General features: G+C 30.9%; 3 protein-coding genes and 1 long non-coding RNA gene across 9 annotated transcripts; all 4 read right to left on the bottom strand.

Annotated features, from left to right (window-relative positions):
• Positions 1-2354: 2354 nt before the first annotated feature.
• On the bottom strand, positions 2355-4379 carry LOC112698235 (uncharacterized). Its single transcript, XR_003151453.2, has 2 exons — positions 4004-4379; positions 2355-2621 (listed from the first exon to the last, which is right to left on the bottom strand). It is a non-coding gene; the product is annotated as an uncharacterized lncRNA (long non-coding RNA).
• A 1804-nt stretch (positions 4380-6183) lies between these two features.
• LOC112696963 (ribonucleases P/MRP protein subunit POP1) lies at positions 6184-15468 on the bottom strand. 5 transcript variants are annotated; one of them, XM_072197317.1, is made up of 13 exons: positions 15105-15468; positions 14501-14571; positions 13549-13981; positions 12099-12554; positions 11608-11704; positions 10774-10878; positions 10432-10680; positions 8871-8989; positions 8285-8782; positions 7949-8057; positions 7273-7829; positions 6952-7119; positions 6184-6466 (listed from the first exon to the last, which is right to left on the bottom strand). In XM_072197317.1, exons 4-13 carry the CDS (start codon positions 12551-12553, stop codon positions 6268-6270), a joined length of 2556 nt encoding a protein of 851 aa, XP_072053418.1. In that variant the 5' UTR covers position 12554; positions 13549-13981; positions 14501-14571; positions 15105-15468; the 3' UTR covers positions 6184-6267. The 5 variants fall into 5 exon arrangements, with proteins under 5 accessions (XP_072053418.1, XP_072053417.1, XP_025605711.1 ...); XM_072197316.1 differs by lacking the exon at positions 14501-14571; XM_025749926.3 differs by lacking the exon at positions 14501-14571 and having other exon boundaries at positions 13549-13619.
• Positions 15469-31561: 16093 nt separating this feature from the next.
• LOC112696962 (spermidine hydroxycinnamoyl transferase) lies at positions 31562-33907 on the bottom strand. Its single transcript, XM_025749925.3, has 2 exons — positions 32944-33907; positions 31562-32358 (listed from the first exon to the last, which is right to left on the bottom strand). Exons 1-2 carry the CDS (start codon positions 33701-33703, stop codon positions 31703-31705), a joined length of 1416 nt encoding a protein of 471 aa, XP_025605710.1. The 5' UTR covers positions 33704-33907; the 3' UTR covers positions 31562-31702.
• A 10409-nt stretch (positions 33908-44316) lies between these two features.
• LOC112696961 (uncharacterized) lies at positions 44317-49563 on the bottom strand. 2 transcript variants are annotated; one of them, XM_025749923.3, is made up of 12 exons: positions 49428-49563; positions 49156-49263; positions 48121-48366; positions 47725-47935; positions 47347-47437; positions 47126-47271; positions 46455-46698; positions 46263-46367; positions 45978-46160; positions 45655-45859; positions 45023-45563; positions 44317-44674 (listed from the first exon to the last, which is right to left on the bottom strand). In XM_025749923.3, exons 3-11 carry the CDS (start codon positions 48344-48346, stop codon positions 45067-45069), a joined length of 1908 nt encoding a protein of 635 aa, XP_025605708.1. In that variant the 5' UTR covers positions 48347-48366; positions 49156-49263; positions 49428-49563; the 3' UTR covers positions 44317-44674; positions 45023-45066. The 2 variants fall into 2 exon arrangements, with proteins under 2 accessions (XP_025605708.1, XP_025605709.1); XM_025749924.3 differs by having other exon boundaries at positions 49438-49563.
• Between the last annotated feature and the right edge of the window lie 22526 nt (positions 49564-72089).

Genomic DNA, 72089 nt, shown 5'->3' with positions numbered 1-72089 from the left:
AATTGACGTCAACTAATATTGACAGTTAATTCATGAAATATGCAAAAAAAAAATAAAGCGCATATTTTTATTAGTAACGGTATCTTTTATCACCGACGGCCTAACTGTCAATAAATCCCCTCATCATGAGTTGTCAGAACCGTCGTCGATAAACTGCATATGTCTAGTAGTGCGAACGCAATTTTCCCGAGGACGTTTTGTGCTCAAGAACAATTGTTTAACTTTTTCTTTCGCTCGTGAGTAATTTTACAAGACATTTGTTCTGTTTGATAAGCTTATACATGGATTTTTCTGATCGGAACAACTGAATAATGAGTTTAATAAATTTCTTATGACTCAGAATAATGAAAATTTGGATATGATGAATGTGGGCAATTATAGAAAAAAAAAACCCGTAAAATTTCATGCATTAGCTATTTTTTTCAATAATTTATTTATCACTACACACTCAAGAAAGAGTGGAAATTTTATTACATAAACATAAAATATATAATTAAGATATAAACTCAAAAAAGGTTCACAACATTTTAGATACTTACCATTGCGTACTAATGTATCATATTGCACTTGAAAATGCAAAGATTCTTCTTAAATGTGTCATCGGGATATTGTGCATTGCAGTTATCAACACATTCTTTCAAACTATTCCAAGAAGATTCAGGGATGGTATCATGGAATTTAGCAATGGCAGCAAAAATAAATATTCCAATCATAAACATTATTAGTGCATGTGTTACTCCGATATTAGCCATATGCATCTTCTTTTTTGTTGTGTGAACAATTAAGGTTACCATGGGCCATGTTTTATACTCACTAAAGCTACAACAAATGATTAATATAAAAACAAATAAAGACTTCTAATTGTAGTAAAGTGTTCTTTTAAAATAATTTATTATTTAGACCAAGCTTGATTGTCTCTTGATTTCCATGAACTCTGAAAAGCACGTTCTTACATAATATAATACCCTTTGATTTTGTTTAAGAGCTTATATGAAATATTGGATATTAGTTGGTGTTTAGCCTACAATGAAATAAAACAAAAATATATGCATAAAAAATATTAAAACATGAATTTGGTGCGGATCCAAATAAATGAATTTGTGTCTCAAGAACGGGGAACCCAAGCTTTAATTAAAATATCATCATTTTTAAATAATTAGGACGACTTTTTAGTACACTAAAACAATTAAATACTATTTTCATGAGAAAGGTGCTCTAATCAATATATATATAAAATTTCATTCTATCCATTTTTGTTATGTCACAGTAGAAGTCTACATATGATAAAATTAATTTTACAAAAAAAAAAAAAAACAAATATCCTCCATGTATATAGATACTTAAGAATGAACTTTTACATGAAAAATATCAAAATTAATTATGAATCAGTGACGAAGATGATAAGTAAATTATTGTTTTAAAATTTGAAGTGATAAAAATGATTATAAATTATAAATTATTATACTTACAAAAGTTGGTCTATCATCATTTGGTCAACATCTAAACTATATTATCTATTTGAACTCTACAAGGCAAGTTTCCAGTCACCGCTTCGATGAACGCACAAGAAATTAAATGGAATTAACAATTAAGAGAGTGCATGTTGGTTTATCGTGATTCTATGTGTTATTGATCCAGTGATTATTTTTACCATTAAATAATTAATTCTCATAACTCTTTCTGTTAGATTTTTTTTTGTTCAATTTTTTTATTTTGGGTTCACCTAATTTGAAGTTTAAAATTTGTTAAGCGATAAAAAGATGATTATTATCACATAAAGTTGTCTTCGTGTGAGAATTATAATTAAGAACTATTAGATAATAATTTAATCAAATATATTAAATTATTTAATGATTCTCATTTATTATCTTTATTAGAAGATATAAGTGATCACCTAAATTCATTAGGTTAGTGGGCATTTTTTGTTCAAATTATACAATTGTGATGAAAGAAAAGCCTCTTTGGTGTTCTATATGTAAAGCAAGTCATGAGAATAATAATAATAATAATAATAATAATAATAATAATAATAATAATAATAATAATAATAATAATAATAATAATAATAATAATAATAATAAAAAGTATATTTTTTATTCCTCATATATTTTTAAAAATATTATTAACATTTAATTTTATTTAATTTTGTATCTAACGTTTTCAATTCATTTAAATTTGTCATTAATGTTTTTGATTTGTGTTAAAATTATCCAAAATTTTCCAATTTTGTCTCTCACATTTTACATAGAATTAACATCCAAAAATAATTTTAAAACAAATAAAAAACATTAAGAATAAAATTGAATGTAACTAAATATTAAGAATATTTTTGAAAAAATGGTAAACATTAAGAATAAAAAAAGTATATTTTACTCTAATAATAATTAATGTTAAATTACAGAGTTTTCATTTCATTTCAAGGAATTGCCTAAACATACGAATAACATTGTCTTTAATAATCAACGGCAAATCTAAGGGAAGTCTTTGGACAACACTTTTTTTCATCAAACGCAACAACGACTTTTGTTGGTAATCATGAGGTAGCTTCATGTTGCCTCTTCTGGACCAAAGGAATGCTTATGGGACTCCATATGTAGCAACGTTTTCAAGCATTCTCTATTCTACAAATATGGACAATATGAATTAAATGTTAAAATGTTACTTTCTCTCTTAGCATGGCAGCCCATGGAAGCATTCTCTATTCTATTATTATGTAACATTTTATAGACATCATCTTTATTTTATTTAATAGTAGCACCACATAATTAGTGTTACCTTTTCTGAAAATACATGCATTATTGCATTATGATTGATCCCTCTATTAATATAGATGGCACAACAGAAGCAAAAGAAAAGAAAAGTCTAGAAGCTAGTATTTTTATTAAAATTTAACTAGCACTTAATCAGTAAAAAAAATGAATAATTTTATATTATTAGATATAATCTTACACTATTAAAAATATTAATAGCTATAAATCACAAAACGTACTACTCTCCTAACACTCCTCTTTTTCTTATAACATATATACATTGCCTTTTCTCATAAACTACATATTATAAAGGTGGCTTGAAATAATAATATTCGGTGTCTTTTCTTCATGAGTTGAGAAATATCATACACCATGTACATTCAATATAATTTAGTTTAGGGCAATGTAACTGTTTTTTAGTTATTAATATTTTGGTTGATACTTAATATTTAAAATATCACATTTTTATCTTAAATATTTTATTTCATTCTATTTTTGTTCTCTGATTAAAATTATCTTTTTAAATATTATTTTTTCTATTATTATCTTTTTATTTTTTTATTCTTCTGTCATTTTTATTCTCAAATCATTAGAACTGCCATTATAACCACTACAATTATAATTTTTAATGCTACCTAAAAGAAAATAATTATGGAACAAATGATATTTTTGGAAGAAAAATTTTAGTTTTGACTAAAGGACTAAAATTGAACAAAATAAGACATTTTGTATAAAAATAAAATATTTCAAATATTAAAGACGAAATTAGAACTTAGTCCAAAATGATAAAAATTAAAACATTTTTTACTCTTTAATTTAGGTATGTTTCAATTGCAAATTAAAGTACACTATAAAAAATAAAAAACAATAAACTCATATAATTTTGTAAAGATTTTACACAACATTTTATTATATTTGATTGTAAATTAGGTAGATACCATTTCAATATATATAGAAAGTACAACTGAGCATAGTAATAGAAAAACACATTAAATACCAAAAATCGTCTGTGAAAAAAAAAATACTTAATAGTTTAATCAAAGTGCTGAAATCTTTTTCTATTTGTTGAAGAATTTATTTAAATTTCAAATAATTTAAAAAAAATCAAATCTAAAATAAATTCTTGAAGTATCTATTTCTTATCATATAGTTGAATACTTTAGATATCTTTTCAATAATTCGTTGATCTTTCAGCACTAAAAAAAATGGATAATGTAAATTGAAAAAGACTCAGAAAAACTTAAAATTCTTACCGCTACTAAAGTAGTAGTGAGGGAGTCCATCATATAACACTTGAAAAGGCATGCGCCCAAAAACATGATGCTACGGCGATCATATCGTTTAATGCAATGGTCGATACACTCTCTAAGACTTGCTGCCATATAATAATATGATGGAGAATATGGCAATTCAAGAATAATGGTATCTTGAAATTCAACAATAATGGCACAACAAATGACCACTTTTGTTATCATCAATATTATTGCTAGTGTATGCGTAACGCTGTTCCTTGCCATTGGTTTCTCTTTTTGTCTTGCAATCACAAAGTTACTATATTCACTGTAAACTCTGATTTAATTTATACAGGTTAAAATCTTTTGTAATATCATTATGGTTTAATTATTCTCTTAGTTCTTATAATTTTATCAAATTTATAGTTAGATTTTTGTAATTTTTATTCTTTTTAATTAGGTCTTTACTTATAATTAAATTCTTTTAATGTTAAAAATATTAAAATTAACGGAATATTCCTCTTAAAAAATATGTAATCAAAAATTTCATTTAGATTCTTAATTGTAGGTACTTTAATAAATATTCCGTTAACTTTAACATTTTTTTATATTGACAAGGACCTAATCCCAAAATCAAAATTAATATAAAAACTTAATTAAAAAAAATATAAAGACCTAATTATAAATTTAGTAAAACTTGTAAAACTATAAAAAGCTATAGAATAATTAATTAAATCTATTATTATATACAACATTTTAGAACTAGCTTATGATATATATTCCATGCTCAATTTGTGTTCTCTCACTATACTTAAAGCTTCAAATTATCAATATAAACAAAGATAAAAATTCTCATTGCAGCAAATGTTGTTTTAAAATAGATTCTTATTTTGATTAAGCTCAATGGCCTCTTCAATTCAATGAATTTGGAAAAATCAATCATTATATAATATGATAATGTCATTTCCAATAATTCTATTGGTCATGAAACGGTGGTGCTGAAATTAAATATAGCTAGGAGCTGAGGAAGTGAAAAGCAACGCTATATGCTTGAAAAAAAAATGTCCAAATTATTTATTAAAAATTTATGAGATACAAAATAACATATATATTGTTTTAGACAAATCAGAATGAATTAAATAAGTAGAGGAAATTGAATCGTTCAAATAATATGCAACTTCCATTCAAAGTTGTTATCTACTTTATATTTTCTATTTTTTTATGAATTATTAATTATAAATATAATTTAATTTGTTTATTAAAATTTTATTTAACAAAATAAACTTTTAAAATACATTAATTTGTTTTATTAATATGAATATAATTAAATAACGTTTAAGGGTGGTCTCATTTTACTTTTTAGATAGTTTATAAACTTTTGGCAAATATGGCAATATCGTCAAAGACCACTACGAATCACAAATTTTTGTCGAACACAACAAAAGCACCTTAAATCTCATAACAGTATCATATTTTTTATATTAATATGAATATAATTTTCACGATTACCTTTACATCAAAATTTTTTATATTGGAACATTAAGGGTGTTTTACGTTAATAGTATATTATTTTCGTGTAATACGTTGATTAAAAAATTGGTATAAAAAAAACCGTGATATACGATTTTAATAAAGACAAATATTAGATGAAATCGTGATTTACGATTTCACGCGGAACAAGAATTTAAATAAATTGTTACCAATGATTTAAAATATATTTTTTTATAATAAACAAATCGTTACTGACAATTTGTTTAAAGCTAACTGATCTAAATACATATCTTTTCATTAGCATTGTGTATTCTAATATAATAAGTTGATATATGATCAAAGTTCATCAAACTTTGAAAGTTGATCATATATCAACTTATTATATTAAATTACACAATGCTGATGCAAGAAAATTTTTTAGTGTGATATTTGTGTTATTGTGTGTAGATTTTGTATTAATAGGTTTGTGGATGAAGAATTTTATTTTTTAAATTGTTGGTAACGATTTATTTAGATTTTTATCCGATATGAAATGGTAATACTTGTCTATCACAATTTTTTTCTGACACCAAACTCTCTCGTATCAACATATTACATCAAATATTAACCTTAACACGCTTTAAAAAAAGGGAAGAGAGGAGAATAATGGAGAAAAAAAAAAGAAAGTAGAAAATAGAGAGATGGTTGTAGTGGTGGGTTAGAGATTGAGATAAGATGAAATTAGAATTTGAAGTTAAATTAAGTTAAAAAACTGAAGTTTGAAAATTTGCATAGTTTGATAAACTGAAAACAGTTTACATGAAGTGAGTGTCATTCTCCTTATACTCCAGGACAACAGAGGCAAGAGCAAGTCGATATGCCACAGATCTTAAATTCCTGACGAGCACGTAAATATCCTTCTTCCTCCGCTTCACCGGCATCTCCTTCCACTGCTCCTCTCTTAAATTAGCAAGTAAAACTGCCTCACAAAATCCCCCTGCTACTAGCCTCTTGCTGCAATCACATAGAACCCAGTAAGCTTCTCTATTCTATACTCAGAATATTAGGCATTCGGAAACATAAAAACAAAATGTAGGTCATTTGGACAGCATCTGCCTAGTTTTCTGTCCGCTCAACATTAACACTTACCACCCACAATCATAAGCTAGGTGTGGATTGATGGTATGTAAAAGTGGAGTGCAATGGAGCCAAAGGGAATACTGTTTAAATTCCACTCCATTGTTTGGATAAAACATCATTCCATCATAAACCGCCGGAGTTGGGAAGAACCACAAATGATCTTTTAATGGAATAGGATGGAATCGATTCCATTACTAACCTTTCCATTCCATCATAACATTAGTAATCCAAACCATGGAAGCCCATCAAATTCTTTTTGGCTCCATTCCATTCCATTCCCCTCAATAACAATGATCCAAACATAGCCTTATAGAATAATAGGATGGAGACTACAGTGGAAAAAGATAAGATTACAGAACCTTCCCTGTATGGCAGCGGATGTGACAAAGCCGATAGGCCACCGATGATACTCTTTGGCAGTTGAATCATCTGGTACATGCATTTCCCATCTTTTGGAGGAATGATCCTCTTTAAAGTATGATTCTAGAGCAGATTGTGGCAGTTGAAATCCTTCATTTTTCTCAATGCTGCAACATATAGACAATATTTTTCAGATAATGATACTATTTCCCATGATAAAACGTATAGTCATATACTACTATTCCCCAATAAGATACATTTACTTGCCAAATTAACAACAAAAATTACATATTAAAATAGGAATCCACAATGTTAATTACCATGAAGTCAATAAATATGTATCAGATGGGTGTGGTGCACAAATAACTGCTCCCTCTTCGAAAAAACCTTTCTTGAAAGGGCGAAGATGAACTCTTAGGAAACATAACCTATGGTCAGAAATAACAGAATTTTGGCAGCTCCGATTAAGGTTTACTTCACCCTTTATAAACTTGGTGATTTTCTCATCTCCATCTGCAGCATACGGAAACAATGACAGTTGGCCACCTTTGGTTTCATTAAGGAAATTAGTCAGCACAGAACCTGTCCTTGCCACAATTCCATCAAACAAGCTATTCTCAGAGTCGATCTTTTTTGGCAATGAATTCAGATCAGTTAAATCTTCCAGTGTTGAAACACCAGTAGTTTCCACTGCATTAATTTTTCTGTTGAGTGTACTACGAATAATACCCCATGGGGGCAAGATGGGAACTCTCATAGGCCTTTTGGATGGAGGACGTAACTCGGCTTTTTTATCAAATGCAGCAGCTTTAGCTGACATGAAGCATGAGTATGCCTTACAATCTGGGAAATCTGAAGGGAAAGCTGGCAATCCCATCTGCATAAAGAAAAAATCCTTCATGAAAAATCTAATAACTAATAACAAAAAAGGCATTTTTTTTTTTAAAAAATCCCCAATATTTTTGGCATGTAAAGTTGAAGGGTGCAACTACTTACTTCATGTGCAATACAGTGCATCTCTTGCAAACCGATTGCATGCGCCCCATTAGAGATGAGAGGAATCCAGAAGGCCTTAACCCAACTTAAGGGAAGTATGATAGAACATCTAGAAGATAACCAGATACAGTTAGTATTTTATTGGTGTGTTGCCACTGACTTTTAATTTATGATAACTTTATCCTTTTTATTTTTCCCCTACTTATATATCTTAAAGCAGGTTATCACAAATATCAAGTAAGAGTTTAGAGAATACTGGTAATACCTGATAGTTGACAACTCTTAAGTATCAGAATATATAATCACAAGTCATAAAGAAAGGACTAAAGAAGTTACCCTCTAAACAATTCCTTCCTGTGATGTTTTACAAGCAAAATAGGGCAAGATCTTGAGCATTGCTCCTCTGTCAAAGAGTTTGCCTCCCTGGAATCTACATCATCCAGGCAGTAATGTGTCAAACGTTTGTGGTGTTTCTCACTACAAATCATACTCTCTGACAATGGGGTCCTCAATCGTCTAGATTTAGCATACCAGAGATCGTTATTATGATACTGGTTGTTTTCTAATTTGGACCATGTGGATGAAGCCAAGTCACTAGTCTTCTCCAACTCTTCATGAATAGTTTCTTGTGCGCCGTTAACTGCCTCAGCAGAACTTGGCTCCACTGATGAAACGGTTCCTTTCCCGCACAATTGTCGAGGATCCTTAACATTAAGTGATAAAATTGCAACAGAAGAAAACTTATCCTCATTGTCTGATATGGATGAACTTGTCTTCTGAGAAACGCTGTCTTGTGTAGGCACATGTTCCCATAGACAATGATTATCTGAAATACTGAAAAGGCAGAATGTGTAATAAGCCAGTCGAGATCATTCATGAATTAAATCGAAGAAATTAATTTTCTATATGTGCAATAACTAACCTTGTAACTGGATGCAACATCTTTTGAAGAATTTGAATCGCTCCTGATCCGATTACCTCCAACTTTGCAAGTTCACCCTCAAGTGAAAAGCAATTAATTGAGATGCCTGTCTTTTCCATCTGAACAATAATAAACAGCAAAAAACACACAATCTGAACATCAACAAGAAATTACAAGTCAGCTTAAATACAATTTGCAAAGTTCTGTGACATCATGAGCGAAATCAAAACCTTGGCTAAACAACATATAACAAACTTTTCATCTTTATAGCACTATTTTAAAATATTTCATACTAAGAGCCAATCAAACAGAATAATCATAAATTTTTAAAATCTGAGACAAAAATAACCATACTGAACGACTATATATATATATATAAAAGCATAGCTTTCCAATCTCTCAAAATATCTAAGAGGGAAAGTCCTCTATAAAGATCATGAGCTTTACATCAAATAGATGCTATGCATCCAATCCAATCCCATAAGAAATGTTTGTCAGAAAATTTATCATTAAAAAATGCATTATTATGCTCCAACTAAATAGTCCAAACAGTGGCGTAAATTGCACAGCTCCATATAAAATTTTCCTCTTTTCTAGTACCAAGCCCAACAAATCTAGTCAATAGAAATTTATCAAGAATTACAGGGCACACCCAACATTCCTTAGAGGCTAAACAAACTGTTCCATAAGAAAACAGCCACTGGGCAACGCAAAAACAGATGTGAATTTGTCTGAATTTGCCCCACATATCAAGGGAGAGAGCCTTATGTGGCCATTGAACCGACAAGAAGTTAAGCACAGCTGTCCATATAAAAGATTTGACCTTACAAGGTGCTTTGGATTTTCAAATAGGTTTATCCAAGTAGAAGGAAGTTGTATTGGAGGAACGAGTAAGAAATTGGAAGAAAGATTTACAACTAAAACTAACAGAGTATTCAATAGACCAAATCCTTTTATCAGGGATAGGTGACAAAGAAAAACCATCAAAAGTTCCACAGATTCCCTATCATTAAGGCTACGAAAAAAATGGATGTCCCAAGAGAAAGTGGAGCCTTGTGCAATGTAAAAGGATTACATAGGAGAATTATGCACGGACGATAGAAGATATAGAATGACCATATTTGACCATGAAAAGCTACCAACACATGTATCTTAGAGCTTAAGTAAATCAAAATTTTGTCTATGCCCCAACTATGCTCATAGCAGGAATAAGGTGTCACGAACATTAACAAGAAGGAATTTGATTAGGTAACAAGGGAACAAAAAATGAAAAAAAAAATGGCCCAACATACATGGCTCCCACCTGATGGGGATGTATGCAACTGGAGAGGCTGTTTTTAGAATGTGAAAAGTGTGACCTCCACTTTACAAGGCAACAACCTATGCATGTCTTGCCCTCTTAATGAAAAACAAAACATAGCAGACAACTATGAACAAGAACCAATGGATTTCACTACACTGCTCCCTGTTTCATCTATGTCAAGATACAATTTAAAAAGTTAAAGTAAAAAAATAGAGAGCATCATGATGTCCATGGGAGGAGTAAAACAAGAAACTGAACCTCTTTCTGACATGCAAATTTTAGACTATCGTATCCTTCTTCAAAGGCAGAAGCATGTATCCACACCCAAAGCTGTCTAAATGAAGCACCGAGTTTCATTCTATTTGGGCTTTCATCTGAATCAACATCATGTTTCATTAATTCATCATTGATATCATCCTCTCCACTAATATTTTGTTGGAATGTTGGCCGCCACATATAGGTCACAGGGCCAATTGGCTGAGAAACTGGTGCTTCGACTTGATAAAGCTGTCATGAAACAGAAACAAGATTCAATTTTGGGTTAATTGCATACCCTAAATCAACATAGCTAATACCAGAATCAGCAATAGGATGACTGACCATTGCCATTCCACAAGTGGTACCCGATACTGATTCATCAGAATCTTGAGAAGATGTTTCCAGGAAGGGCACTAGTACCATTCTTAATAGAGAAGCTAATGATTCCTGTAGAAAAGAATCAGCAGGAAACAAAAGTAAAAGTAACTAAACCATTATTTATCTGGGAGCCATGAACCTGCAACTGTTTCTGTACTTCACTCAAAAGTTTGAGGGAAATGCTGGATATGGAATCAAGGTTTAAATTGCTGCCACAATGGCGCTGTTCAACATTTCTAAAACCGCAATTGTGGACGCATTGTTCACATCTTACAGAAATTAATAGCCATGTAACCATAATCATGGTTATAACGGCAATGTATCGTATGTAAGCAAATACAAATACGAAGTTAGAAAAGAACTATTCTTTAAATCTAGGGTAAAGTATATTTTTTGTTCCTGAAGTTTGCTAGAAGTTTCAAAAATATCCTAAATTTTATTTTGTTTCAATTTTGTCCCAAAAGTTTTCGATTTGTATCAAATATATCCCTGACTATTAAATTTTAAAAAAATTTAGAACTAATCTAACAATAATGCATGATAAATATGTTTTATTTGCTTATGTTAAAGGTTATTCTTGTGGAGTTATTCCTGAATTGGTCATAATTTTTTTGAAAAATTAGTCGTTGGGTTAAATTTGATAAAAATCGAAAATTTCTAGGACAAAATTTAAACAAAATAAAACTTAGGGGTATTTTTGAAACTTTTAGCAAACTTCAAGGACAAAAAATATACTTTATCCTTAAATCTTAAAATGAGATAAGTTTATATAATATATACATACATATATATACATACCTCTGGACCTTCCACTTGGACAGCAGTGTAATAGCTTGCATCATGCACAACCACCCCTTGTTTGAGCCTTTTCAAGAGTGCCCTTGAACCTTTTCCTCTGGAAAATATGGACACAAACCTTGTACGTAAGGAAATAGGTTCCCAAAACTCCAATTCCCTAACAAACTGTTAACACCCATTTGGGATTTAAAAAATTAAAAGCAAATTACTTTGACTGTCCAGCATGTATTTACCAAATTGACCACCAATGTCAACTTCTGAGATAAAATTGGTCCATTGGTGTCTTTTGTCAACATCAAATTAGTCCTAACAAGGAATGATTTGATGTCAAACATGACATTAACAGACAGCTTTTTAAGAACTAAATTGATAGGACTTGTATTCTGAAAATAAATAAATAAATGTTTGCTTAAAAGTAAAAGACACCAGTATAACAGGAAATGAACAAGCTTCCGAGTTCCAACAATGGAGCATCATCATAAACGACCTACCTTCCTTGAAGTGCTAGAGGAAGGTAGTAACCCCAGAGTTTTGTCATGGTGAACCGCTTAGTGTGCCAAACATGAGTTCTCAGCCTCTTGGTTCCATCGCCAGAAGTACAAAACCCACTATCCAAGTTCATCTTAAGTTCATATCTCCGGCGCATGCGCCGACTTGGAAGCTTCTTTATCTCATCTTTACCTAAACGTAATTCAACACCACCAGTTTTATTATGTACTGTTCCCAGCTTTTGCCTTTTTCTTCTTGTCCCAGCTTTGCTATTATAAGAACTAGTTCGTCTTCTCTTGTTTCTTTGACTCCTATAATCACCCTTTATTCTGTCCGCTATAACAGATTGAAGACTCTCAAGCTCATAGGCTCTAGATTCTGCAAACTTCTGCACATGGATTTTGCGAGTTGCCATATCTGCTGAAAATTGAGGTCCTTTAGTTCCTTCAGTAACCATCCTAACAAAATAAGAACGAGAAAGGATATCACTTCATGATGAAATTGGTATTAAAGATTCTTTAAACAACAAACAAACAAATAAATAAAAGTTTTGCAGACAAATAACAAGTGCATCAATGTGTGTACCTTGGGAACAAGAGTGAAACAGTGAAAGGTTTAAAAACTGAAAAACAGCAGAACAGAACTCAAACAAAGGGAAGCAACTGTCACAGTGGTGGCAGGAGCATCAGGGATGCTCGTTTGGGCTATAGAACAAGAAGGGAAAAAAAAGGAAAAAGGGGTTTAGACTTTAGATATATGGTACCATAAAAACATTTACAAATGAACCCGTGCTCTATGACTTGATATTCACTGAACAGTCCCAAAACTGTTATAGATTCATGTTGCCTATGACCCTAATTTTTTCAGTTATCTGAAAATTTGATTAACAAAAATTCACTTTTATTATTGTATTCAAGGTTCAAAAAACTGGACCAGACATCAAACCAGTCAAATTATATGATCAAAGAGTGTGCATGGGCGGGGTGAAACCAAGTTTGCTTTAATCCAGACCATAGTTACATGAATTCACCAATTAGGTGACGCACCGCATAGCAATTCACAACTCATATGTTTACCGAAATGCCATAAGTATACTTTTCATAAAATATGTTACATGTGGTGTACCACGTAGGCATACCCGTTCCCATACCGGAATGTATGCATTTCATGTAACTATGATTCAGACCCAGTCCTTAATTTTGACTGGACCAATATTTTAGACTCTTACCAAAAGCCAAACAAATCTCATCCTTTTCGGGTCACAATAAGACCATGTCTAGATCGGGTTTATATCGGGTCTAGATGATTATGCCTAAACTAAAAAAAATTAAGAGGGCAAAATCCCAATAGCATTTAATTCTACACCAAAGTCTGGAACCTTGAAATCTCCAAATATATTCAATGTTTCTTTTTCAGCTAAGATCAAAAAATAAAAAATTACTGAAGGCCTACCTGCAGGCAGGAGGGGATAGCAGGGAGAGAGCAGAGGAGGCGAGACAGAGGTGCAAGACGGAGATGCAAAGCTGCAATGGAGCTATGAAGTAGTCGAGCAGCGAATGAGATAACTCAAATGAGAAGCTGGAAAGTTGAAATGCATGCGGTTCCTTTTCGGCGTGAAGGTTCGTGGAGGCTGGAGGAAGAAGGGGAAGAAGGGCGGCTGGGATGCTGTGACATAAACCTCTACGACACTACTTACTTGTTTTCAACCAAGCCGCCCCGGTTCAGTTAATAGACCATGTGTGTGTTTGGATTAAAGTTTGTAAACGGAAGTTTGTATAGAATTGATCAAGGTTGTGAGAACCGAATCGGTCAATGAACTGGTTGAGTGACTGGTTCAATGATTCAAAGGTTCAGCCGAGGTTCAATCGAGGTTCAACCGGTTTAACTAAATATAAAATAAAATTATTAAAAATTTAATATATAATTTTAAATATTTATTAATGATTTTTAAGTCAATAAAATTTAAAATTTTACAATTTTACCTAATAAATTATCCATAATTTATCATTAAAAGTTCTCAAACATCAAAATTTATAACTAATAAACATCAAAATACGCATAAATGACAAATCAGAATAAGAAAAATCAGCATAAACAACTCAATCAGAAAAATCAGAATAAACAAAGAAAAATTCCAACATAAACAATGGAGTGAAGCTCTGCACCACAACACCATCAACAACAGATCAGAAAAATAAACAACCAGAATCAACAAATCAGAAAAATCAGCATAAACAATTTAAAATCATAATCATAGCATAAACAACTCAGAATTGATTCCAGCATAAACAATTTGGCGCATTAAGTTGAATTGAATCAAGTCAGTCCATGTTTATTGCTTAATGACTTTCTGTTATTGTAAGTGTTACTCTCATTCATCAATGCAGTTTATTTTATTGTTTACCTCAACTTGGTGAGTCTACTTTTTGTCCATATGATTATCCCCAATGGCTATCTCTATCAGTATTGCATAATCTAATGCATAAGGTGAGGCAGGCACCATCAATTCATGTTGGAAAACACTAAGCAATGCATGAAAGATGTATAATATAGGATTCCTAGATCATGGAGTCATGACAATTAATCAAATCTTTTACTTTTGAACAATGCAGGCACTTACTCTTTTTGCCACCACTTCCATAAAATTTCCAGCCATAAAGTACAAACTAAATATAGGATGTAGCTTCAACAATAAAAACTCTGTTTTGTGTTTCAAAAAGTGGTGGGCACAAGGAAAACTTTCAAGTAAATATATTCAGCAAGAGAAGCTCTGATTAACATTTAAAATAATGGTATGACTCGAATATATTTATAGTTATATATACAACATAGGTGACAATCTACTAGAACATCAAAGATAATGCTACCATTTTATGCTATCAACCACTGCCTAAGTAAGGTCTTAAACATTCTTCAACAGATGCACTTATTAGATTTTAAACCTTCAATCACTTTGATCCACTCTTCAATTCTGTTTTCTATTTTGCTATTGCTGTTAAATTTCTTACCTTCCTATTCTTGAAAATCCAAACAGAAGCAAGGTTGCGAACAGAGAGAGAGAGAGCGCTCGAACAGAGGAGACGACGACGGCCACAGAGCATCCACACGACGGCGAGGGAGCTTCCCACGAAGACGACACAGCTTCCTAGGACAGCGACGGAGCTTCCTACGACGGAGCTTCCCAGCGGAGAAGAGTTCCGCGATGACAACGAAACGGGGATGCGGGGACTGCGGTGACTGCCGAGGCTGCGGGGTGCGGGGCTGGAGAGGAGGGGGGGCTAGGATTCTTTGTTCACTTTTTCAGTTTCAGAGAAGAGGAGAGGAGTGGGACTCGCCTGCGTTGGGGGATTTAGGGTTTTAGTGATTGTCAATATTTTGATAAAAAAAAAATTCTAATTAAAAAAAGATTTTTTTTTTTTTAGGATTTTAGTGATCGTCAATATTTTGATAAAAAAAAAATTTCAATTAAAAAAAGATTTTTTTTTTATAAATAGCGTATTTAACAAATTTCTAATACTAAAAGTAAAAATATTAAAAAATTAAAAAAAATTTTGAGAAGTTGTAACATCTTTTTTTAAAATATCTTTTTTTAAAAAAAAGATTTTTCATCTAATAAATAAACAAAAAATATTTTTATATTGTTATACTCAAACATAATTGATAAATAAAAAAATCTTTTTACATGAAATACACAAACATAAAATTACTTTTACTTTTTCATAAGATCTTTTAATCCTTTATTTCTCTATCGTTGTAACACCCTACCATAGAGAGTCTTATGCTTAAGTCATAATTCAGAGATGGCAAGGTATTACAACCTCTAAAATAAAAATTTAGTACGTATAGTAGTATGAATGATTGATTATAACTAGGAGCCTTTGTAGAAAAAGGGGTAAACAAAAATCGCAACTCGAAAGCGCAACACTCTGATCGATAACGTAACGAACAAGGATAAACCAACGCGAGATTATATATATACAAAAGAGTGTCAAAAACAGGAATATCAAGACTCAAAATCCGGCTGCGAAGATAACCGGTCCGAGCATATAGCAATATATACATATGATAAAATAAGGAAACCCCAAAGGAAACCCAAAGGGACACGAAAACAAAAACCTATTCTCCAAAATCTCCCATAAGAGGAGTCATCACAGTTTGTATTATTTAATGGAGATAAAAGCATCTAAGCAAAACATATAAACCAAAACATAGTCCCGAGAACAAGGAATCTTTGCAAATCTAGAAGTCTCCAGCAGGCCTCAACGAGAAACCTCACGTCCTGCATCTGAAAACCACAAAATCTGCATGGGTGAGAACCGGAGGTCCCCAGCATGGTAACAGCTTCCACATATATAATACATAATAATAGAGGAAAGCCGAAGGCAATCCTAGAACTTCCTCCAGATAGTATCAAAGCTTATAAACAAGCTAAACCATAAAGGCAATCTGACTAAAGATCCTTCAGTCTAACTAATAATTCCCTTTCCAATTCCTTCAGACCTCCCAATCACCAGCAGGAGTATAATGTAGCAAACACAGTTATATCAAACAAGAGATATACGAATAGGAACAGATAAGGCATTTAGACAATTAGCAAGTAATATGCAGTCAAATAGGCAATCTCAAACAATTCATATAGTATGCATATGATGAATGCCTGTCCCTAGTGGCTGATGATATCATCTGTCGGTTATAGAGCCAACCCGACAAGTCCTGGTAGCTAACCATTGGACTGCCCTCTGTCGCGCATCCCCAACTCGAGTTATACTCATCATAAACTTGATCATAATCATGATCCATATCCATCACCCTCACTGGTGAATATTTACGGGGGTGAGCTCATCCGGGTCTTTCACAGTGCCCGGCCACACTTACGACATAGGGTCAGAAGAGCTTCGAGTCTCAACCTGGAGCACGTGGTGACTAGCCACTGCTTCCTTCCAGGGAAACTCTCATCTCCAATAGTGGAAGTGCAACATTCACAATTCATTCAATAGCATATATGCATTTATACATAGCCATAATCATGGCTCCGCCGTAACACGGCAATAATCTAGCTATCCGGCTCACGGTTAAATCCATAACCAGCCATTCGGTTCACGGTTAAATCCATAACCAGCCATTCAGCTCACGGTTAAATCCATAACCAGTCATTTCATTAACAATTATGGCCTTTCGGCCCTTGGCATAACAAGCACTTCCACCACCATCCTCCGCCTCTCACATAATCATCTTTGATCCTCATTGATCATTCATTTTTCCCTTGCTTCACTCACAAGTTACCACATCCCCTAGATCCTTTTCTAATAGCTAGGCATATCATGATGATTTAAGACATAAGTGGTGAGATCGAAGGCTTAGAAGTATGAGATTTGGCTTTTAAAACTCAAAAATCAACTTTGGGATGAAAATAGGGCCACGCGTATGCGCACTCCACGAGCACGCGTGGATGGCTACAAAACTCATCGACGCGTATGCGTCATGCACGCTAACGCGTGGATAGAAAATTAGCCAATCGACGCGCACGTGTCAACCACGCGTACGCGTGGGTACTCTCGTGCCCCAGGCACAAAACTGGCACAGTTCTGGCATAACTCTCTGGAAAATGGCTGGGCATTGGGTGCAGCACATTCGGCGCGCCCGCGCACATCACGCGCACGCGTGGATGGCGTTTTCGAGAAGAACGGCGCGTACGCGCCAAGTGCACCTACGCGCGGGGGGTCATTCTGTTCAAAATTTTCTAAGTTAAAAACTGCAGAATTCACAGATTCAACCCCCAAACTTCCGACGGACATAACTTTCTCATTTTAAATCGTTTTTCACCCGTTTTTCGAATGACATGGACATCCCGGATCCAATTTCATTTCTAAACAGATTTGGCACAAAACAGAGATCTGTAGTTCAAGTTATGTCCCATCAAAGTATACCCAAAAACCATGTTTTTCATACAAAACCACAAAGTGCCATTTTCAAAACAAGCCATTTTCAACTCTTTTCAAAATCAATCAAAACATGTCAATTTCATCCCTTTTCTTTGAAATCAATTAAAATATATCAAATTCAACATCAAGCCTCCTCAACTCACATATTGACACATTACTATAATTTACAAAATCACTATCCCATCATTTTAACCCACTTCACCCAAGTGGCTCAAACTCAAACACATTGACATATCATATACTATTCCTCATGCCAATTTTCAACAACACCAATTCCAATTAACCATCATTGTACATAATCAATATCATACTCACCATCAATCATGGTTCCACCCACAATTCAACCATAATCAATCATCAAGCATATATCACAACATGCATATTTCTCATATATCATACCATCAAGGCATTAATAATCATCATCACATATATGACCACATCATATATATCAACCATTCAATAACATCAACAATTCAATTCCTATCTTAGGGCCTCTAGCCTAAGTATTTCCTACCACATTACATATTAGATACGGGAAACCGAGACCATACCTTAGCCGATTTCCCAAGTTCAACCGGAGCACTTCCAAACCACTTTTCCACAAGCTCTCAAGGCCTCAACACCTCCAAGAACAGATTTTTCACCACCAAATCCCTTTTCAAGCTTTTCAATATCACTAATCAAGCTCCAACATTCACACATACACAACCTAAGCCACAATCATCATACCCATACACAACATCTCAATACCCAAACATCATAAAACAACAAATTATACTAGGGTTGAGAATCTTACCACACTCAAAGTCCAAGGAGACAAGATTAACCTTCTCCTTCAAGAGAGTTGGGTCCTATAACATCAAAGAACCCAAAATCTCAATATTTTTGCTCATGAAACTCGAGAATAAGGCTGGAAATTCGAAGAGCAAAATGTGGCTTACCTCAAGATTAATTGTATGGGTTTTGTAGAGCTCTCCGCGGTGAATACGTGGCCACAAATGGTGCGGCAATCGGAGCTCTAGATCAAAAGTTATGGTGGTTTGAAGATCAAGTGAGAGATAGAAGTTTGAGAGAGTGTTCTTCCCCCATGGCCTCTCTTTTTCAGCGTGTATTAGTGTTGTGTGAGAAGAGAGAGTACTGAAAACTAGGGTTTTGGTTTAGTTATGTTGGGCCAAGGGCCCACTTTGAGTCCGGTTGGCCCGGTTTGGCCTGTTCGGTCCAATCTTGGTCTGAATTCTATAAAATTGTTACCAAAATTCTCGTCTCAATCTCCTCTATCACATTTAGCCATAAAAATCACATTTTTGGCTTTCTAGAATAAATTCTCATTTATGGGTTAATTAGCCGTTAATTAACCGGATTTTACAATCGTAGGATTAAAATTTAAAATTTTTAAAATTAATATATATATATATATAAAATAATACTAATAAGAGTGTTTTAATCATTTTTTATAAAAAAAATATTAATTTAGACCAACTTAAGATTTGATTCACTATTTTTTTGGTTAAATTAATTTGTCTAGTCTATTTTTGATAAAAATAACATGATTTAATTAATTATATATGTTAAATTTTAATTATTGAAAAATATCTTTAAAAAAAATATCTTTAAAAAAAGACGTTTTAGGCGTCTTTTTATTTGAGTGACTCATTTTTTTAAAACCTCACGCAAACAAATTTTTAGTATTTTTTTTAAGGGAAGTTCTATGGTGTAGATGAAGAAAAATATCCACATGTGTGGATTGGATCCTATGTGTCTATCTTGCCTAAGCAACACACATCTTCTACTGCGTCTGAAATTTTTCAGTTGAAGCAGTAGGCTCCGTGATAGTAACTGTAAGTGACAGATTTTGTCTTTTTTAATGATGATTAGTTGTTGTAATTTAATGTTAATTAATGAATTTTTTTTTAGCTTATTATTTTGTTAGCCTACAAAAATATATTATAGTATGGGTTTTGACGGGTTGGCTCTGTAGATTTTATTGAGCATATGTTGGTGTCTCTCTTGATTAATGTGTTAATTATAAATATATGATGGTTTTACTTTTTTTAGAGCCTATTTAAAAATAGTGAATTTCTATAATAAATTTAGATGTGCCAATTATCTTATATTATCTTTTTTGATATTTTATGTTTGTGATGTTGGTTTTACTTAACAATAAAAATTGTAACTTATTGGACTTATTTCAATTTTTTTTATTTGCATTTTTTTTTCTTTCTTCGCATGATCATTTTAATTTTTTATTACAAAAAATTATTATCGTGTTCTATCTTTTTGATGTTACGCAAAGATTATACGTACTTTTTTTCGTAAATATCTTTGCTTATTATTATTATTATTATTACTATTATTATTATTATTATTATTATTATTATTATTATTATTATTATTAGATTTCTGAAGCTTGTGAAGAGGATAATTAACATTAGTAGGGAGTAAATTTACTAGAATAAATAATAAGAATTTTGTATATATATGTTTTGTTTTAAAATGGTGATCAGACGATTTTCGTAATTATTTTTCGTATAATATAAATTATTATTTATTATTTTTTCTTTATTTTTATCAAAGTATTTTGTGTATGTGATAAATTTATTATTTTAATATTTTGATTCTGTTTATTTAGAAATTAGATTTTTATCAAAGAAAAAGTATAAAATATGTGTAAAATTTTAATATTTAATATTTAATATTTTAATATCTATAAAATACGTGTAATTAATTTCGTAGCTAATTTTTAATATAAATCTAATATAGTTGAAAGAAAAATATTAAAAAACTAATATTTTTTATTAATATTAATCAATACCTTATTTTTATACTATTAAGACTTAGAATTTAGAATTTAATATTTAAAATTTAGTCTTTAGAGTTTAGAGTTAGTCAAATATTCGTATAAAATAATAAATATTGTTGATAATGTAACATTACTCTAATTTGAAAAAAAAATGAAAAAAAATCATTTTAATCACCAAATAATAGAGATAATTCAGTGATAGAAAATAGAAAGAATAAATATTTGGACCCAAATTTGCAAGTATAAATTCCAAATCCTAATTGAAATGAAACTCATGAACAGAGTTGGGTCTTGATTGTTTGCTTTGTTTACGTTGTTTAGATTTCAGACTTTGGACCTTCAATCTTAGAACCACAAAAATCCTAAAGTAAAGGGTGAGACTAATATATCTTCAAGAGTCCACAAAACTAACTGAACCTTGTTTTTTTAATAGCCCAGAAAAATAACAAGCCCAACAAAAAAATTATCACTAATTAACATTAAATTACGGCAACTAATTATCATTGAAAAAGACAAAATCCCCGTCCAAAAAAAAAAAGAAAAAGACAAAATCTGTCACCTATCCTTACTATCACGGAGCCTACTGTTTCAACGGAAAAATTTCAGACACGGCAGGAGATATGTGTCGTTTAGGTAAGATGGACACATAAGATCCACACATGTGGATATTTTTCTTCATCCACACCATAGAACTCCCCTTTTTTTAAAGGTATAAACCGGTGCTGTTTTGGAGCACTGAACCAAAAAACTTTTAAAAATCAGCCGGTTCTAATAGTTCACTAATTAACCACTGATTCGACTGATTTTCTGGCCAATTTTTTATCAAGCAATTTATGAGCTAACCAAAACCGGTTTTCGGTTATTTAGTTTACTATTATTGTAATTTAAAGTTGATTTTAAAATGTCTACACTGCCTGGCCTAATTTAATCTTCTAAAAATTTAAAGGTGCCACTAGAGAAATAATAGATAATTTTTAATTTTGCTCAATTATTTGGAGTTTAAAGGTATGATTTCAAACTAATCTAAAATTGCTCCCCACCTCGAGGGCCACACATTGTCTAGCTTCATTTCGGCCTAATCAAATCCTAAATCAAAATTCAAAAACAATAATCTGGCTAAGCCGCTAAACGATAAGATCAAAGTTTGGTCATCTGGTTCGACTTGGTTGAACTAAAATTTGGGAAATAAAAGTTAAAGGGTTAAAGAGTAAAAAAATTGGCTGAATCTATTGGATCGATTTGCCAAAAAACACTGATTGAACTAAACTTTTGAGTCTGTCAAATAAAAAAAATAGCTAAAATAACGTGAGCTAAAATCGATCCAATAAAAAAAAAAAAGTGGTTTATACTAATTTTTTATTTTTTGTTATTTTTTATTGTTCTTTCATTATTTTGTTTGCACTCTCATACATATATTCCATCTTCTATGACTCGTTTCTTAAAACAAAGATAGTTTTTTTTATTATTATTATAAGACTCTATTTCTATTTTTGTGTTATAATTGTTATTTTTATAAAAGTATTTATTATTTGAAAATGAGGTTGAAAGTGTTGATTTTTATTTTTTTCATAAATTTGAGAACACATATTATGATGGACAATTCTATTAAGGTTAAGAATTTAAAAAATAATTACAGAAAAATTATGTTATAATTTGACTTTTTTATTTGAGTTTGACTTATGATTAAATTTTTATTTATTATTTTTTATCAAATTAATTTTATTATTATTTTTTAAATAATTGTTAAGCAGACTAACCGACCAACTCCACCAATTCGCCATAAAAAAATAGGTTAGAATTTGGAGCCATTTATTTTGGAGTATAGTTGTCAGAATTGAACCGATAATCAAACCAGTTAGATTATTGGTTTATTAGTTAACTAGTGGGTTAATGATTAAACCGGTAACTCGGTTCCACTTAAATAAAAAATATAAAATAATAAAAAACTTAATATCAAAATTTAAATTAGTTACCTAGAATAGTATCTTAATTTAACAATAAAGTCTTAATTAGTTAGTAATACTATAATAGTATCTTATTTTAACACACAGTAATAACAATTCATGAGTTATATCTAAGGAATAATTCAACATTCATAAACTAATTTAGAACTGATTCAAAACCAATCCAAAATCAATTCAACTAATTCAGCAATTCAAAACCAATTCAACCCTGCCATATTTATTTCTAATCAACTTATAAACCAATCAACAATACAATCCACAACAATAACACAAGAAATTTCACAAGAAAAAAAACTGAAACAACAAGTAAATGCTCACAGTTGGGAAGATAATGGAGCAGTGAAACACACCACCGAAGAGAGCTCACAGCAGGAAAGTAATGGAGCACACCAGGGAAGCATAGCTTACGGCTGCAGTAAGCACAGCTTGAGACAAAGACAAAGATATGACTGAGATGCAAGTGGCCAGAGGCGGAGACACAAGACACTAGCAGAGGAGAGCTGGTGGTGACGGAGGTGAAAAGAGAGAAAAAGAGCAGAGAAGAGCATAGTAGAGACTGGCAAGCAGCGATGGACGATGGCGCGACGATGAGAGACGCACAAAACCACAGACGCACAACCTAGGCAGGCGACCCACAAACGGAGGCGACAATGCAATGACGGAGACGCAAAAGAGCGGCGATACGAGGCAGAATTGCCGGCAATCGTGTGTGTGTGTGCACATGTGCGTGTGTATGAGAGAGAGAGAGAGAGAGAGAGAGAGAGAGAGAGAGAGAGAGAGAGAGAGAGAGAGAGAGAGAGAGAGAGAGCCTCTGTATCTTCACTTCGAGCTCGAGGGACAAGGAAGGAGGGACTGGGTTAGGTTAGTTAGGGTTTCTTTTTTAGTATTTACCCATTTTGGTCCTCAAAGAATTGTGGACCAGACACTTTAGTCCCCAACTAAAATTAATTACTCGATTGGTCCCTAACAATTAACTCAGTCAGTCACTTAGGTCATTTGCTTCGTTAACTCTAACGAATGACAAAATAGTCCGTGACAACTCTAACAAGGGACAAAATGATCCCTGACCTCCTCTGTGTGAAAACAACACTGCTCTCTCCCAATTTCCATCATATCTCGCATAATGCTAATAGTCTAACACTGTAACTTCAAGCTACACAATGCACACTCTTCAACTTCAATATTCACAAGAAAAAAATCCTCGACTTGTTCTCAACCAATTCATACTCATAAAACTAATGACTATGTCTCTCAAGTACTTGTCATCTTCGATGGATCCCATGAATCTAGACAGCAAGTCTGATTTGGTAAGACCCATCGTCGTCGTTGTCATCTCCCTCCTCCTCTGCCTATCATCTCCACGACCACATTATCCACCACTCCGATCACTTCCTTCAACTTCTTCTCCGAACCAATGTTCAGTTATCGTTTCAGTTTCCATATGAGCAGCAACGACAACATTGCTCGTTGTACTGATAGCTTGGATGCGAAGTCAAAGCTGTTTTCCAATTTGGACTCCGAAAAAGAAGAAATGAAGCACTCGGGGTCTATTTCAAATGAGAATTTGCATATGATATCGAAGGAGAATCTTCTCATGATGTTCTGATGTCCAACAATCTATATTACTTGTCAAAGAGTGGAGAAAGACGTGCCCTTGGGGTAGTTGTGGAACTTGGTTTTGAGGATGTGGTGGACATTGTTAAGGTTGGAGGTGATACTGTTATCGAGGACGTGGAAGTGGATGTTTCTAGTGGGTGAAGTGTGGAGAAGATGGGTGTACCAATCACAGAGATATAGGAAGTGTGTAGTTCATGACATGTTGAGGTAAGTGCGACACCTGTGACAGTTACACCATAGCTTGATCTTAGAGTTGAAGAGGAGGAAGAAAAAGATGGAAAAGAAGACTGTGAGGGTGAAGAAGGAGAGTATGAATGTTAGGATTATGCGAGATATGATGAAAATTGGGAAAGAACAGTGTCGTTTTCGAACAAAGGGGTCAGGGATCATTTTGTCAACTGTTAGAGTTGTCAGAGATCATTTTGTCTTCCATTAGAGTTAACGGAGCCAAAAACCTATGTGACGGACGGAATTAATTGTTAAGGACCAATCGAGTAATTAATTTTAGTTGAAGACTAAAGTGTCTAGTTTGAAATTGTTTGATAACCAAAATGGGTAAATACTTGTTTCTTTTTTTTCTTAAAGCATCAGAAACGATGCTGTTTTAGGGAGGGGATAAAAAAAGAGATCAAACTGGCCGGTTATTTAAAATTGTCGTTTCATCGATTTTTATCAAAATCGGTTGTTCCAAATCAGTTCTCACCGATTCTTCTCCTTACACGATCGAATAGCTTAACCGGACCGACCTTGTGTCATATTCACTAATTTTCTGATCGGACCGATTGGTCTGGTATGGTTCTTACAACTATGTTTTGGAGGCCTTGGTAAGGGTGGGTGCTCATTGACACCCTCTAGTTAGGCCTACCACGACACCATATCCATAGCTCCCTCTCCCTAAGGTATGTTTTTCTTCTTCATGCATCCATATATGATGTCTCACATGTACCAGGCCTCAGCCAGTTAGTCAGGGTCACCACCAAGTACCAGCTAGGTAGCCTTCTACTACCCCTTCTTCCTCACTAACCAGCCAGTCTCACAAGTCACGACTTCTTAAGTTCTCCTCACGGCTCACAACTTCAAACCACCACCATTCATTGCACTTTCTCTCAAGTTTTATTTGATAGCAAGTGTGATTTGAATATAAATGTACCTTCTTTTCAAGTTTTATCTTTCTGTTATGATATATTCAGAGACACTATATTTTTTATCATCTAAATACTCTAATATTTCTTTAGGTTATATATAAACTTGAAGTTATTTGATATATATTTTTGGAAAAAAATGATTCAACAACTTTTGTTTTGATAGAGCTTTAATCTTTTATACATATTTGATGTTATTTCTAAAGATTAAACTACTAAGTGTGTGTTTGGATTTCAGTTTGCAAACGAGAGTTTACATAGAAGTGATTTTGCAAACTTGCTTTTGATGAAAAGTAAGTTTGTGTTAACGTGATTTATGTTTGGCAATTTTTATATCAAAATTGATTATAGTAAAATAAATGTTGTTTGGGTTATACTATTCAAAATCACTTTTAGATGAAAAATTACTAAAAGAGACATCAATTAAAATAATTTTTTATATTATTCTATTATTTTACGTTAAATATTTGAATAGATCTTATTAATTCATTTTATAATAAAGTTAATATTTACTTATTAAATTAAAGTAACATATAAAAATTGACAAAATATATTTTAATACATAAAAACACTAATAAATATTAAATTAAAAGATAAAACACTAATGAAAATACATAAAAAATAATATCATATACAAAATTAGTACATAAGAACACTATTATTTCTACTGCATGTAATTAATAATTTGATCTCTAATCGAGTCTCGAACACGATCCATTTCTGCAGAAGAGCTAATGGTTAGAGTTTGATCTGAGCTTTCACCAACATAACTATTATCTTCTCCATCAAGAATGTTTGCATGTTCATATTGATTAAACTCAGTATCTGTTTCAGAATGTCTTCTAATAAAATTATGAATAGCCATTGTTGCACACACTATCTACACTTGAGTTTCAATTTTGAACTTGGGCATGTGTTGCAAGATAGCAAATCTATTTTTCCACACTTCAAAAGTCCTTTCTATTGTGCATCTTAAGCTTGAGTGATAATAATTAAACACTTCATTATGATTCGTAAATCCAGAAGAACGCCTAAAATCTGCAAGATGATAGCGTTCACATTTATATGGACCAATATATCCTTTCGGTGTTGGATAACCAGCATCTACCAAATAATATTTACCTAATGAGGAATAAAATTAGTTACATGATAATCAAGTAAATATAGTTTATTTGTAGAAAATGATAAAAATTAACCTGGAGGAGGATGCGGAAAATTCATGGTAGAAGCTGTAATAGCATTATCAAATACACGAGTATCATGCGCAGTGCCTTCCCATCCAGGTAAAGCAAAAATAAAGCACATGTCCCAATCACATACAGCCATTATATTCTGTGTTGGATATCCCTTTCTTCCAATAAATTTGGGTTGATCACTTGGGCTAACCACACATGGGATATGAGTACCATCAATTGCTCCTATAGCATCTTTAAAAAATGGCCAATATCGTTGGTCATTTTTTATTTTGCTATGAACATTTTGAAACTTAGGATCCGATGGCTTAATATATTTAATAGATGATCTCAAGCAAGCAACCAATACCTTATGAAAATGTCTACTTACTGTCTTTCCAGAATGTTGAAACCTTTCTTGTATCATCCTATTACCCACTCCATGACCAACCGTATTTAAGAACATAGCAACCATTTTCTGAACTCCCATTTGTCTTGTAGGTTTTAATCCTTGTTCAATTAATTCATCACAAAATTGAAAAAAAAATATTTTTCCATCCGAAACATTTCATAACAACGAATGTCATGACCACCTAAAATTTCTTGCACCCATAAATAACCTGTTTGTTCACTAGTTCTGCATGATTTTTTACACAAATAATTGACTGCATATTGACCAATTAATGCAGAAATATTTTCAATTTCATCTGTTTCTTCTTCTATAATGGAAAGTAATTTTGATTCTTCATATTGTTGTTTTTCATATTCTTCAAGTAAATACTCTATGTTCATTCCAAATTAATTAACAAAAAATAAGTTCTACATAAAAATATAAATAAATTCTTATCAATACCAAACTAAGAAGTAAATTATATATAATAAGAACAATAATTAAGTACCACAAACATTATATTATAAAATGCTAAATAAGCAGCACATAAAATTTTCAATTGTCTTATCCTAGCATAACAAAAAATTCATGGACAAATTAAAATGGAGTACAATAATAACTAAATTAGTTTTGCATGAAAATCAGAAGAAAAAAAATTAATTTTGCATGAATGGTAGTGGATTATATGCTACATGTTTGAGCCAATCCAACAATCTTTGCTCATATCCTTTTAAAGATACAAACATTTCTCTAGCAGATTTAAACATCATTAGTTGACAACGACTATGAAAATCGGGATTACTAGTGATCATTTCCATCTTTTGAATCTCAGCCATTACTTCCCCAATAGATGCACCGGGTACTAGAAATGTGGACACAATAGTTGAGCGTGATTCAGAGGCAGAGACAATTCTACTTATTGCATCTGCAATTTGCTTTGAGGCAGGGTTAAAATTTTTCTTCTTTTTTGTTGTTTCACAAACCACATTTTTCTTTCTTTTTCCCGTACTCTTTTGACTATTATTTTCTTGAGAAGAGCTAAGATTTATGTGTTGAAATTCAGAACTAACTCCCACACTAGCACTTATACCTTCTTCACTATCTCCAGAACCTTTTTCTATATCAACGTGACCTTCTTCAAAGTATGGTCGATATCCATCACCATCTTTTTCTATGCTACTTGGTAACATCACAGATGAGGGAACCCAAGCAAATTTGCCATCGGCCATAACATCTTTAAATAATATAGTTAACTCATCTTAAAAAAAAAGTCCTTTATTTCTGAATTTTTCATATAAGGGATTTTCCTGCATGTGTACAACTAATCAACACAAGACTTATTACTAAAATTAAAGTTAAAATTTTTACTTTAATAATAAGTTACTACGTACCAATTATTTTCTCTCCCACCATTCATTTGGTGCATTAACGGTATGTTTAGTATAATCCCATCCTAAACCCCTTTCTTTGCCAAAAGTTTGTACCATGCTGACCATTCCTTCTTAAGATTGTCCCATTTATTTTTTAACTGAATCTTATCATATTGTTTTCCAGTTTTTTCATTAAATTGAGACAAAGCATCCTTCCAACCTTTTTTTGTAAGAGTGGTTCCATTACGTTGCTGTTTAGCAACTTGATCTAAACATGCTTGAATAAATTGTTTAGTAGTCTCCATGTCCCATGCTGCTTTTGTCTTTAGAGATTCATTGTTATTCATTATTCTATTAAAAAAAATATAAATTATATATATATATATAAAAGAGTATTTAATCAAATATGTTACTTTTTTATACCATACTCTCAATAATTTTATTTTTATAAGACTTTTTTGACATCCAACATTCATAATTTTATTAATACTTATGAATATTTTTTATTTAGTTTGTCTTCTTTGATGAGATCAATTAATCTATATTATAAAAAAAGTTACAATAAAATATAATATATGAAAATTATAATTATAAATTTTACATATCGAATAAAAAATAAAAAATTTCGGCCAAAACAAAAATAAAGTATAATAAAATATAAAACGAGAATTCATGTAAATAAAAAACGATAAAAATTTTATAAAATCAACAATATATATATCATATGAATAAAAGAAATATAATAAAAAAGAAGAAAAATAAAATTCATATGAACAAGATATATCAACAATATATATCATATAAAACCAACAATATAAATACAGGGCATAAAAAAAGAAAAATAAAATTCATATGAGCAAGAAATAAAAAAGTACCATAAAAAAATTAATAACATACCTCAGAGATGAGAGATTACAACACTGAAAAATAATATAAAAAAGGCCAATGATAAAAATAAGTAAAAAATAAAAAAACAAAGTCAAATAAAAATAAAAAGACACCTTACATATTAAACATAAAGAACAGTAAAGGATAAAAAAAATTCATATGAACTAAAAAATAATAAAAAATAAAAATATAAAAGAGAGTACTATACATTGTATAATGTTAAACAAAAAGAAAAGATTTTATAATTTATTTTAGTTCTGTGAGTACTCTTTAATTTAATATATTTTGGACTGTAAATCTTTATTATTTATGACTTTTTTATTACTTATAATTACTATATAATAAAAATAAATAAAGTACAATAAAAATAAAAAACAAAAACAAAAAAAATCATACAAACATAGTATATAATAATTACAACCAACAATATATATCATATGAACAAAAAAATTATAATAAAAAGTAAATAAAATTTATATGAATATAATCAAATAAAAAAATAAAAAATTTTATACATAACATAAATATAATACAATAAAGGATAGAAAAAATAATTATATAAATAAAACATAATAAAAATTAATAAAAATAAAATTTATATCAACAATAGTTGTCATATAAATAAAAAAATAAAAATATCACAATAGAAAATTAAAAAAATAACATCAGAACACTAAAAAAATAATATGAAAAATATTTATCATATAAATAAAAAATACAATAAAAAACATAAAAATTAAAATATGAAAGAAAGAACTAAAAAATATTAAAAAGAAAATTAAAATCTTTACCTTGGCAGTGATGGAAACAAATCTGAAAGAGTTTGATAAAAAAAATTTTGTAACTAAGAACATAGAAAGAACAACTACTGTGTGAAATTATATGGTTATGGGTATCCTTTTTATAGAAGAAAGGAAGGGTACAGTTGGTAGATATGAAATAAATTTGTTACCTAACTCTTCCAACGGTCATTAATTTTTCCAACGTGAACGCAGAAGCTTGAATTTTTAGCTTCTCGTGAACGTACGTTCACAGGTGAAAGCAATTCTGGGTTAGGGGTTTCAAAAAATTGTCAAACATAACAATGCGGCGTTCAAGACGTTCAAACGATGCTAATAACAAATATTTAAAAATTTTAAAACACGACAAAAAAACTAAATATTAAATATATATTCTAAAAAAAATATTTTAGAGATTAGATCAAATTGTTTTGAAAAATATTTATTCAAATGTTGCCACAAAAATTCGAATCAAATAGATAAATTGTTTGCTAAACACAAAAGTTTGTTTTGTCATTTATAAAAAACATAATATTTATTGGTTATTTTTATTGTATTTTCAGATAATTTAAGAATTGTTTTGTCGATAACATCATTTGAAGACCTTTTTATCCGCGCTTGAATCTTTTAAGTAACAAATCGGTAGTCAACTCTATTTCTGAAAAATAAATGAAATTCTTATATTTATATTTGGTTTGTCATCATCAAAACGAGAGATTGTTAGCTCCATATATCGGAATGAGTTTTGATATTCAGAAATAAAAAATATAACCTTAAAATTTTTATTAATCTGTTATTAAGTTTGCTCAATCTCTAAAGTGCTAGAGAATTTCTGTTGGAAAGGGTAAAACAAAATTAATGTTCAAACATCAAAGTTAAAACACCTCAAAACACAAATATGAGTTATGTACCAATCTCAAAAGCAAACTTAAGCTTAATTCTTGGACCTCCAAAGCAAGGTACAATATGACCCATAATCTTAGAATGGTACTCATTTCAAATATCCTTGGCACCAAAAGTGTGAGCATGCACAACAATTTAGGACATTGAGAACTTGTTTTCGCTATCCACTATGCCATTGCAAAAAAAGACTAGCATATTTGCTAAAGATGTACCAGAAAAAAAAATTGTATTTCCTAGACCTTTTAAGGAATCAGCTCACAATAATATAAAAAAAAGTTTACAACATCTCTTTAATAGGCTTAACTCTATAAATACAAGTCAAAGGAAACTATAAAAAATGTGAAAAGTATTTGTGGCAAAATATTGCCAATATTGGAGAGTTAGGCAAATAGTTTCTTTAATTAGTGAGCACTAATCACCTTTAAGACTTATAGTTAGATTTCTCATGAAGTGTTGATCTTTGCCTTCAAATCTATTTCTAATATAAACAAATTCTGTTTTGAAATCTATAATTTCATTAATTTGTATGGCTTAATATGTGCTACATTAAATCCAAGTCAAGAAAAACATCAACCATCTCTCAGAACTCATACCAAAGCATAATTAAGAAACTATGAAAATCCATAGTTGAAATGTCATCACAATTTAGAGTTAGGATATACCTCCTCTATATCCTCATAAAAGAGCTTCTTCAGATCATCCACAAGGGATTGTTGCAAGCAAGTAGCAACAATGAAGCCATCACCACTTCCATTGTTCATAATGAAAACCTTCCCATCCGAATTTATGCTTCCCGGAACCAAACAAACCGGCTTTCCCCACCCGAAATCCGCTTCATAAAAAGGAAAGTTAGCCCAACTCACAATATACATATTCGGGTTCACCCTGGATTTTCCTCCTCCAAGATTATACAACTTCTGCCTCAATGAATTCATGTCCTTCTGATTAGCAATGTAAGCAATGGCAGACCTTACATACTCATCATTCATTCGCTCAATCGCTTTCCTCACGTTCTGAACGGCATAGCCTAGAGGCTTGTGAACAATATCATCGAAGCAACATGTTGGTGTCACGGTAGGAAATGTTGCATTCCCAAAATAACTTTGAGGAAGATTTGGTTTAAATCTGTTCCTGCAATTGACCAACGCACATACCCTTGTTTTCTGGCCCCAATTACCCTCATTCTTCACCTTGCAAATACACCTCCATAAGTGACCACTTATGACCTCAAAACTAGTGTAAGGCCTACTTGAAGAAAGTGTATTTGATGAGTTTGAACCATTGCCAAAGCCATCTGAAACATGCAAAATTAATGGAACTGTGAATTAACAATGAATATAGAGAACATAACTTGCTGATTGCAATCCGTATCTCTAACAACACTGAACATAGGGGAGCATATCATAGAAAACTTAACCAACTTTCTTAATTATAACTGTATCCCTTGTTAGAAAAGAGATGTTAGTAGAATAATTTTGTAAAGTATTTTTTTAAATTTGTTCAACTTCAATTATTTTCAATGATTTTCTTAGTTAATATAAATATTTAAAAGTAAATAGTTATTTGCAAAATTAAATTCTCTGTTCTTTTGATTGGACTATTATACCTTTACTACAGTCATGATAACCCTAAAATATGAGTTATAAATTTAATTTTGATGTAAAACTACATCCAATTATGTATATCAAATCATTCCATCAACAAAAAATAATTATTTTTTAAAATTTGATAATAAAAAATAATCCTACTAGATGTATAAAATATAAAATATATATAGTAGTTGATTATTTTTATCCATATAGCATTTTTGAATTAAAAAATATAATTAAATAACTAATAAAATATAAAAATACAATAAAAATAAATTATAGTATTAAACCTTTAACCCCATCATGATAAGCTTTCTTCTTAAGCATCTCAACTTGGCCTTTGGTGAGCTTCAACACAACAGTAGCAAGCTCAATCTCTTGTGGTTCTTCTTCTTTTTGTTCTTCCCAAAGTGGCGGTGTTAGAAATTCAGCATGTTCAAATCTTGGACCCACACTCACACCAAGCGAATCCAACAGCCCTCGATCATAAAACGGAACCAAACTCGAATCCAAATCTTCACCTCTCGCCAATTTTGACCATGAAGTCATGAAATTCCCAAGAGCCGCTCCGTCAACCACAGCACGACAAATAATCATCCCCAAAACGACGCCGTTGCCCGGAAGCCTCGTGAATTGTGCCGCCATCAACGGCATGTCGTCAATACGGTCAACGCTATAGTCAACCTTGGGCAAAAACTGTTCCAACAAAACATTGTTATCAAGGTTTTCGAGAAGCATGTCCAAGGTTGTCTGATTATCGTGACACGTGGCTTCCAATAGTGTGACGCCCTTTGAGTTGCAGAGAAGTTGTAATCGACCGCCATGGATCCATCTGAGTCTACCGGCTAAAGGGTAGTAGAGATTCAAGGCTTTGCTGAGTGAGGCTCTGAAATTTTCCGTTGAAGAAGAGGAATTAGAAGTGGTGTAGAGAGAAAGTTGGGATCCATGGTTTGGAAGCTTGGTTTGATCACAGTGTGACAAAGGGATTATTGTAGTGGAAGAGGAATCTGAGGGGGTAATCGTGTAAGAACGATCGATTGTTACTACCATTTTCTTTTCCTTTCTTTGTGTTGACTCAGTGGCTCGTGTTGGTGTTATTCATAAATTTGGTTACTAACACATAAAAGGACAACAACTGTACTGATCCGGGTACTGTCTACACTCTCGACTCTCGAGGCATCTGAGTTAAATTAGACTTGAGTTAAAGACCATCCAAAAAAAACTTTAATAAACTTATTTATTATATAATGAAGCAATCCAATAAATCATATAAAAAAATAGAAGGAAATACATATAGGAATTAAGCATACTTTATTAATATTTCAACTAATCACATTACTGTATCAAATTTTTCCAAAAATATCAATATAAAAAACATCTAATTACCATAAATAAAAAACATTTACATCATACATTTTCATAAAATTTCTCTTACGCATCAATGCATCATCAATAATATTTAATTGATGGCATGAATTGTGATATAGAAATAACAATTAACAGCATAGAAATGGATATTTTCTATTCACACATTTAAAAAGAATATAAAATATAAAAAATTTTGTCTTTGAACAAAAAGATTTTACATGTGTTCTCCCCAATCCAGTATCCACTATTTATGTCTCTCTCTCGACCATTTTATGTCAATGACATAAGTTAAGCATAGCCTTTAGGGATCTTATTTGATTGATGTCACACATTATAACTTACAAGTATACAAATGAATGCTATCTTCAATTATAAGCATACTTTATTAATATGTCTACTAACCACATCAGTGTACCAGATTTTTTCAAATAAATAAACTTAAAAAACATCTAAATACCATGAATGAGAAACATTCACAGGTCACATTCTCATAAAACTTCATGCAATTGAAAACTAACTTATACAACATACAACATACAATATACCTTAGACCCCTCTTGAGTAACAATTTTATCAACACTCAATTTTTTATTACCTTTGTTAGTATTGATCAATGTGCTATTCGATTCGCCTTCCGAGATTGAAAGGTCCATGGAGAATATTCTTTTACGGAAGCTTTGCGCCACGACGGCCGCTTCTTTGTGGAGGAAATGCGGCACGCACTGTGTAGAAGCGACGACAGAGCGACGGGTTAAATGATTTGATGTAGACGGTGGAGACAATTGATGATGAAAAGCGTAAAAGCTTGCACCGCAACCGGAAATATGTTGCACCAACGGCAGCTTCTTAGTGCAGAAAAAGCGGCCCGCGTGGTGGAGAAGTGACGATGGAGACACCGGTTGAATTATTTGGTGGAGATGGTGGAGGAAATTGATGAGGAAAAGAGTGAAATATTGCACCGCAACCGGGAACGTGTTGCACCACGATCAATCTGGCTGCGTTTGGTTCATGAATGGACTGAGACATAGACACAAATATATAGACATTGAAGACATAGACATAATGAAACACAAAATTTGTAAGTTGTTTGGTAATTAAATACAGAGACACAATAATAAATTACAATTATATAAAAATTTCAATATTATCCTGATCACAAATACTACTACCACCCTATTTTTTCTCCACTACTCTCTAAACCACCACCACCACCAATTCTCTGTTACCATTAATAACTCTTAAATTAATAAAAAATTTAATTAAAATAGAACGACATAGATATAATAAATATCAATCAAAATTCAATTAAATAAAAAATTAAATATATAATTTTTTCTATAAAAAAACAGAAAATCAAGGAGAAAATGAAGTTGAAAACAGGAGTGGAAGTAGAAAGACAGATCTGGCAGGGTGCAAAGATTGAAGCATTTTTGGCAGAGACTGCGCACTAATTCTAGCTTAAGTGACTGCATCGACGATTCTGCAATTTCAAAAGATAGCAGTGGTGGTTCTGGCAAAGCTGGCGACAATGATAGTTCAGGCATAGGCGAAGAGAAGAATTCTGCAATTCTGGGAGAGGAGCGGTGGCGAATCTCGAAAAGGCACGAATAGTTCGATCTGCTAAACTGGGAGAGGAAACAGTGGCAACTTTGACAGAGGCAGTGGTAGGCTGGTAGCGATGGCTTTGCGATTTTGAGAGAGACAGCGGCAGCGGTTCCAGTAGAGGAGGCGGCAACGGTTTTGGAGGAGGAGGAGCAACAATTTTGACAGAGAAGCGACAATAATTCTTGTAGAGGCATGAATTCAGGAAGATAACATGGTTTGGAAGAGAAGAAAGATGAAGAAAATGACGGTGTAGAAGTGAAAATGGATAAAGTAAGGAAGAGGGTAGATTTAGGAATTTTTTAAATTGACTAAGGATAAAATTGTCCAACATTTTATTATGAATCTGTGTCCACCTTTAAAATTTGTGTCTCACACTTTTGAAGAGACACAAATTACATGTCTCTAGTGTGTAAGTGTGTGTAACAGTGTCCTTCATAAACTTATGTCTTATAAAACAAACACGGTATGCGTACCACCGTGTCCATGTCTTTGGTAGACATGGACAGCAAATAAACGCTGCCTCTCAGCACCATTAATGGCGGCACGGACCGAATGTTACCGATAGCGGAGCGTTGGGAGGATGCCTTGGATGGAAGAGGTTGGCATCTTTGCTTTTTGGGAGAGAGAACAGGTGAACGGCGGTGGTGGAGAGGGAAAGAGGGTGAAGAAACGAAAGTTAGGGAATCAGTTTTCCTAATTCACGTCGCAATGCTACTGAACGTATCTCACCAAATTTGAATGTGGTGAAACCATTAATAACAAATATTTTAAACTATAAATGAATAAACCTAACTACTATATTTATAATTAATTAAGTTGTTCCATTCTTGGCTGATTAGGAATTAGTTTCATATACTTTTTCAAAAAATATTAATTAATGTATAAGATAATATTGAGTAAAATATCATTTTTGTCCTCAACGTTTGGGATAAATTCCAAAGTTATATCCCTAACGTTTAAGTCTCTAGCGTTTTAAGATTGTTTTAATGTTGCCCTACCGTTAACAAAATTGACCGTACGACAAAATTGAGACAATTTTAATTTGAAACGTTAGGAACTTGAATGGGACAAAAACGTTGGAAACAAAAATGATATATTACTTAGAAAAATTACCAAATCAAGTAAAATAAAAGTAAATTTTAACAAAATAAATTGTATTACGAATTCAAAATTTTTACTCATCATAAAATACTTGTAAAATGACTAGTAGATAAATTTTTAGAAAAAGAAAAAAAATGAATATAATATATATAATAAAGTATAAATTATACTTTTTTTTGCCTCTAATGTATCGAACTTTTTTAATGTCTAATTTAAATAAATTTTATTTTTTAACTTTAAAATAAATTTTAATTTTATCCTTTAATAATATCATTTTTTACGGTACATAGTTATTCAATTATTTTTTAATTAAATCTAACTAAATTACTCTTAGTCACATACTTTTATTCTAAGTAATTTTTTTTTAATTTTACTCTTAAAAATTTTTCATGAATATTTATAGAATAACTTGTACATAAACTTGAAAAAAAAAAGAAAAAAAGAGCATAGTAAATATATAATAAAATATAAATTATATTTTTTTGTCTCTAATATACTAAAAATCTTTAATGTTTAATTTAATTCAATTTTATTTTTAATTTTATCCTTTAATAATATTAATTTTTTGATAAATAATTATTTAATTATTTTTTTTATAAAGTAAAGTACTCTTAGTTATATTATTTTCATTCTAAATATTTCTTTAATTTTACTATTAATCATATTATTTTTATTTTGAATAAATTTATTTTTTATTAAGAGCAAAATTATAAAATAAATTGAATAATTATCTATTGTAAAAAAAATTAAAATTATTGAAAAAACTTAATATTTATTTAAAAATTAAAAATAAAATTTAGTTAAATTAACTATTAAAAAAATTAGATATATTAACGAGTAAAAAGGTATAATTTATATTTCATTATATATGTACCATATTCTTTTTTTTCCTTACCCAAAAATTTATATATTAGTCATTCTATAAATATGAGTAAAAATATTGAATTCATAATGCAATTCATTCTATTAAAATTCACTATTCTTTTACTTGATTTGGTAATTTTTCTAAGAATAATGTAGTGTTTTTGTCTTTAATGTTTTTATTTTATTTAAGTTTCTAACGTTTCAAAATTATCTTAATTTTGTTTCATAGTCAATTCTGTTAATAAATTATTAACGATGGGACAATATTAAGACAATTTTAAAACGTGAGAGAACATAAATAGAATGAATTAAACGTTAAGGATAACTTTAAAACTTAACCTAAAAAATTAAGAACAAATATAATATTTTTACTCTATAATATTTTATCATTATTTTCACCTAAAGTATATATTTTAGTTATAAAATATGAATTTGAATTGAGTTGAATCATCTGAAGCATAACCTATACATAATTCGAAAGTTACATCAAATAAAAATTACAAATACAAACCTAACCCAAAAAAAAAAATATTCCAAAATATAAAATTATTATCATTTAAGTAAATAATTATTTTGCAATTTGAATTTTAATTGATGTATATATAGAAAGAGTAAAGTGTTATTTTTATCTTCAACATTTGAAAATTGGAGTAAATCCTATTTATGTCCCTAACGTTTAAATGACCTAATTAAAAATAAATACATTTAAGTGAGAATACTTGAAAAATATAATATGATCTGTTAATATGATTGAAGGCAAGATAACATTAAATCACTTTTATAAACGTTAAAAATACAAATAGAACGATTTAAACGTTAGAGACATAAATAGAACTTACCCCAAACGTTAAAGATAAAATCGATACTTTTCTCTGTATATACATATGAATTTTCACCATTCTTGTCAATTTTTTATGCTTTTTATATAAATAAATTTATTATTTTTACATATAAATATTCATAATATTGACAAATTAAAAAAGAAAATAAGAAAATTGTTATAAAATAACTAAATAAATAAATAAGAAAGAGGTAACAAATATAAAATAAAGAAATATAAAGAGAGAGATATTAATAGTGTAGAAAGAAAGAAGAGAATGTTTATTGTTGCGGTGTGTAAAAAGCCTCGGTCTATGCTCCTATTTATACATGTGCAAGGCTTTACTTTTTCAAACTATATTAAATACAATCATCCTTGAGAATGGGCATCCACATAAGATGTAATAAAGCATTCTTATCACAACACTCCTCTTTGGATGACCATTTAGGATTATTGCCTCATTAAAACCTTACTAAAGAAAACCCAATGGAAAAAACTTTAGTAAAAAAAAAGAGTACAATATCCTTTGTGATGGAGACTGCCTCATTAAAAACCTTGTCAAGAAAAACCCAATGGGAAAAAACCTAACCAAGAAAAAAAGGGTACAGTCTCCCCCTCTTGCTGACATTATTTTATATCTCGAAATCGGTGCATCCCAATCTGATGTACCAATCTTTCAAAAGCAGATTTTGGGAGTGACTTTGTGAATAAATCTGCCAGATTATCACTTGAGCGGATCTGTTGAACATCAATTGTCCCTTGATTTTGAAGATCATGAGTGAAGAAGAATTTGGGAGAAATATGCTTTGTTCTATCACCTTTGATGTATCCGCCTTTAAGTTAAGCAATACATGTTGTATTATCTTCAAACAGGACAATTGGAGCTATCTTCTAATCAACCAGTCCACATGATGACAGAATATATTGGATCACACTTCTCAGCCAAAAACACTCGCGACTAGCTTCATGTATCGCTAGTATTTCAGCATGATTAGAGGATGTTGCTGCAATTGTTTATTTCGTGGACCTCCATGATATAGCTGTACTACCATATGTGAATAGGTATCCTGTTTGAGATCTTCCTTTATGTAGATCAGACAAATATCCAGCATCTGCATAGCCAACTAAATGTGACTTGGATCCATAGGGATAAAACAATCCCATATCAACCGTTCCATTAAGATATCGAAAGATCTGTTTGATTCCACTCCAATGTCTTCTGGTTGGAGAAGAACTATATCTTGCTAGTAAATTCACAGCAAATGATATATCAGGTCGTGTATTATTAGCAAGATACATTAGTGCGCCAATAGCACTAAGATATGGTACTTCAAGACCAAGGATATCTTCATTCTCTTCCTTAGGACGAAATTGATCTTTTTTAACATCCAAAGATCTTACGATCATTGGGGTACTCAAGTGATGTGACTTATCCATATAAAATCTTTTCAAGATCTTATCTATGTATGTTGTTTGATGAATAAAGATCCCATTTTCTATATGCTCGATCTGCAGGTCGAGACAAAATTTAGTTCTTCCAAGATCTTTCATCTCAAACTCTTCTTTTAGAGTTTTTATAATTGTTAGAATCTTTTCAAGAGTTCCAATGATATTTAAATCATCAACGTACACAACAATTATGATGAATCCAGATGCAGATTTCTTTATGAAAATGCATGGACAGATATCATTATTCTTGAATCCATTTTTGGCCAGATACTCAGTAAGACGATTATACTACATTCGTCCAGATTGCTTCAGACCATATAAAGATCTTTGCAATTTGATTGAGTATAATCCTTGCGAATACTCATTGGATGGTTTAGATATCTTTAATCCTTCAGGAACTTTCATATAGATATCACGATCTAATGAGCCGTACAAATAGGCTGTTACCACATCCATTAAATGCATATGCAGTTTATGATATGCAGATAAACTGACCAAATAACGCAATGTTATCGCATCCACTATAGGGGAATACGTTTCTTCATAATCTATACCGGGCCTTTGTGAAAAACCTTGTGCCACAAGTCGGGCTTTATAACGCACAACTTCATTTTTCTCATTTTGTTTTCTCACAAATACCCACCGGTATCGAACAGGTTTTACATCTTCTGGTGTACGAACTATAGGTCCAAAGACTTCATGTTTTGCAAGTGAGTCTAACGCAGCCTTCATGGCTTCTTTCTATTTTGGCCAATCATTCTTTTGTCGACATTCTTCGACTGATCTTGGCTCAAGATCTTTACTTTCATGCATGATATTTAATGCCACATTATATGCAAATATTTCATTGACAATTGTCTTATTTCGGTCCCATTTCTTTCCTGTAAAGACATAATTTATCGAGATCTCGTTATTTTCACAATTTTTAGGTACATGAACGTCGTCTGGCATTAAAACTATATCAAAATTTTGGACAACTGCAGGTGTCTCTACTATGTCTTTTTCAACAGGAATAGTATTTAACTCTTTTCGCTTTCGAGAATTTTTATCTTTGAAACCAACAGGCCTGCCACGCTTCTGACGTGAATTTGTTTCAGTGGCTATTTGTCCGACTGGAACATCAATTCGAATTGGGGCATTTTCCGCTGGTATATAAGATTTGGTTATCCTCTTTATATCGAAAAATTCATCAGGCAATTCATTTGCTATTCTTTGCAAATGTATAATCTTTTGAACTTATAGTTCACATTGCCCTGATCGAGGATTTAAATGCATCAACGATGATGCATTCCAATTAAGTTCCTTTTTAGGAAGCTTATTCTCTCCCCCTAATATTGGAAACTTTGATTCATCAAAATGACAATCCGCAAACCGGGCTTTAAATACATCTCCAATTTGTATCTCAAAATACCTCACTATAGATGGAGAATCATATCCAACATATATCCCCAATTTTCTTTGGGGTCCCATTTTGGTGCGATTAGGTGGTGCAATGGGAACATATATCGCACATCCAAATATTCTTAAATGAAAAATATTTGGCTGCTGGCCAAAAGCTAATTGCATAGGAGAGAACTGATGGTAACTCGTTGGCCTCAAACGAATAAGTGCTGCGGCAAGTAAAATAGCATGCCTCCAAACCGAGGTTGGGAGATTTGTTCTCATAAGTAAGGGTCTAGCAATTAATTGGAGGCGTTTAATAAGTGATTCTGCTAACCCATTTTGTGTGTGAACATAAGCTACTGGATGTTCATCACTTATTTCATTAGCCATACAATAAGCATCAAAAGCTTAGGAAGTAAATTCACTAGCATTATCAAGACGAATTACTTTGATTGAATTTTCTGAAATTTTGCTTTTAATCGAATAATTTGAGCTAGTAATCTCGCAAATGCCAAGTTGCGAGAAGATAATAAGCACACATGTGATCATCTCGAAGATGCATCTATTAGGACCATAAAATATCTAAAAGATCCACATATATCGTCTTGAATCATTTCTAAGAATTCAGGGGACTCAAATCCAATCTTTACTGGTGTTGGCCTTAAAATTAAATTTCCTTGAGAACATGCAGCACAACAAAATTCACTAGATTTAAGAATCTTCTGGTTCTTTAGTAAATGTCTATGGGAGTTTTCAATAATTTTTCTCATCATGGTTGTTCCCAGATGACCCAATCTATCATGCCAAGTTATGAATTTATTTGGGCTAGTAAACTTCTGGTTTACAATGGCATGTGATTCAATTACACTAATCTTGGTATAATACAACTCAGATAAAAGTGAGGGTAACTTTTCTAATATAACATTTTTATTTAAATTATGAGTTGTGATACATAAATACTCATGATTTTCCACATTCATTGTTTCAATATGATATCCATTTCGGCGAATATCTTTGAAACTCAACAAGTTCCTCAGAGACTTGGTAGGAAATAGTGCATTATTTATTATAAATTTTGTTCCTTCAGGAAACAAAATTATAGCTCTTCCGAAACCTTTTATCACATTGCCTGAGCCAATAATAGTATTAACATATTCTTCTTTTGGCACAAGATGGGTAAAATATATATATCACTTTTAAGAATAGTGTGCGAACTTGCACTATCCGCAAGGCAAATATCTTCAGAATATGTCCTTACCATTTTTCTTCAAAGACAAATGATAATAATAATAAAATGAGTAGAAGTACATGCACAGTAAAATTATTCACATGAATACTTAATAAACACATACACATATCAAACTATTCCATCATTGATCAAATAGCTAATATTTCCTTCAGAATCCTTAAAGAAATTAGATACATCATAATGAGTGGTGGAATTTTCATCATTTGAAACAAAATTTGTTTTCTTTCCTTTGTCATCCTTTTTCAAGGATGCTTGATAAAGATCAACTAGGTGCCTTGGGGTACGACAGGTACGTGACCAATGGCCCTTTCCACCACAACGGAAGCATTTATCCTCAATTGATTTACTTTGCCCACTGTTTCTTTCTTTATCCCACTTCTGGTGAGATCTTTTCTTAGGAACATAATTTCTTTTCCTTCCATAATTTTTCTTGTTATCAAAATCTTGCCATTTACCTCTTCTGGGGTTATAATTTGCCGCATTTGCTTCAAGAAATGGGGCGGTGCCATCTGGGCGCGCTTCATGATTTCTTAAGAGCAACTCATTGTTGCGTTCAGCAACAAGAAAATAAGAAATTAGCTCATAATATTTTTTAAATTCTTTTTCTCGATTGCTACTGCAGGAGCACATTCGAGACATGGAAGGTCGAGAAAGTTTTCTCTAACATATCGGGCTTGAGGAAGTATCACCGTCTTTTGATGATTGTACCTTTCTTTAAGGTCTTTCCACAGATCTGCATGATCTTTTAATGTGGGATATTCATTTTTCAATCATACGTCAAGATGACGATGAAGGAAAATCACAGCTTTGGCTTTATCCTTCTGGGATATTTTATTTTTAGCCTTAATGGTATCTCCAAGATCCATTGAATCAAGATGGATTTTAGCATATAGTATCCATGATAAATAATTGTTTCCAGATATATCAAAAGCATTATATTCAAGATGAAAGAGTTTCGGTCTTCCTAAAATTTCGTTAGAGTTTCGTGCTAATAACGTGTTATAAAATAACTAAATAAATAAATAAGGAAGATGTAACAAATATAAAATAAAGAAATATAAAGAGAGAGATATTAATAGTGTAGAAAGAAAGAACGGAATGTTTATTGTTGCTGTGTGTAAAAAACCTCAACTTATGCCCCTATTTATACATGTGCAAGACTTTACTTTTATAAACTATATTAGATACAATCATTCTTGAAAATGGACATCCACATAAAATATGATAAAGCATTCTTATCACAACAAAAACTGATTTACACATGAAAAATAAATTTGAATTGACAGAGCTATTCGAATTCTTAAAAAAGATATCTTAAATTTTTTACTTTACCCTTTCTATCTTATCTCTTATTCTAAGCTACTTCATTCTCAATTCCCAACCTTTTACCTTCCCTACTGCCGCTCTAATCCTCAACTCTTTACTACCAGTCCACCACCTAAATCTTTAGTTCTTTACTCATCCAATTCTTATCCCTAAGTACAACCATGGCCACCGCTGCCACCAGCCCACCACCATCTCCAACACAGTATATCAGTGTTTCAGAAACTTAATACTAAGTGAACCAAAATCAATCGCATAACAAAAATAATATGAACCCAAATCATATGCAGCATATTGAACTAAAACAAATTCCTTCGTTCCACAGTAAACAAAAATGTGAAAATTCGGAGGGCGAGAAACGAGGACGGTCAAGTGCATGTATTTTTGTTCTGAAGCTCAGCAATACCTATTTAATTTTAGCAACACTTTTTAATTGCCGAAGCCACTGTAATCATAACTTCACCACATGGAAAACCAAAAATAAAATGTTAGACACAATCCTTAAAGAGTAATTCAAACAGTTCTTCAATCTTTTATTTACATTTTATTCACAGACATTTTATATTAACTATCTATACTTGCACTGCATCTATTTATACATTTCTTTATCTATAGATAAATGAGAAAGAAAGAAAGAAAGAAAGAAAGAAAGAAGAAAAAGACAAGAGCTATTGGTACACGGGGACCATAAGTGAGCATATAAATAAGCTCCAAGGCCAAACGACACCTATATGACTTAACCTGCGCTATACAAATAAAACAGCATTTCTTTATTCTCGACTTTAACAATCTGAAGGTTCACAAGGGATCAAGAACCTCTCTTGCTATGTAAATGGATTCTCTGCATTGCACTTCCTATCTGTATGAGAGAGAGAGAGTCAGAAACAAAAGGCAAGTAAGTATCTAGTGCGAAAAATTATAGAACTTTTTTTTTTTCTTTTTCTCTCAGAAACTGCATACTCTTTATAATTCTTTAGAAGATTCAGATTCTTCATGTTTTTAGCAAAAAATAAATAATTCCATGCATAATGGTGATCCTATTATCATACAATTTGTACCTTTTTTTAATATATCTTGCCATAGACTCTCTAATGGAAACTAAACACACGATGAAATCGGTATCTAATCCCAAAAAGAATAAAAGAAATACCTGGACAAAATAAAATTGTAAATTGAGAAAAGAAATAAACCTGAGAATCAACTTTACCTATAGTTGCTTTTGCTTAACGTTATCTCAGAGAAATGAAATTTCTATGCTGAGTAAATGGCCTTAATAGGTTCAGTAGAAAGGCCAAACCCAAATGGGAAAAGGGGATCATAATGAGGATCTCCAACATTCATTGGTAATTGATCAACAGTTTTGAACCATGTCCTTGGAAGCTTTCCGGTGAAACCGTAGTCGCCATATAGGACATCAGCTACACCCTGGCCTTCACTTCCCGGAAGCCAAGCAGCCACAAGCGCGTCTATTATATGAAGATATGGTTCAATAACTACAGGGCGGCCGGAAATAACAACCACCACGCATTTTATGGCTCCACATACATTTGTTATGGTCTCGGGGCCAGGGTCCGGGATGGTCAAGTTCTTGTTATCACCATGCATTTCAGCATAGGGATGCTCTCCTACTACAACTATGGCATAAGAAAATCCATTGGACTCGACATATTCGGCATCAGGATTCTCCTTGTAGGTCACTATGGTCTCTGGATCAACAGTGTTTCTTATAGCATTGAGAATTGTAGTCCCTAATCATACAAACATCACAAGAATAAGAAGAGTTGCAATATTTGAATGACAATTGAAAGAAGTACAATTAAATAATAATAATAATTTTACCTTTGAGAATATCATTGCCACTGATTCCTTGCCATTCAATAGTCCAGCCGCCACACTGATATCCTAGATTATCTGCGTGGCTTCCGGCTACAAGTATTTTCGAAGCCTTCCGACGAAGAGGCAATAGAGGCTTCTCAACAGATTCGCCATTTTTAAGAAGGACCAGTGATTTCCTCACAGCTTCCCTAGCCAATTCTCTATGCTCCTGTTCAGGATTTTGGTGAACTTGGATAAGATACAAGGCAATCCTTATTATTTCTTATTTTGAAATTTATTAGGGAATTTAAACGACATACACAAGATAAAATAGCAGAACTGCTGACCTGTATTCCCAGATATCTAACCAAACTGTAATCAGCAAAAGGGTTCTCAAATAGGCCCATCATGAACTTAACCCACAAAATTCTCTTTGCTGCATCATCGATTCGACTCATAGGAATGAACTTCTTTGTCACCAATTTGGTTAGATCATCTATGAATTCTTTGTAGAATTGAGGAACCATGAACTGCAGATCAAGCAAAGTGTGTTAACGAATTCCTAAACCGATGTAATTTCAAAAGCATCATCCATATAGGCATACATAACAATATAATTTTGGTATACATACCATGTCAATGCCAGCAGAAACTCCAGCTTCAACTGAATATGTGAAATTTGCATGAGGTGGAGTGGTGATCCTATCAATACCCTCAAAATCTGAAATAACCACGCCCTGGCATAATCCAGTAAGAAAAAATGAGGAGCTGTTTAAGAATTCTGTATGCCTGATAATTAGTGTTTCAAGGCCAACTATTTTTACCTTGAAATGGAGGGTATTCTTGAGGAATCCGGTAATAAGTTCACGATTAGCATGCATTTTTACTCCATTCCAACTGGAGTAAGAGACCATAATCGTTGCAACTCCCTTGCTAATTGCGGCAAAATAACCCGGCATGTGAATTCTGAACAATCCCTCTCTATCTATGACAGTGTTGTACTCATCAATCCCATTGATTGTTCCACCATCACCCACATAGTGCTTAGCAGAACCTATGACCTTTTCACTGTCCAACACAGTATATAAGAATTTCAGACACTTAATACTAACAGAACTAAAATCAATAGCATAACAAATTAATATTAAACAAAATCATATGCAGCATATTGAACTAAAACAAATTCCTTCATCTCATAGTAAACAAAAATGTGAAAATTCAGAGGGCGAGAAATGAGGACAATCAAATACATGTATTTTTGTTCTGAAGCTTAGTAATACCTATTTAATAAATTAACCCAAGACTGGTAATGTGCAATTGTGCATGTTACTTCATGGAAAACCTATGGCTAAATGAATCGAACACTTTACTACTTGTACTGTTAAATAAGCATAGGAGTCAACTGAAGTAATATGCAACAACAAAGGTAAGAACCAAACAGTAATGCAACAATGATCTTAACATTGATAAATTCTTTTGTGATTGAAATTCTTACTTTCCAGCCATAAAAGGGACACCGTTTGGTAAATCAGCAGGAATGTCTCCTTGCAATCCTGGTATTATTTCAGTCATTGACTGAACTAGTGCAGGATCTTCGCCGTAGCTTTCGTAACACCGACCCCATCTTGGATCTCTACATACCTATAAAGAATAATAAGTACTGAAAATTCTCTACATGCTTAGAGCACAAGGAAGTTGGTTGAAGTAGTTACTTACTGCTATACAAGGTGCATAGGTATATTGAATACCTGTTGCTCTAACTTCAAGGGCAGTGGCAGCTCCAATTCTCTTAATAAGTTCAGGATCTCTGATCAGCAAAAATCATGTAATTAATTATGTTCATTTAAAACAAAAATGCCATGGAATACACTGAAAGTTAGGAAACTTTATTCCAAAGAAAATCCCAAACATAAGACAAATGGTGTGAATATAAGCCAAATTGTATCTGTGACATGCCTCAAAATTTTGGATAACCACTTTCATCTGTACTTGAGTGCAAATTGATTCATCATCATATTCCAAATAAACAATTGGGAATGTTTGTGATTATAATTTAACAGAGCATATTTATGGAGTATTACAAATATAAATTACCTGGTAGCTCCAAGGCCAATATTGTGAGGGAAAACAGTTGCTTTATAAACAGTGCTGTGGCCATGAACGGCATCAATGCCATAAAACATTGGAATTCCAAGCCGGCTTGATACAGCACCCTTCTGAAATTCATTCACCATGTCAATCCAGGTTTGCGCAGAAGCCAATCGAGATGGACCTGGAATACTCCCTGCCTCGCTCATGACACTCCCTACTCCAAAGAAAACATCATTTTTTGTCACTAATGACTACTGTATTCGAGAGATTATAGTGTTAGATATTTTGGAATTAGTAAAATTCATTTCTAGTTTTCTCCCATTTATTTCTTACTATTTCCTTCTCTTTTTCTCATACCATGAATTTCAACAAAAGGGAAAAGAAAGGCCTGGTACATACCAATAGAATACTTCTTGATGTCATCAGCAGACACATACTTGCGTTCGACTTGCAACATCTGGCCAATTTTCTCCTCAAGAGTCATCCGGCTAATAAGATCCTCAACCCTTGCATCGATTGACAGTTTGGGGTCCTTGTACTTCATGTACTCTGCCTCTGCCAAACCTGCCAAATTGCATACTAGGCAGAGCCCCAATAAGATGATGGCGATGCGGATTTTAGCCATTTCGTGCAACCACCTGAATACTGCAACAAGTTCAAGAGGATTTCGATTAATTCCAAGTACATAAAAAAATATGTCAATTGTGTGCATATGCCTCAGATTCAACACATTGAATCTCAAACAAGAACAAACCCCTCTCAATGTATAAAAGAATGCACAGCTTCTAGGACTAGTAGAGATGGATCAATTAAAAGATGGTGCAAAAGAAAACTAAAATGGAACATAATGTTGATTGCTCATTGAAGCTGGCAAAGTGCAGTTGGAAACTTGAGCAATTCATTCACTTAGAACCATCAAGATTTAGGATAAAAATTCATTCATGTGATTTCACAGGAACAACTTTAGCTCAAACCATGTGGAAAAATAATTCATGATATAATATAATTCTAAAGAAGCCTTCTTTCCCAAAAGCCCTCTTTTCGGCATGAAGCTTTCCAACTGCACAACCTCCGCTTAAGCTGTGGAGAATGTACAAGCGCACTCTACATTATCCTAAAAGTCAACATTCATATTTTGAAGAATGGAGCAAACGATACGATTTTAAACCTTTTGATAATAGAAACTTCGATTCTATATATGCAGCATCTCTCTCAAAAAGCTTAAAATTGTCATGAAGAAACACATTCATGGTTTCCAATCCTACCAAAAACTCACATGCAAATATACAAGCAATATTATAATAGTTTCCAAGAAGATAGATCACAGTTACACATTTGTGAACTGACCGTTATCCAAAATATATTACCACAGAAAACGCATGCTTTTCAAAAATTGACAAAGCCAACAGTAACACCTTCAAAAATCAGAGTTACCTTGGAATTGGTATGGGAAAGTGAAGGTTGATTATTCAAATGTAACAGTGTGCATTGAATGAGGCGTTAACCGTCAACGAAATACGGAGAGCAATGTGAAGAGCAGCACTAGATAGAAATAGAAAGATGTTTAGTTTTTTAATTACACTATTCATCATCATTCATATGTATATATATATATATAGAAGAAGAAGAAGAAGAAGAAGAAGAAGAAGAGAAAAAGAAGAAAATAATGTATGTGAGTAAGGATTGGATTGAGGTAGAAGGGGCACGTGGTTTGACCGAGGAATGGAGGAATGCGGCGACGCATGGATTCCGGCACGGCAAGTGAAAGCTGGAACTGGAAGCGACCTCCTATCTTCTTCAGTCTCCACCCGACCCAACTACTTGCAAATATTTCAATATTTCTATATCTTTTAGTTATGTACTATATTATTATATTTTATAATCACACCAAAAAAATATTATATTGTATAAAAAAAATGATATGGGAAGAGACATTGGATGGGTTGGAAGTTGGAACGTCATTTTTTTTAAACATTCTTTTTTTTTTCATTATATACAATTTATAGAAAAAAAATCGTTATTTCTTAGAGTTTAACTCAAAATCTATTAATTAAGTTATAAGTTATTTATCATCACGATTAATTTTTTTATTATTTTTATATACATTTAACAAATATAAAAATAAATTAATAGATACGTTACTGTCTATTAAATTTTTTTTTGCTCCAATCTTTTCCCATATGGTATTTAACTATTTATACAATACTAATGTATTTTTTTTCATACAATACTAATGTATTAAATCATTAATAACCACTAACGTGCTTATTACTTTACCTATTTAAATAATTAATTTACCTATTTGAGATTAGTGAAAATAGTATGTGACACTAATATCAAAAGCTCATAGATTTAATTTTTGAAATTAAAAAATATTTTTTAAGATTATATAACATAAAAGCCATTTTTGGAAAAAAAAATGTATACCAACTCTTTCCCATATACTAGAATACTAGATTATACAAGGTAGATATAATTTGTAAATATTATATTTTATTAATTTTACTAATTCTAATACTGTAACCCAAAACTTTAGATTGAATATTAGATAAATATTTTGGTTAAAATATTAAAAATTTATTATTTTGACTAATCTCACTTTTATTATTATAATTATCTAATATATAAAAAATAAATTAATAAACAAATTAGTACTTAACTACTTAATAATAATAATAATAATAATAATAATAATAATAATAATAATAATAATATATTATTATTATTATTATTATTATTATTATTATTAAATAGTACCATTATACAATTATATTAATATTAATAAGATCTAAACACACGTCAAACGCCAAAGGCCAAAGGCCGAAGCTCACGATAATGACAAAAAAAACTATTATATAGTGCAGTTTGAATAAGTTTTGAGTCAGAAATTAATTCGATTCAAACACTAATTTTACTTGTGATGCGTTTGGATTAAAAAAAATCATTCTAATCCAATCCAATTTTAAACGGTTTGGATCGGATTGAATTTGCAGTTTTATAAATTAAAAAAATTAAATATATATAACAAATCTTAACATCAAATTTTGAATAACCAACAATGACATAACAAGTCTCAATAATATCTTAAAAATTAACAACAACATAACAATATAAATAAAATTATAAGTTAATTAAAATAAATAAATAAATTGCATTTTAAATATAAAATATTTATTAAATAATAATAATACATGAATAATATAAAAATATATAACAAATTGAACATGTTATAAGTATAATTGTAAATATAATAAAAAAATAATGATATTATATTATATTGTGCGGTTTGAATTGAATTGGATCAGTTATGCTGGATCGGATTGGATTTCGGATCTATTTTTCATAACCATTCAGTCTAATTCAAATCGCACAATGTGCTATAATATTATTATTTTATTATTATATTTACAATTTTACTTATAACATGTTCAACTTGTTATATATTTTTATATTATTCATCTATTATTATTTAATAAATATTTATATTCAAAATGTGATTTATTTATTTATTTTAACTAACCTACAATTTTATTTATATTATTATGTTATCGTTGGTTTTTTAAGATATTGTGGAAATTTGTTATGTCATTATTGGTTATTTAAAATTTGATGTTGAGACTTGTTATATATATTTAAATTTTTTTAATTTACAAAACCGCAAATCCAATCCAATCCAATCCAAACCGCTTGAAATTGGATTGAATCGGATCGGATTTTTTTTAAAAAAATCATCCAATCCAAGCACCGCAAGTAAAATTAGTGTTCAAATCGGATGAGTTTTTGACTCAAAATCAATTCAAACTGCACTCCAAATACCCTACTTCCATACCCTTAAGAGTGGCTTTCACCTTGACAAGTTCCAAGAGACTATTATTGTCGCCAAGAAGACTTTAGCAGAATTATGAGAAAAATCAATTGGACATATGAAAATCAAAGAGTTTAGATAAGTTCGGCAGACCAATAAACTAACTCAATCAAAAGAGGACGACTGAAAGGATATGATCTTTTCAAATCAGCAAAGCGATCGACAAAATGGCTTATACCTTCAAACACTACTAGACAAAGAACTACCTGATACTTGATATTGCTCTCTAAAATTTTACCGTGGTTAAGTTGTAAAAGTCAAGACTCGAAGATGTACTCTTTTTTTTACTTACAAAATTTTTCTCACATTAGTTTTGTTTGAAAGAATTTTAATAAAGCATTTTATCCTGTATCCCTCATACATTAAGAGGATAACCCTTAATAAATAATAGATTATTTTTAACTTTATCATTCTTTATTTTTAATTATTATTGTTCCTGTCTTTAGTTCGTCTACTGTTTTTCCTCCACACTACACATATTACGACAAATCAATATCAAAATTGGCATACAAAACAAACCAACAGTTATAAGTTAGAATCATTATAAATAAACCGATAATTATAAGTCGGAATTAGTCAAAGCAAACTAACACCTATAAATTAGCATCAGTCCAATAATACCTTTCTTAATAACAAGTTTGTCGTCTAACTTTATTTTCAAGATTATCAAGTTAATTCTAGGAGCTTATCCTCATATATTTGAATTATTACATAACCGTGTCTATTTTATATTCTATTGAGCTATAGCTTAATTTTTATGAAAACTCAACGTGTTTCTCTTAAAAATAAACAAGTCAAATTTAGGTGCTGATGTGATTTAGTCACTATAACTCAGTGATTAAAAGTTATAATTTAGAGAGTAAGTAAAAAAATAATTTAAATAAAATTTTGATTTAAAATTTCATAAATATAATTTTTTTTATTAGTAGACAACTCAAAACTATATTTATATATTTTTAGATCTATATTTTATAATATATAATATGTAATAAAAATATAAAAAAATTACTTTTTAAGTATAACTAACTTTAGTTTTTTTTTTAATTTAAAATTCGAAAGAGTTGATTAATATTGACTAAAGAAATGAGGTATCTCTACTTGAACTCTCTACTATGTATAATGGGAATATAAGAAGAAAAATTTGATAGATGCATAATTTTCTTCGATAAAATACTCTTCATCATATATAATTCATAATAAAAATATATTTTACAATGTTTAAGACATGAACCATGCATGACCTTTTATTTGAGCATGAAATACTTACCAACTTAAAATAACATCACATTTGCTATTATTAGTTTATTACACATACTTAGCTATTAAAAAGGGAACATTATTAATACACTAGTTATATATAATTTGGATATGAAAAGTAGATTAATAATAATGCACCCTAACATACAGAACTGCTTTTCTAGATGTTATTGGTGTTTTCCATTGCATGTGATGCAATATATGGATTAATTCATCAACTCCAAAGTGTAGGATAAGGATAAAGGATAATTCACGTGTTTAGTGTGTTTACTTTCTCTTTTTTTCTTTTTCTCTTTTTAGAATAAATATCTTTTCAACTAAGATTTTTGTTTAACTCATTATAGAAATTAAGATTTATTATTGCACTTTACTTCGCATTAAATTGACATGTTCAATGGGACTAGATGCCAGATTTAAATAAACTAAGCATCAGTAGTACCTGTAGAAAAAATAATAATTATATATATACTATCATTATTAATTATATCATCAACAATACCTTAGAATTAAACAATAATTCAAGTCACACCTATCGATAATATATTATTAAATCCCACGTTGCGTGGCGTGGAGTGAACCTATATATAAAGAAAACCACTTAACAACAAAATTTGTAGATTTGATAAAATGATTCTCGAATTATATATATAAAATGAACCAATATAGTTTTTAAAATGTCAAAACATATATATGTTGACGAAATTCACTGATAATCAACTCTTAATTAGTTGTTGTTCTTATCAACGTAACACACGTCAAGTGTTTGTCAAGTGTTTATCGCGTAACGCCGTAACCATTTATGATGGTCCCAAATTTTTATACGGAAATAATACACACATGTATGAATGTTATTACTTATTAGGCATCATGAGGTTTTTTGACAGTGGCAGAGGTTATGAGCTAGGTAGGAATATGCAAATTTGGGAGGTTAGGGTTTGTATATTTTGGAATGCCAGATAGATACGCTATTAAAAGCAATAGCAAGGAAATGACGGCCTGCAAATTTTATCAAAAAAAAAAAAATCGAAATGAGAAAATATAAGACATTATTTTTTTAGAAAATTCTTTTATTTTTTTGAGAATTTAGAATTTAGCGTAAATAGTTTATAATTTAGGATTTAGAGATAATAACAAAATATAATTTTAAAAAAAAAGTTATGTAGCTTAAAATTTTGATTTTCTAATCTTATTCTTTTAAAAATCAAGATTTTTTTTATTGTGTACACAAAATAAAACTGCATATAAATTACCCTGTGTAAAAATAAAAAATATAAACCATTTTCATTGTAATTTTACTTAATCATAAAGGACCTTATTAAATATTACATGTTCAGATATCTTTTAAGACATTTTAATGCACCAAGTAACATGTAAAATTATGTGCTATAGGCATATAGCCATTCATTTTCACTAGAACAAAAATGTAAAATTATGAGTATAGTGCGTGTAGGTTTAAAATAGGATTATGTTAGGTAATTATTTTTTTTTGAACAATATGAATAATAGTCTTTAAAATTGATTTAATTCAAGTAAAATACACTACTTTTTAAATTATTCACATAAATCTTAATATTAGAATACTCATTCGCACACTTAATAAATTAAATATTCGATATTTTTATTGTTCACATTGTTTAATTATTTTATTATTTACCTATACTTTTTTTTTTTAAAGTAAGTCACCCATACAATGATAACTATGTCAAGAATGTTCCTAGTTTTGTCATAACTATCCAATCTTGATATCCTTAGTTATAATCAGCATTTTTCAAGAAACACTACAAAAAAATAGAGTTATTTTGACACTTTATTTTTTAACACTATAATTAAATATCAAAATTAATATATATTTTTGACAAATATCACAAATGTCAAATTTTTTATATTTTCTTGACAAAAAATTTGACCGTAAAAAATTATTCCTCAATTTTGACACTGATTTATTTTTAATTTACTCTACTATTTTTTCTTCTTTGCACTCTGTTAATTTTGACATCACACTGCTCTCAGTTTAGGATTATACTACTCATTCTTTATCTTCAAAATTTCAATTTATTCTTTAGTTTCAAGATCACATCTCATTCTTTGTTAAAATTTTTTGTTGAGAATATTTTATAGTCAATAAGTGTCAAAATAAATAGTATTTTTGACAATTAATAAGTATCACAGAAAATATGTTCTCAAAATTTTCTAACAAATTATTTTTGACAGCCAATATTTATCAAAATAAGATTTAAATTTTTTTCATGATCGCTTATATGTTAAAAATACTATTTTTGACAAAACTTTTATTAACATATTTTCATAGTTAAAATAGTGTCAAAATTTGTTTTTTTGACAATTTTAATTTTCTTTTACACATTATAACCCTAAAAAATAATTTATATTATTGCAGTGAAATGAGGCCAGTTTGCTAAATTATCCAAATTAAGGATTGTTTAAAAAAACTGGTTTAGAGAAATATCCTTAAAAATACGTTGTTTTCAAGTATTTTATTTTAGGAGAGTCAAACTATATAATATATGCGTAAAATCATATGAATATGCAAAGATTGTCACGATTTCAACATTAATTAACTTCCACGACTTTTATAAAACATTTTCCGTGTCTCTATCCTAACTTCCTAAGCAATAAAAATTAAATGACATGAAATCTACTCAGCCATGATACCAAAAATGATAACATTACTCTCTAATTCTCTATTTTCTTTTTTTCTTTTTCGTGATAAATTCGGATTAGTTCATAGAAAAGATTCAATGGCACGCAAACGAATTGTCTTCAAGGAAAGTTCGTGGTGACGAAAATCAGGTCAAGTGTTTTAACAGATTGTTGAACCCATCTAAGAAACATGTTGAGGATTGTGTTGCCAACACAACTTTTTCTAACCGTGGAAAAAATGATATAAAGGTTTTCATGTAGAGATTCTCGAACGTAAATTAAGTCGATTTTTTATTTAAATAAATAAAATAAAATAATATTTTTTTATTACTTATTTTGTCCGTACGAAAAAAGATACTTGTAAAGGAAATTATATGGTATAGATCAAAAACCTATACAGATTTAAAGATATGTTTACGTGATAAAATCTAAACCACACATCCTAAAGTCACATTTTTCACTTAAAACTGTAACTCTTCACAAAGAAAAGCGTCACCTAATGAAAAAAAGTAAATTAGAAGATTTAAGAGAAGAAATAATTAAGTTATCAAAATTAATAGACCAAAAATTAATGATTTTAACTAATGTTAACTGTAATGATACCGAATTCTTAAAATCAATACAAAATGATTTTTCTCAAAATCTTTATTTTACTATAAGTTTTATTGAAGGACTTCAAAAACCTGAAAAAACTTATTTTTCACACGGAATTTCTAAAAAATTTTACCATGGAAATGATTCCCCACATCTTCATCATACTTTTAACCCACAATTAAATTCTATAGTAGATATGCTTGAAGAAATATTAGTATCCATAAAATTTCAAAGAAATAAGGAAAAAGAAAACCTCAAAGAAGAAAAATTTCAAAATATAATCAACATAACAGATTTAAAAGTAAAACCACCACTAAAATTATGAATATTGAAGAAAAATTAGAAGAAGTTACAATGCTTTTTAAACAATTAAAAATGGCTCAAGAAAATAATATTATGGAACAGGGTTTTCAAATAGAAGAAGAATTAGTAAATTCTGAAAATATAGAAAATGAAGAACACATCCTAGATTACTCAAGTGACGAAGAACTAGCAATTCCAATACAAGTAAAAAATGAAGCTGGAACATCTAAGGATAATCAATCTCAATTTAAATGGAAACAGGTTTTGATAATTATGCTTTTAAAAAGGGGTTTATAAATAAAGATTCAAAATATACAAAAATACCATCAAAATACGTTCCTAAAATCCAGGAAATGGAAGGAGAAAGAATGCTCGACTTAGACTGTAAAAAGAATGAAAAAGAAATTTTCGAAAATTGGTTGTATTCCTTTTTATTAGAAGCCTTTACTAATCCAAAACTTAGTGAATTGTCTGGAAGAGATATTTGGAATTACATAGAATTTCATACTAAAGGAACTATAAGAGATTATATGACATCAATAGAAAACCAAATAACAGAAGAATTAGCAACAAAAATAACAGCTTATGATAAGATATTAGATATAATGATGATTCTATATAAAGAATTTTTTGGAAAAAATATTATAGATCATAGACAAGAAGTCTATAATAAAGAATATCAAGAAGCAAAAAATCATTTAGCTAATATTCAGATATATGATCTACGTAATGTGGAGTCTTATATATGTAAATATAGAATACATTATTACAAATTAAAAGAAGAAGATAAAAATCATTATCTTAGTATGTATATAACAAAACTTCCATATCCTGCTAATGAATTTATAATGGGAAGATTTATAAGGAAAATAAATAGAGGGACAATTGAAAATAATTTTGGTGGAGCAACCTCTGCAATAAGAGAGGAAATAAAAGAACGTTGTATGCAAGAAGCAACTCAAAAAAGATTTGCAAATATAATTAGAATTTGCTGTCAGGATAATGAAGAGATACCCCAAAAATATGGTCTTAATAAAAATTTTCAAAGAAAAAGAAAATATCAATTTAGAAAAAAAAATACTATCCAAACTGGAGAAAAAAGAGGTATTTTAGGAAAAGAAATAACAATAAAAACAAAAGACAAAAAAGTGACTATTGCCCGAATAAAAAAGAAAACTGTAAGTGTTGGTATTGCTAAGAAGAAGGACACTATGCAAATGAATGTCCGAAAAAGAAGGATAAAAAGGATCTTACTAAACAAATAGAAATTGCTAAGTCTTGTTTCATGGAACCTTTAGAGAAATCTGATGATAACTTAGACTATATTTTTGAATATGTATCAGAAACAGACTCAGAGACTGAGTAATAATGCCACATTTATTACTATAAAAATAACAGAAAAGTTTATAAATGCTTTTATAGATTCTGGAGCAACACAATGCTTTGCTAGTTCAAATATAAAACTTGATTGGAAAAAAATTAAAGAAACCATTAAGAGTTAGAATAGCTGACAAATCAATACATAAAATTGACCAAAAAGCAGAGATGGCTGAAATTTTTATTCAAAATTATAGGTTCATTGTTCCATCTATATATATGTTAGATTCTGGAATGGATTTTATCATAGGAAATAACTTTTTAAAGCTATATCATCCATTCATTCAAGAATTAACATATATAGTTTTAAAAGCTCCACACGATTCTTCAATAAATCAAAAATCAAAACGTATAAAAATACCAACTACTACTATAGATAAGATCTTAAAATTTAAAATATTTTCTATTTTAGAAACATGTTATTTAAATTTATACTTTCAGATAAACATTCCAAAAAATAATCTTGAAATAAAGATAGAAGAACTTTTGGATGAAATCTGTGCTGAAAATCCTCTAGATATTAAAAATACAAATAACGAATTAGTAAGCATTAAATTAAAAGATCCTACAAAAGAGATAAATGTTCCAAATAAAATTCCTTATTCCGCAAGAGATAGAGAAGAGTTCTCATTAGAATGTAGAGATCTTTTGGAAAAAGGAATTATAAGATTAAGTAAAAGTCCTCATGCGGCTCCAGCCTTTTATGTCGAAAACAATAAATGAAATTAAAAGGGGAAAACGAAGAATGGTTATTAACTATAAGAAGATGAATGAAGCAACTATTGGTGATGCTCATAAACTGCCAAGAAAAGATTCTATTCTAGAAAAAATCAAAGGAGCAACTTGGTTTTCATCTCTTGATGCAAAATCAGGATATTGGCAACTTCGTTTAGACGAAGAAACAAAGAAATTAACTGCTTTTACTTGCCCAACAAAAGAATCAACAAGTGTGTTGCTCTATGAATGGAATGTATTACCATTCGGATTAAAACAAGCCCCAGGTATTTATCAAAGATTTATGAAAGAAAATCTAAAAGAGTTAAATGAATTTGTTTTGGTATACATTGATGATATACTAATTTTTACAAAACAGGATAAAGAAGATCATCTTCAAAAATTATTAATAATTTTAGAAAGATGTAAAGAAAAAGGATTAGTCCTGAGCAAAAAGAAAGCAAGAATAGCAAAACAAGAAATAGAGTTTCTTGGATTAATTCTATCCACTCAAGGAAAGCTAAAACTTCAACCAGATGTTCTAGAAAAGGTAAATTTATTTCCTAATAAAATAGAAGATAGAAAACAATTACAAAGATTTTTAGGGTGTATAAATTATATTTCTGATCAAGGATTTTTAAAGAATATAACAGAATACACTAAAAACTTATTTCCAAAAATAAGTACTAAAAAAGTATGGAAATGGGATGAAAAAGATAGTATGCAAATTCAAAGAATTAAAGAACTATGTGAAAAACTTCTAGAACTTTATATTCCAGAAGAAAATGATGACTACTTAATAGTAGAAACAGATGCTTCAGACATAATCTGGTCAGGATGTCTAAAAGCTAAGAAAGCTATAAAAAGTTTGGAATAAGAAAAAGAATCACTAGATTCTAAATATCCCTCAAAGGAATTACTTTGCAAGTGTATTTCAGGGACTTTTACTCCAACAGAACAGAGATATACTACTCATGAAAGGGAAACTCTAGCAGCAATTAAATCTCTTAAGAAATGGAAAATTGATTTACTACCCAAAGAATTTACATTAAGGACATATTCAAGTTACTTAATAGGTTTCATACGATATAACTTAAAAGTTGATTATAATCATGGACAATTGGTAAGATGGCAATTATTTTTGTTACAATATCCAATAAAAATTGAATATATTAAGGGTGACAAAAATGTTATTGCAGATACATTAACAAGAGAATGGAGTTCGTCTACAACGCATTAGATCAAGAAATTCAAAAATACGAACAAGAACTCGAAAAATGCAAGCATTGTCAGCAAATAAGGACACAGATCCAATCCCTCAAGAAGGCCATCGAAGCAATGAAATCAACACAACAACCAAAATCATCAGAGTTCAGCCAGCTAAGCGTGGTGGACAAATCAGGTGAAGAAAAAATTTCAGAAAATAAAACAATTGCTGAAATTATCAAAAAATCCACCCAAGATAAAAAATATATTGTAATTTATAATGGCCCCATGAAAGGAGTATATGATGCCTGGGAAAAAGCAGCACCATTTACACATCAATCAAGGATAATTCATAAAGGAGGGTTTTTAACACTGGAAGAAGCAAAAGAATCCTTTAGGGAATATGAAGCTCTTCATCCAGAGCAAACCCTAAAAAGAGCAGATAAAGCTCCAATTCAAACCCAGAGAACAGGGATAATAAGAAACATTCCTACAAGGGCTGAAATCAAGGAAAAGAAAAGGGTCTGTAGATCAAATCTCAGAGAAACCCTTAACATAGTCCTGAATTGGACTGAAGAAAAAAGGGCAATCTTGGGATATTATCCTATTGCCAAAGAACAGCTAACAAAGCTGGTTATATTTCCAGATGCTTCCCCATCTGACACCTATCAATTTTTCCAATATGGATTAATTGATACAATTTTAATTTTTAATGATTTGAAAATTATTAGTGAGTTTCCTGCAGGATTCGTTGATGCAGTAAAGAGATTTAAAAATATGATTGACAACGTAAATCCAAGGGATATATCCCTAAAATTCACAAACAGTCAACCTATTTTTAATGAAGAAGAAGAATGCTTGGTTCCAGCACACCAAGTAATATTCATGTCCGTCTTCCCAGGAAATTTTCAACCAATTGATCAGATTCAAGATTTAACAATTTACAGTCATGAAGGAAGGCTAGCCAGTACATTAGCAAGGATTTTTGAAAGAACTCAAAAAATAACAAAGGAATCTCACATAAGAATTAATTATAAAAGTAGAAATACTCTGCTTATGTCCAGTAAAAGAAATGAAATTGAAGAAAGAGAGATAAGATTCTTAGTGGAATTTGAATCAGCATTCCACAACTTATCTGGACTCTTAGAAAAGCTCCCCGAAGGGATAAAGAGGAATCTCTGCTATTTGATAAAAGACAGAGAAGACCACAAGTGCCAGCTATGTGTCTCAGAGTTATCTGGAGAAAGCAATAATGAAACGGAATCAACCCACATGATAAAGGAAGAAAACAACGCATCTGAAGGTCACATGATGAAAGAGGAGGACATCACATCTGAAGCATCTCTCAACATTATTGCATAGTGACGTAAGCACTTAAGTCATAAAGCACCAACAATGTATCTGGTGCAAGATAGCAAACAGTGACGTAAGCAATGACGTCATAAGAAGGGTAAGGATGGGAATTGTCCATCAAACCCAACTATTATAAATAGGTTGCTTAGGCAATTGTAGAAGCATCAGACAATAGAAAGTAGGAGGCTAAGAGTACTCATATGCTAGGAGAGCAAGGAGAAAGCTGCTGAGGCGATTCTATAGTCTGAAGAAGAATTCCCTTAGGAAAAACCAATTCTAAACTCCCCTCTGGAGTTAGTATCTACAATCTCCCCTCTGGAGATAAAAACATCTTATGTAAAATATTCTAAATAAAGGAAGTTTTTATCCAGAAAGGTACGCCTTTATCCTAATCTATTAGTTATGAATTATTTAGAAAGTTTAGAATTAACGGAAGAATCTGATTATTATAGATTAGCTGCCTTATTAGATAATGAAAAACAGGCTGTTCTAAAAACAGAATTAAATCTCAAATCAAATGAAAATTTTAATAAACAAAATCTTTTAAAAGAATTTTTTAATAGAAAAAATATAATATACTACGGAAAAATTCAACTTGAAGCCCCTATAAAGATAAAATCCGCCAATGGAGAACTTGAAATAGCTTTGATAAATGATGAAGAATTGAGTAAACAGATTGAGAAAATTAAGGATCAACAAAAAAGATCTAAAATTAGATGGATCCATATTAGTACTATACAAGTCTTAATCAAATCTACATATATGAAAGGAATTAATTCACCAATAAGCTTAGCAATCTGTGATAAAAGAATTACTGATGACCCAATAGATCAAATAATTGGAATTGTTCATGGAAACTTGGCAAACGTAAATGTTAAATTCAATGCCCATCTTGGATACGCTATACCTTTATCAACTGAAAATCTTGGAAGATCTATAAGCTTAGCTTATAAATTTCACAGAAAGAATCTAATGGAACAAGATAATGAACCATTTTCAATTACATATGCAATAAATTATGCTTTAACAAATAGCCATCATAGTATAATAGTTAAAAACAGAGAAAGAATTTATGTTGATAAATTATTTCAGAAAATTATAAAAACAAAAATACCAAAATATAAAGCTATTGAAAACCCAGTTCTATTATTAAAAGAACCATCAGGAAAATTAGTTTCATCGAATTTTCAAATAAGAGAATCTAAAATTAATAGCCCTTTAAGTTTATCTAAGTTAAAAATCAAAGAAGAAAATTCTGAAATAAAAGAACTAACAAAAAAGGTCGAAAAATTAAATGAAACCCTAAACACTAAATTATGACAATAAATAAAGAAGAAATATATGTAACTTATCAAGACAAGAAATAAGAGCTATTTGAAAGAAAAAATCGTTTGAATTATTTACAGTTTTCTGAAATAAATCAAAGAGCATTTGAAGCCCTAAAAATAATCTATGACAAGTTGAAAAGAGAAGTTGAAGAGCTAGAGAAATTAATAGAATCTCTAGAAAATAGTAATGAATCAATGATAGAGTTTGCAGAAATTTTAAAATAAATAATGAAGCATAAAAAGATTGAAAAATCAGAAAATAAAATTAAAAGAAACAGGACGAGAAAATTAAAAGGTAAAATAAAGGAGTATAAAAGGGAATTAAACAATCTTCAGATTGAAATTAATGATCTTATAATAAAAAGGATAGAAATAAGAATAAATATAAACAAGTTGGAATTAAACTTAAAAAATTTATAAATGCCTGGAAAACCATATTATGACTTAAAAGAATTAAAGCTGTTGAAAGAAAAAATGGAGAATGAAATTGAAAAATTAAACAGATATTTAGAAACAGGAGAAAGTGTAGAAATAAAAGAAGTTATTAAGGATTTGAGAAATTATATTTTATATACAATAATCCATGCAAAAAATATTATAAACTGAAACAAGATTGAAAAGTTATAAATCAAAACTAGTAGAAATGGTCAATACTTTTTATCAAAACCCTTTAAATAAAGCACATATACAAATTATAAACTTATTCAAAGTAAAATATGAAGAGCTAATAGAAATTTCGAAAAAAAAATTAAAAGAAAAGTCGAAGTTAAAAAATTGGTATCAGAACCAAGTTAACGATTAAGGATAACACTTTCTCTTTAAGCAACACTTTTAGTGACACGCTTTTAAATCAAAATCTGTAAATCTATACAAACATGCATCTGTACAGTAGATGGACCCTACTTGTAAACATATTTTATTTACGGTGATAACAAAATAAGTAATAATTTAATACAAAAATATTATTTATTTTTTAATTTTTAGTCTTTTAATTTAAATAATATTATTTAATTAAATTTTAATTAATATAAATAAACAATAGTAATTGAGATTGATTTAAATTTTAAATATTAAATTTTTTTAACTTTTTACTCATATTATAAAGTTATTATTTATTTTATTATTTTTTTTCTCTCGTACATTTTTTCTCTCTCGTAAGAGCATCTCTTCAACTGCTGATTTTTATTCAACTTTTTTCTGATACTTTGAAAAACTTACCGTTTGAAGTATATTATTATTGTGTTCAAGCACATTGTTTAAGAGGAGAGAGTCCCTGCTTAGAGGGACTCATTGTAAACCATAATAACTTGCTACTTGGTAAGTTATTATTAAAAATAAATAATTATATAAAATTTGAAATAATTAAATAATTATATTAAATAATTATATCTCTATTTAATTAATAATTTATATTAATTATTTAAATAATAATTAATTAAATAATTAAATCATAATTAATTTGTTAATAATTATAATAATTAATTAGATTAAATAATTAAAATGCTAACACTTACATAATTAAATAATTAAATCATAATTAATTTATTAAATAATTTTATTTTTAAAATTTAAAATATTAACCACATTATTAAAATTAGTCATTGCAAAACTAACCGTTACAAAATTAGCCGTTGGAAACTAGCCGTTACTATGTTACCGTTATTATTAATAAATTAATATCGTATTACTCTATATATACCACTTACATACACTTCTATCACACTTTCTTCTACTCTTCTTCATCTTCTTCCAAGTTTACGAAATCAAAGTTCTGCTGATATTATTTTTTGTTCGAAAAAATGGATCTAAACTAACTCAACTCTTTTTTCAATTATTTACAAAATTTTTCTCAAACTCAAAATACCCAACAATCTCAAATCTCAAACTCTCAAGTTTCGAATCAAAAGTTTACACTACCAAATATGTTTCAAAATTCAAATCCACAAAATCTTTCTAGTTTCAATTTTCAAACTCCTTACAATAATCAATTTCCTATATTTCAACCACAAAATCAAAATTTACAAACACCACATTTTTCATTTTCATCCATATTTAATCCCTCTGTCAGAAATGTTACTCCAACATCTCAGTCGTTTCCAACTCAATTCAGTGCATCAAGACATAACTCATCTGGTGTTGGTGGCTCTTCTAACCCATCTTCTCAGACTCCGATACAATCTAGTCCAAATTTGCAATATTCAGATTTTGCAAATCCTTATGGATTAGATGCTATCGACCTCAATGATGATGATATTGAAGATCGGAGGCAAGATAGTATTCAACACTGGCATTGAAAAAAGGATGAGATGCTGATCAGTGCATGGTTAAATGTTTCAACTGACCCTATAGTTGGTACCGATCAAAAGGGGGAAACACTTTGGAGTCGAATTCACAGCTACTATGTAGAATTTTTCTCTGACATGACAAGGGGGGTAGTTTCATGTAAGAAATAATGGTATAAGGCTATTGCACAATTTGTTGGTTGCTACGATCAAGCTAGTCAAAACATAAGCAGTGGTTCGAATGCTGATGACATAAAGGAGTTGGCCTATAAATTTTATTCCACAAATTATGGTCAAAAATTCACTTTTGAGAGGCATTGGAGCATGCTTCATTTGGAGCAAAAATAGAGAAGCCAACTACCTACACAGAGTGGAGGCTCAAAGAGAATCAAGGTTAGTGCAACTGGAGCATACTCATCCTCATCAAACCCAGATACACCATTGGCAGACGAATCCGGTGTGGACTCTCCTGTTCGTCCACAAGGATCAAAGAAGAGCAAGCAAAAAGGTAAGGAAAAGGCACAAATGTCTGAAGATCTTAGCGAAAAGAAATCATCGGTTGTTAAAAAATTATCTCTCATGGAAGATATTAAAAATGTTAGAGAAAAGGAAATAATGGATAGGGAAAAAGAAAGAGAAGAGGAGAGGGCACATAGAGCAAAAGTTATGGCAATGAAGGAGAAGGAGTTACAAATTCAAGCGGCAATGAAAGAACAAGAATTACAAACTCAAGCGGCAATGAAAGAACAAGAATTACAAATTCAAAGGTATATTAAAGAAATGGAGATAAATGCAAAAGAAAGAAAAATGGAAAGGATGGCTAAGAAAAGGGAAAGGGAAATAGATATGCAAATACTTAATACTGACACGTCTACAATGAGTGAAAAACGACGAGCTCTTCATGAGATTGCATGCGAGAAAATAATCACGAAATGGTTTACTTAATAGTTCCTTGTATTCGTAGAGTTACGTAGTATGTTCTTATTTTTATTGTGTATTACTGGTATGTGATGTAGTCTATTTTATTCATTTCTGATGTAACTTTTTAAATTAGTCAATATTATTATGCCGTTATTGTTCATGAAAGTGACCATTAAGTAGCCGTTGCAAAACTAGCCATTAAGTAGCCGTTGCAAACTAGCCGTTGAGAAATAGGTACTTGTTGCAGACACACTTATAAATATCAACTATCAATGACTCTGCAACTCCATTTCAACTCTTGTTTCTCACCTCTAAAGAGTACTAAAAATTACATTTCAAGATATGGCTAGAAATTTTGATGATATGTTTAATGAGGCTTTGTATGGCAAAAGAAGACGGCAATATAACACACTCATAGATAATTGGATCGATGAGTGTTTATTCAAAGATTCAGAAGAAGAAGATATCAATATAAGCTCTATCCCAACTCCTCATAGATGGATCAACAGAGATCGAGAAGCAAGACATGATCACCTTTTTAAAGGTTATTTTGCAGATGAACCGGTGTATAATGCTGACATTTTTTTACGGAGATTTCGAATGAGAAGACATGTGTTCATTCGGATAGTAGACGCTCTCTCAAACGTCTATCCATATTTCCAATAGAGAGTTGATGCAACTGGAAGAAGAGGCTTGTCACCACTCCAAAAATGTACCACTGCGATACGAATATTAGCATATGGCGTAGCAGCTGATGCTGTTGATGATTATGTGCGCATAGCGAGAGCACTACAATTGAATACTTGGAAAAATTTGTTGAAGGTGTCATTTCGGTGTTCGAGGATGAATATTTGTGAAAACCAAATCCAAATGATGTACGATGCATGCTACAAATGGCAGAGGGTCGTGGCTTTCTTGGCATATTGGGTAGCATTGACTGCATGCATTGGCAATGGAAAAATTTTCCAAAGGCGTGGAAAGGTATGTACATGAGTGGTTATCGTGGGGTTGCAACCATAGTACTTGAGGTTGTAGCATCTTCAGACCTTTGGATATGGCATGCGTTCTTTAGAGTTTCTGGTTCAAATAACGATATCAACGTGTTAGATCGTTCTCTAGTGTTCGATGATATTCTAAATGACCGTGCTCCGGAGGTAAATTATACTATTAATTGTAATAATTATACTATGGGATACTATTTAGCAGATGGTATTTATCCTGAATGGGCCACATTTGTCAAATCAATCTCAAAGCCACAAGGGGAGAAACGCAAGTTATTTGCACAATACCAAGAAGGGTAAAGAAAAGATGTGGAGCGAGCATTCGGAGTGTTGCAAACACGCTTTGCAATTATACGTGGTCCAGCTCGCTTTTGGAAAAAAGAAGAAGCTTGCCAACATAATGAGAGCTTGTATTATATTACATAATATGATTGTTGAGGATGAAAAAGACACTTATGCAGAAAATTTTGCTCAAGACTTAGAATATGATGATGTCGAAAATGGTTTATCACAACCTTAGCTGGGAGAGAAAGATTTTGCACCATACCATCAATTTCTCCAAAGAAGTGCCCAACTTCGAAATAGGCAGCGACATAGACAACTGAAAGAGGACTTGATTGAATACATATGGCAATTTCACACAATGCTTGTCGTCAACTATAGAATTTAATTATATTTTTCTTTGTATTAAGTAATTTTACAAATTAGTGTAATTCCGAATTATATATTGTGTATTATTATTATGTATGAATTTATTTAATATTAATATCTTTTAATAGTGAATTATTTTTAAATTTATAAATTTAAAATATTATTAAAAAATTAATTACATTAATTTTAAGTATTTTAATTAATTAATTAATTAAGTGAGACTACAATAGAAACTAAAGTTAGTTTCTCCTAATAGAGAAGAGAGAGATATTTTGAGTTTCTATTTACTATTTATGACACAAAAACTTATATGAAGTTACTTTTTATGACAGGTAGACTATAAACAGAAATTAAGATGAGTTCCTGCTAGAGATGGTCTAACATTTTCTTCTCTCCCTTTCTCTGTCGTACAGGAGAAAGGACGAGGATTTAAAGGTGCTTCACTCCTCCACAAGTAAACTCATGACTTTATTCTTAATATATTATTATTATTATTATTATTATTATTATTATTATTATTATTATTATTTGTTCCACTGTTTATGTGATTACCTATTTTGTATTTTTTTTATTCTAGTATTTTAAGGAATATAAATATCAACATCTTTAATTATGTTTAAAAAAAATGTAGTAATTTATTTATTTAATTAGAACTAGGTTTGATCATATTTGATTTTGATAATAGAGTTGCTATAAATAAAGTAATTTATGTTTTAATTTGTTTGAGTAAATTTATACAAAAAATTAAAAATTTAAGTAAAAAGATGTAGATGGTATTTTTACAAAAATTGATTATTTTTTCAATTATAACATATCTAAAATTATTAAGTTATATACAAAATATTTTTGAAAACATCCAAAATCATAAATCTAAAATATAAATTAAATTTTTTTATATCTTATTCGATAAAAACGCATCTAATAAATCTTATTTTATTATTAATTGAATTTTTTCATTACTTATTTAAACATTAACATTTTTAAAATTATAAAAATGAATAGTTAAGTTGTTTTTTAATCTTATTCGATAAAAATATATCTAACATATTTTATTTTAGTATTAGTTGGGATTTTTATTACTTATTTGAGCATTAGTATTTATTTATTTTAATTTCTTTATTATTTTTATTGTTTGGTATTTTAGCAATGTTCAAAATTAGTTTAATTTATTTCGGAAGTTTATTACACATATAAAATAATAAAATCGCACTCAAAATACTTTTAGAACACCTCCGAAAATCTATCAAATAAAATTTAGAATTCAACAATGAAATATCATATCTCATTTCATTATTAGTTGACATAACACGAGCATTTATTCATTATAATTTATTTAGTTGTTTGTTTGTTTGGTATTTTAATACATGATCTATTTGTATATATTTTAATTGATTACAATTTCTTCTTTTCTTAATATTATCCTCACCATAATTTTATTTATAATCGTAGACATCAACATGGTATTTGAGCTAGACTTGAACAGTCAGCCACCATTAGAAGAAATTAACTCATTTGATGCCCATACTGATATGCACAATATAAATATTTATAATGGTTTAAGCAATTCTACTATGAAAATTGAGTACACGACTGAGATAGTTGATATTTTTTTTATAAGCATTTTGATAATTTAAAATGTATTTTCTTTTGATATTTTTGACTGATTTTTTTTTCTTGCATGCTAATTATAGGTTATATTTTAATATATTTGTGTGAACACATTCAAATATCCTTAAGATGGCACTATACATATATATGTATGCATATATTATTTTGTCATTTTTTTGTTATAATTCTTGTCATTATGTTTTATTTTTTTTAGGTCATGACTCATCCCACCGGGTTTTTAAAAGTGGGGATGCTGTTTGAAACCTTCGAAGAAGCACGTCAATTTTATTATAACTATGCTAATAAAGTGGGATTCGAGCTTCATATATATAAGGAACACTAAATTAGACAATCATGGAAGGACACCGATTAACCAATCCATACAGTGCAATAGAGATGGATACCGAACAAAGAAGAATCCGGCAACCCAAAGGTCAAACACAATGTCATCTGTACACTGTAAACCTCGCATCTATGTGAAGCTTGATACAGAGCTTGGATAACGGAGAATGTCGAAGGTAGAATTAGCTCACACGCACCAGTGTAATCCCAGTTTGTCATGCATGTTAAGGATGTCATTGAGCACAACGACTAGGCTGGTATACAACCTTCGAAGACTTTTCAGGCACTTACTGATGAAGCCGGTGGTCGATCTAATTTGAACTTTGTAGAAAAGGATGTTAGAAATTATTTATCCGGTAAACTCCGAATCCATGGAGATGATACTGATGTGCAAGAGATGCTAGACTATTTTAGGAAGATGAAAGAGCAGAACCCGAATTTCTTTTATGAGATTTGTGTCTATAGTGACAATAGTCTCAAGTATGTATTTTGGGCAGATGCTCGATCAAGAGCTGCTTACAAGTATTTTGGTGATGTGGTGTCATTTGACACTATATACAAGCTCAACAAGTAACTTCTTTTTCTTGGTTTATTTTTTTATGATTTATTAAATTACAAGCTCACTGATTTCCCCATATGTTGGTCTTTCATAGGTTTGAGATGCCAGTTGCAGCATTTGTGGGAGTCAATCAACAAGAAAAGTTAGTTCTTTTCGGGTGTGCTCTATTGGGCAATAAAGAGACTAAATTCTTTGAATGGGTCATGCAAACATTTGTGAAATGTATGAAAAAAGCATCAGATGGCATCTTAATTGACCAATGTGTGGCCATGTCAACAGCCATTTAGAATGTCATGCCAAACACCTGACATAAATTGTGTATCTGACACATCATGAAAAAGATATCACAGAAACTTAGAGGGTTGAGCCGTTTTAAAGAAATTAATGCTATAATGGGTCAGATTGTTTAGGAGTCTCATTCATAAGAATTGTTTGAAAGTGCATGGTAAGAATTCATTGAAGAATACAACCTTCATGACAACAAATGGCTCAATGGTATGAATACACATCCAAAATTTAATTGACTTGTTTGTTAGCCATTTTTATTATTGACTAGATTTTGTAAAAGTAATGAACTTATGTTAAATGTCCTTTCATGCATGTTTAGTGTCAAATCATAAGTGTGTATTTTAATGGCAAATATGTCGATCAAAATGCGGATATCTATCATATTCGCAAGATATGGGTCCCTGTTTTTCTAGAGCACAAATTTTGAGCTGGCATGAGGAGTACACAATGGAGTGAGAGTATGCATGCTTTCTTTGATAAGTACCTAACTTGTAGGAACAACTTGATTTAATTTATGCACGAGTATGACAATTGTCTTGCAGATAAGGAACAAAAGGATTTGGAATGCGATGCAGCAGACAACAGGGGCCTGATCCTATGTGTATTGAACTCGCCAATTGAGAAGCAGTTCTAATATGAGTACAACTGCATATTTCGTGATGTTCAAGCCAAATTTATCAAAAAGGGCGACTGCAACCTATCTCCAAGTGTAGTGAAAGATAACTAATACTTTTACGAAGTGATTGAACAAAAGATAGTGAATAGGATGTCTGTTTATAGCGAATATGAAGCTGTGTTTTATCCTATTTCGCACCAGGTCATGTGCAACTGCTTCATGTTTGAGTCATATGGTATCCTCTGTTACCATGCCCTATTGGTTTATCCCATTGTAGGGCTGACAAGGTGAACTCGTCCTATATACTATCTCAGTGGAGCAAGAATGTTTATAGTAAGTGTAAAACCCGGTTAATTTATGGCTAATTAACCTATATATTAAAAATATATTCTAGAAAGTGAGAAATGAGGTTTTTATGGTTTAATGTGGTAGAGAAATTTGAAACGAGAATTTCGACACCAATTTTAAAGAAATCGGCCCAAGATTGAGCCGAACGGGCCAAATCGGGCCAACTGGACCCAAGATGGGCTCATGGCCGAGCCAGACCCTCATTAATTAATGAGAGCTCAGCTCTCTCCCTCCCATAAACAAGCACACACACTGAAACACACCCATGGGAGGAGAAAGGAGAAGCAAACCCTTGGTTTGATTCAAAGTGACATAACTTTTCGCTCCGAGCTCCGATTGACGCACCATTTGCGGTCACGCGACCGCGGCGTTGAGCTCTACAAAACCCATAAAAGTAATCTTGAGGTAAGTCACAGCTTCATCTTCGAACCCCAGCCCTTAAATTTCGAGTTTACGGAGCAAAAATGTTAAAATTTGTGAGCTCCTTGTGTTATAGGATCAAATTAGCTTGGGGAAAAAGCTTGTTCTTGTTCCCTTGATCCTTGGGCTGGTAAGTACCTCAAACCTTAGTGGAAAATTCTGAGTTTTATGGTATTGGATTTGAATTATTGTGTTTTGGTGTAATATTATGGCTTAGGCTTTGTATATATGTATATTAGAGCTTGATTGGTGATTTTGGAAAGCTTTGGGGTGGAGCACCAAGCTTGGAAATCTGTTGGTGAGGCTTTGGAAACCTTGAAAGTTGATTTGAGAGTATTCTGGGTGGAACGGAAATCGGCCAAGGTATGGTTTCAGTTTCCTGTATCTAAAATGTAATGTGGTTGTGGAAACGTAGGCTAATGACCCTAGGATAGGACTTTGGAATGTTGATGTAATTGTTGGATGATTTGGATTGAGTTGATTATATATGAGTGACGATGGAAATAATGGTGAGTGGTTGTATTGGTTGATAATGTATGAACTTAGTGGCTTGTGACATGTTGTTATATTTGACAAATGAATTGGATTGTGAAAATATGTGGTGATTGATGAGATTGATTGTTGTTTTGGAAATTTAGATGGGGAAATAGTAAATGTTAAATTGAGTTATGGAATGA

This window comes from Arachis hypogaea, chromosome 6, assembly GCF_003086295.3.
Source record: "Arachis hypogaea cultivar Tifrunner chromosome 6, arahy.Tifrunner.gnm2.J5K5, whole genome shotgun sequence".
NCBI lineage: Eukaryota > Viridiplantae > Streptophyta > Magnoliopsida > Fabales > Fabaceae > Arachis > Arachis hypogaea.
The sequence above is the reverse complement of the archived record's forward strand: the minus strand, read 5'-3'. Positions and strand labels throughout refer to the sequence as shown.

Bases quoted from the DNA above. Each gene is read 5' to 3' on its own strand.
- LOC112696963 (XM_025749926.3), bottom strand. From the start codon at position 15,197: ATGCTCTGTGGCCGTCGTCGTCTCCTCTGTTCGAGCGCTCTCTCTCTC. The intron at 8,058-8,284 runs GTAACTTCTTTA...GTTATCTTCTAG, and splicing joins AGGAAGGAATTGTTTAGAGG to ATGTTCTATCATACTTCCCT. The intron at 7,830-7,948 runs GTAAGTAGTTGC...TTCTTTATGCAG, and splicing joins TGCACTGTATTGCACATGAA to ATGGGATTGCCAGCTTTCCC.
- LOC112696962 (XM_025749925.3), bottom strand. From the start codon at position 33,703: ATGGTAGTAACAATCGATCGTTCTTACACGATTACCCCCTCAGATTCC. The intron at 32,359-32,943 runs GTTTAATACTAT...TGCATGTTTCAG, and splicing joins TTATCATGATGGGGTTAAAG to ATGGCTTTGGCAATGGTTCA.
- LOC112696961 (XM_025749923.3), bottom strand. From the start codon at position 48,346: ATGGCTAAAATCCGCATCGCCATCATCTTATTGGGGCTCTGCCTAGTA. The intron at 47,438-47,724 runs GTAATTTATATT...TTTGCTGATCAG, and splicing joins ATTGGCCTTGGAGCTACCAG to AGATCCTGAACTTATTAAGA. The intron at 46,699-47,125 runs GTAAGAATTTCA...TGTGTTGGACAG, and splicing joins GTCCCTTTTATGGCTGGAAA to TGAAAAGGTCATAGGTTCTG.